Source organism: Epargyreus clarus, unplaced genomic scaffold (genome assembly GCF_041222505.1).
Source record: "Epargyreus clarus isolate Ecla_fem2 unplaced genomic scaffold, WU_Ecla_fem_2.2 ptg000019l, whole genome shotgun sequence".
In the NCBI taxonomy this organism is placed as follows: Eukaryota; Metazoa; Arthropoda; class Insecta; order Lepidoptera; family Hesperiidae; genus Epargyreus; species Epargyreus clarus.
In genome coordinates, this window is record NW_027332227.1 from 10,844,189 (window position 1) to 10,916,277 (window position 72,089).

The window sequence follows — 72,089 nt, forward strand, 5'->3', positions numbered from 1 at the left end:
CACCGAATGTTACAATTAAATTAGGGAATTTATGTTGGAATTTACCTCAAAACGTTTGCACACTAAACTTGTCTAAGCTTCATTTGCCGTGATTGTGAATTCATACCTAAATTTTATTGCTTACATAAATTTTAGTTTTTTTAGGGTTCCGTACTTAATCTAAAAACAGGACCCTATGACTGAGCCTCCAAACTCTGTACGGTTACCATAATTTTTTTGTTGAACCGCAATTCTTGACTATAAAATTTTATTTTTTTACAACTAAGTGTAAAAAGCAGTGATAGCCTAGTGGTTCAAATCCCAGGCACGCACCTCTGATTTTCAAATTTATGTGCGTATTAGAAATTAATTATCACTTGCTTAAACGGTGAAGGAAAACATCGTGAGGAAACCTGCATACCTGAGAGATTTATATAAAAAATAATAATCTTAAAGGTATGTGAAGTCTACCAATACGCACTTGGCCAGCACGGTGGACTATGGCCTAATCCTTCTCATTCTGAGAGGAGACCCGTGCCCAGCAGTGGGACAGTAAGGGGTTGATGAAGAAGTGTATTACTATGGCTGCGATAACGACAAATACTTCTTAAAATAACAATAAAAATAATTGGGCCCCTCATACTAGACCCCAGAACATTTTTACCATATTTCGGTATATTTATTGATATATATTTAAATTTTTACAACGCATTTAATTATTTTAATTTCTATAGAATACACTTAAATCGTATTAATATAATAAAATTGTACTTAAATAAACACCCAAAATTAGCCACAAGTAATTTGTTGTTATAGCGATACGATATACCTTGCCTACCAGATTTTTCATTTACACGTAATGAAAACGGCGGAGGCTAAATATATTATTTATCGACTACGAAGTCCAAAAGTGTATCGAGAACCGGATAAAGTCCATGGGGATAGGGATTAGTTTGCCAAAGAGCGAGTAATACATTATGCAGCTACATTATTACAGTTAAGTAATTTAACCTGGGATTTACCTACATACGATTCAACAACAGTTATTTAAGTACTCTAAATACCGTAGTAATATAATAATGTAAGTGATAATTCACTATCAATTTTTGATAGTAATGTAGAGCAGGTGTAGTTCTAAAGGTGGTAGAACTCTCAGCCCGACTCCGGAAGTCACATCTATTTCTACTAATAACAGCAGTATTAAAGACTGCTGTGTGTTTAAAGGGTGTGATGAGGGAGACGTACTTTTTCGAATAATTCCAGCTTTGTCCTCTAGGGTAGCGGCGCACCTGTGGTCGAAGTCAAACGCTTTCAAACAAACGCTTTCTACACTCACAGCCCCACACTAGGATTCCCTGTATCGTGGGTGCCATGGACACACACATAGACAAATACACAAACACCCAGACCCAGAAACAGAAATCTAAATTCATCATTTAGATATCCTTCTGGCCGGGGATCGAACCCGGGACCCTCTGCGTGTCAGACCGGTATGGTGACCGCTCCGCCACGCGGGTCGTCAAGTCAGGTAGGAATTTAATCTTATCTGAGGTTGATTACATATTTCCATGGGCGGCAGTAGCTTCCCCATCAGGTGGACTGCATACTCATCTGCTAGTCTAATCTATACGAATGTTATAAAGAGGTAAAATTTGCAACTTTGTTTGTAAAGGTTAATCTTCGGAAATACTGAACCTATCATAAAAAAATCTTTTAGAATCAGGAAGCTACACTATTCGAGAGTGCTATAGGCTATATTTTATTATTATTGAACAAAAAGCGGGAGAAGCCGCGGGTACTGCTAGTATTATATAAAAAAGCACGCTACCTTACAATGGGTATGGAAGTTAAGCGTTTGTTTCTTTACGTAGATGGTATCAGGTAGAGCTTATGACCGCATCTGGTTACAAACTGGGATTAGCTTATCTCTATTGTTAACATTAAACTTAAGTATAGAGATAGGTTTAGCTAAGCCCTTAGTATGTGTTCACGTTACACTTTCAGTGGTTATAGTAATTTGATATTATTATACAAATTTTCGTTAGTAAGAAATCACGCAACAAAAGTTTTAATGTATTGTTAAATTGTGAAATATATGTTCAATATTTTAAAAATTAAAGTGTAATATAAAACACAAAAACGAATATTACTCAAGATAGGAATCGTATGATATTACAATTGAATGAAATATGATTAAAACAGGTGAAGGAAAAGAAAACAAAAATTATTTCTTTATAAAAAATTGATACATTTTCCCATACTCACTTTATATTTAAGTATTTTAGGACTACTAAAAATGAAAAACATTCTATGAATAAAGCTTTTTCCATGTTTCATTTTTCACATATTCGAATAATTTCTCTTTTACTTTTCATAATTTAAAAAAGCAGAATTAAAAACTACCCAGTGTTATTGTAAAAATATTAAATTTCTTTGATACCAAAGTAATCACAAATCACGATTTAAAAGCGTGTTTATTCCAAGCTTTAAAACTTCAAGGTTATCGATCGCAATACCAATTCACATGAGCTAATCCGAACCATCAACTTTGTAATCCGTATTACATATTCAGTTTCAGACACGCCATTAGCCGGTAGTACCCGGACCCCTAATACCTGAGCTATAACTTTGCTAATTCATATAGGCACGTAAAAGGGATATTAACCCAGTGTTCTTAATTACATTTTCGCATGCTTTACTTTCGCTTAAAAGGGTCGCTTTGTATACAGTTTACCCAACCTGCTTTACATTCAAATATAGCTGGAAGTTTTAACACAACTTCTAATGTGATTTGAATCAAAAAGTTTGTCAAACTCATGTTTTTTTGCAGATTAAAGGTAAAATTCGCAATTGATTCGGAGGTGCATATATTTCTTTGCAAACTTCGTCATCAAATCTTTACTGTTCTCTCTGTCTGCTGGACATGGGTCTCTCAGAGTTAGAGGGGTATATAGGTCATAGTCTTCCGCGCTGACTAGATACAAATTGGTAGACTTTGAGAACTTTTTTTAAGATTTCTCAGGTGGGTTTTCTCGGCAAGTTTTTTTTTCATGATAACTAATTTGTAACAGGCACATAACTTTTGAAACTTCAGAGGTGTCTGGGGTATGACTCTCGGACCCCTCGATTTTAAAACTGAGATTTAACCACTATACTTCCACTGCTTTGCATTACAAACTTAGAATTCACTAAACTTACCTATTTATTAGTAGAAACCACATAAAGCTCAAAAACTAAAACTTAGTTCGACAGAAGCATGGATAGAATCATGTGTTTGTTTTAATTCACGCAAAATTAGATCTGGTACATATTGGTGTGGGTGATTGCTTTTGGACGTCGCTAATCTCATTACGATTGGACACATTTGCGCCGAACAGTAGATTAGCACGGTCGAGTGTAGATCAAAAGAAATTACGCGTCCAACACGAGAATGATTTGGTTATGCCGCAATTTGCGTTTCGGAGCATGAAATTGATAAAATAATAATACCTACTTTGCCTTTCGTTTTGCTTTGTTGAGCATGAAAGTGATATTAAATGGTAAAAAGATAAGTTAGAATATTTGAATAAATCATTTTTTTAATTTATAATAACATCATAATATTTTTTGTGAACTATTTTAGCTTATGGCTATTTCAGCCTAACGGCATGGCAAACCATTGCCAGCGCCGACTGCCGTCGAATCAAAACGGCGTCTTTATATATATATTGCACACACGGAATCTTCCATGTCTGATATCATCCTTTAACCTTCACTTAATGAATAACTTAAATAATTAAGAATCCAAACTCTATCGTGTCGTGTCGTTGTTGATAAAAAAATATCTGCCGGTGTCGTGCTATCAATCCCGGTTGTGTCGTTCCAGTGAAGAAAATCACTGTTCACATTAGAATGACCAAATATAAACTTGTACTTAAACTTTATAATACGTCCAAATATATTTTCGTAGATTACTAAAATAGATTAACAAATATAACGTACAATGCATTTTAAAACATACAAGCATTAAACCCACTAACTCCAAGGTAGCTAGGTACACATACCTATAATGTATATCCAATCCATTGTGGGTTTGACCCACTTACTGCCCAATAAATACTAAATTAACTCTGTTGTGGCGCTCGCTATTATTACCATTATGGCAAAATACCTACTTCACTATACGTTCAAATTTTGTGTTGAAAAGAAATACCTTACCTTACTTTACAAAATTTTCAAGTTACATTTGAAGGTAGAACCCTTTGTGGTTCGATTCCGGCGTCATCGCTACACCTATTTCTGCCTTTTAACAGCAGTAAGCGCTGCTGTGTTCTAGTTTGAAAGATGTCACTTGAAGAGAGACATACCTCTCCGAGGCGTTCCAACTTAGTCGTTAGGGGTAGCGGCGCATCTGTGGCCGACCTTAGGTAGAAATATCGAATACTCTCCGGGTTTGATTATAGATGTCCAAAGGCGGTAGTAGCCACTAACCATCAGGTGGACTGCTCCTCCTATGTTTAAAAAAAAACAATAAAAAAAAATAAGTTTTAAATTTTCCGAACCTAAGTAACCTTTTACTTTCAATATTTTATCACAGTTAAGTATTAATTCCCTGTCTAAAATATGAACTAAATGAACATAATTAAACCTGAACACTAATCTGGCTTAATGTCCATCAGAATTAAAAAATAAGATTGTACAATAGCATTCTTAAAAAAGTTCTATAATAACGTTTGATTAAGTAAGGAAAATTTTAATGGACTTTTCGCCATTTGATAATATAGTTATTGAACAAACTTTCTTGAACAATACTTAACATTTTCAAATTCTAGGCATGTACCTCTGATTTTCAAAGTTCATCATCATCATCATCATCAACCCATTACTGTCCCACTGCTGGGCACGGGTCTCCTCTCAGAATGAGAAGGATTAGACCATAGTCCACCGCGCTGGCCAACTGCGTATTGGTAGACTTCACATGCCTTTAAGATTCTTTTTATAAATCTCTAAGGTATGCAGGTTTCCTTACGATGTTTTCCTTCACCGTTTAAGCAAGTGATAATTAATTTTATTCAATTTTCAAAGTTATGTGCGTTTAATTATCATTTGCTATAAGGATGAAGAAAAATATCCTGAAAACATACACGGCTGAGAGGTCTTTAAAAAAGTTGTCAAAGGTGTGTGAAGTCTACTAAGTCGCACTTGGCCAGCGCACTATTACGCTTTGGAGAACCATGCCCAGCTGTGGGACAGTAATGGGTTAATGACGACAAGGTAGTTTCTTAACTATTTATAGTGCCGTTGGCTTTTCCACTTCACTTGCTTGATCGATCGATTGAGTACACGTTTCAATTATAAATAGAGTCTAGGCAAATTGACGGCAAATAATACTGACACCTCGTTGTATAAGACGCTTTAAAATTTGAACTTTTTGTCGAGTTTTAATGTAAGCTATTATAAAGAAGTAATTTCAGAAAATTAGAAAAAGTGCGTCCAAGAAATCGAGGATTTTATTTGTTACCTTCAAACCTGACTGGCTTTGTACCTTTAACCTATTATTCGTAACCTTGAGTCACATTATTAGTCAGGTCGCTCCAAGTGGCCGGGCTTGTGTATCCAGAAGTGACTCGAAATAATTTAATTGACGTTTAATTTAATTTGATTTGCTGTATTGCCTGTGAGAGCTACTACTAATACTATTTTCTATTTAAACTACAATTTTCTATTTATAAGTCGTCATTCTGCTCTATGATATTTACAATAAATATCCATTGTTACTTACTTTTTCTAAAGCTTATAAAATCGAAATGATCGAAACAAACAAGACATTTTATCAAAATTTAATTAAATAATAGCTCACTATCGCATACGTCCATTATTATTTCATGTTCAGGACTATACGTATGTACTTAAGTGGAACAACATTTAACTTATAAATGTCCAAGTATTCGCACATATAATATTGTTCGTTCAAATCTATAACCATACTTACTCGTAGGTTCCTACTATGGTTCAAAAGTTTCCTAGAAGCATATGAGCAAGTGAAGTGTTTGCAATAGGTCACAGTCAAACACCAATTTTAGAATTCCGTACCCAAGGGGTAAAAACGGAATCCTGTTAGTAAGCCGACACTGTCAAGTGTCCATATGTCCGTCTGTCACAGGGCTCATCTTTTGAACCGTAATAGATAATTTGAAACTTAGTACATATATCTGTGACGACTATTTTTCATAATAATAAACACTTAAAATAAGATTTTCACAATGTTGTGTGGCTGCTATGAAAATACTACAAATAAAAAATAAATGAAAATTTGGTAGTACGGAACCCTTCCTGTGCGAATTCCACTCACATCTGGCCAATTATGAGGTCGTTAATACGCTGAAGCATTTGTCACATTTCGAGGCGATGGAATGTAAACATTACGATTTGTGCCGTTAATCTAAGCTGTATGTCATCATCATTTTTATGGACCTAAATATTGCCATTTGTAATGGTTTTCAAAGCATTTCGGAAAATATTTTTCAATTCTCCTGGTTATAAATAAACGTATGAATAATTTGAACCAGGGATATACGGGTGCAACGCAGAAAAAATGTTAATATTACACATAACTTAAAACACATTTATACATAGTGATCATGATTGATACAAGAGAAGATGTAAAATTAAAAATAAAAAGAAAATTAGTAATTATTTATTAGAACGGATTTTATGAAATTTCATGCAAAAAGTACCTATACACGGACCAACTTAAAAAAAATAATTAAAAGTTCCGAAAGTAATAAAAAAGCTTGTATGAGATATTATTAAAATATCAAGTTCGCGTACAATATTTATTTAATATTTAATACAATATTCCACTTACATTTTTCGGAACCTCACTATAATTTCCGAAAATATTCTTATCCATCCGTTCCAGTAAACGGAAACCCTTGATCAACCCAATAACACGGTATACTTCACCAATCCACACAATATTGAAACGCGAGATAGAGTGCAATATATTTTGGACCTCCGCTGATATCATCAATGCGAGCAATGTGTTTTACCCTCCTACTGGCTTTTAGGGTTGAAATTTATCTCCGCTAATAAATAACGCGCCTACGTTCAACCTTGCTTAAACAAACACGATGTTCGCACCATATTTTTCATTCTGCCGTCTCAAGCACTCTACATACCTCGATGTACTGTTAGGCTATTAACATTATAGAATTCTTGATGAAATACCACGAAAGAAGTAAGGTGTTTATCTTATCATACAGAGTGAATTTTTCAAATAGGCCTTCAGGGCCAAATCCGAAACTATAAGGGAGTAGCTAAAAATGCTGAAATGAGTTACGAGGCCGATTTTGATAAATACTAAAACTTCATCATTACTCGTACTTTTTAAAATATCTTTTTCCCTAGCCGGAAATCGAACGAGTTCATTTTGAAAAATAAAAATATACCCTCTATATTATTCCACTAACGGATAGTGTTGCTTATAAGAATCAAATTCTGGAACGTAATGTTACCTATGTGACCAATTAAAGGAAAAGGAAAATTTTTAAGAAAATACATATTTTTTCATACATTGGCATATTAATCCTTAAGGATATGCATGCACGTGTCATTATGTTAGTTTACGTTATTCTCTCAACCGCTCAATCGATTTGAATGGAATTTTGTAATTGTGTATGGTTGGTTTTGGCTTAAAAGATAGGATACTCTTAACATGAATAGGTTGCGGTCTTTATGAAGAAGCAAACGAGAAAGCAGTTTATGATGGCAAGTAGACACTGCCGCCTACAGACCAGCTTCTAGTGCAGAACTTCATATATACAACACGTTCTACCTAAAGTCGATGCATCGTGTCACATGTAAGTCAGCTTGCAAAAAACCTTTCTTATATGCTTCGACAACGACTGTCTAGTCCACTAGTTAATTATAAATTATTTATTAACTACACAGACTTATACAAAAGGACAGAGACTAATAGAAAGGAAGGAAACACTTTGTATTACTACCTCAATTCGCAAATAGTTTTACTGTGATGACTTGCGTATATATTAAAACGTTGGCCGATATAAAATATAAAGCCGTGATAGCCCACTAGGGCTTAATTACACTGTAGTGGATAAAACCAATCAACCGTGTTTTTTGTTGCGTGCAAAATGAAATATAACTTCTATTACCCAGGGTTAGTATAGCACTGATGCGTGGAAAATAGAATCCGTTAAATGGTTTCGGGAATTATGAAAAACACATATGTATTAATATATTTTTTATATTATTGAAGTCGCAAACAAGCTTGCATGCACCTAATGATAATGTAAAACAGCCAGCATTCACCATGGTTTCAGCTTGAAGTATACCTACGTGGGTAGCAATGTGCAACGAGACGTATATTCCGTATGCATTGGGAGAGCCACGCGATGTATTTTAATTTAATCTTCAGGGATAGCGCCGCACATTATTATGTGACCAATCTTATATAAAACTTCAATCCTATTTCTGATTGATAACAGATACCCATAGATGACAGTGCTACTTACCATCAGGTGTACAGCATACCATTGGCTACTTCAATTTCATATAAAAACGCTAAGTGGGAAATGATCCGTACATCGCCACACTGTTTGCGAGTATACATAGATGTGTGTATTTACACACATATGAAAGTTACTTCTTATAAAAATCAGCCGGCATTCTCCATCGTATCAGCTTGAATTATACATACGTGGGTAGCAATGGGCAACGATGACAACGAAGACGTATAGTGTCGTATGGAAAGGGAGAAACTCGCGGTATAATTCAAGTTAGTCTTCAGGGATAGCAACGCACATTATTATGTGACCAATCTTATATAAGACTTTAACCCTATTTCTGGTTGATTACAGATACCCATGGGTGACACTGACAGCCTACCTTCAGGTGGACAGCATACCGTTGGCTTTCAATTTCATATAAATTAAGCTACGCTATGACCCGTACATCGCCACACTGATTGCGAGTATATACTATGTGTATAGTGTATTTATATGTAATTTAAACCATACCTTAATTTAAATATAAGGTTCAAACAATTATATTACAAAAAAATAAAATTCCTTGGAACGGACAACGAGAATGTGTGATATTTTGATAGCTACAGAGAATGGCTCAAATTGTAATCAACGTATCCGAGGCTCTTGGCATTCCTTTATTTGACCGTCTGCGTTACTTTCAGGCTATTAACATTTTTCTATGCTCTAAAACTATTGTTGTATACATATATAAAACATTATTTAAATTCTCACATATTTATGTGTATGAGAATACATTAATGTTGAACCCGTTCATGGTTTTAATGTAAATATTTTGTAAGATTAAAGTATGTGAATTTTAATTCTCAATTGTACCTACTACATTATGATATTACTTATAAATACCTATATGCATTATTTTTTATACTAAATTGTTTATATTTTCTCTTCTTAATTTCACGTGTAAACATGTAAATATATGTATTATATTGTAACCGTGGATATCTTTAACCACACCAGACAACGCTCCAGTTAATTTAGTACTCCACAAAAATAGTGCACAAATAAGCGACAAAACATTCCATACTGAACTATAAGATGACAACATTAGAAAAAAAAATGTTGTATGTTAATGATTCAGTCAGTATCTTTAAATAATATTAAAACCGAATTTCAGTAAATAAACATTCTAAATTTCTATATTCACTATTAAACATATCACACCTATGTACTCGTCTTCATACATACGTTTACCCTCTAATTAATGTATCCGGTGAGGACACATCTGTGTAAAATCTCTGGTATTCGGAATACCATTTTTTACTGCAATACGAATGTATTTTTTCATCTGTGACTTCATTTTCTACCTACCTGCTTTAAATTAGCATAATTATTCTGATTTCCGAAAGCAGAAATTCACGTTTGAAACTACGCGACTTTTACGCTTTTACGCTCGTAGGAAATTACTTGATTTCTAGTTTTACTTTGAAACATGTTTTAAGTTCCTTTGGAGTAAATATTGTAAGGATTTACGGGTAAGTTAATGGATTTTAATTAGTGTAGCTTGTAGCAACGTGTGTTGTATTCTGCAGTTCGACTGTGGTAGCACAGGTAGTTGTATTGACATTCAAAAAGTGCTCTGTAAAGAACCTATTTTGATTTTAATGACTTGATTTGGTAGTTAACTGTGGTTAGTCAGGGGTACTTATTCCAGTAGCATTCCAACTTAGTCGGAGGCGACAATGAGTAATCTAAACTAGTATTACTGTCATTTTTCTAAGATAATTATGACTCAGTTGTAATTTTTTATGTACATAAAAATTTGTAATCTATGATCAACCTCATGTAGAGCCCATGTTCTCATTGGCGTCAATGTTATATAGATTTCTATGGAGATTTAAGAAATGTATTGTAAATAGTAATGTACCGTATAGCAAAGGATCTGTTGTACATAAAACTTGTAGTAGCAAGATAAATTCATTTTGAATACTTTATGTTCCTAATCATTTACTATTGATAGCTTCAAGAAATGTTAATTTTACCTTTAAAAGGGGAAGATCAAAATAAAGAATTCAATAACAAATTTACCCCTGCATAACACTGAAACTTTACGAGTAAAACTCCACGAAATAAGTTCGGTTCATTATAAACCTTTTTATAGATAGCTGAAATTATTAAGTATGAAGTTTTTTGCGACTTTTTAATTACGAGGAGAAAATTAGTAATAACCCCGCAAAATTAACAGACTGAGGTGCGGTGCTCGCTTGTGTACAAGCGAGGAGCGAAGAACGATAAGCGTTGAAAAAAAAAAATGTGAGCCGTCACGGGACGCCTGGCAGATGTGAAACATCGACATTATTTTGTAAAAGTAATATGCAGAAAAGAACATATTGTGATAGGAACTTTTATTGCGTTTATTAATTAATACATTTTTAATTACTAACATACATTAAATGTTAAATATAAACTAAAAATGGACTTATTTACAAATATGATAGGAACTAAATATGTCATAATGATAAAATAAAATATTACCATTTTTTCCAGATAACGATTACTATTTATTGAATTCGATTGCGCATGGCGACGCGTCGCCACACCGTACACACTACTGCATATAGACTGTATACATATATATACCATCGTATGCGCCACGGCATGCGTCGCCACGCCAGAAATCGGTTTTACGTGCGGCTATAGATGTTTCACATCAAAAAACTTTCTAAACTGTTCAAATGAGCAGACAATGTGTATTGGTGTAAAATTTCATAATAAATGCTATTTTGTAAAATCATAGTGGACTACTTAAATGAAAATTCTCAAAGTGCAAAATATAAAATCTACATACATTGTAAGACATAGATGAAATAATCTAAGATTATTAGCGGAATCGAACATTCATTTATGCACAAAATATAGACGAATAAGTATTAGTAAAAATATTTACGTGTGCGTTAAAATTTAAGTGATACCTACAGTCTGACAAGCTTTTCTGGAACATTATTAATTTAAAAGCCCATTTAATCAATGTTTGCCTATGTTTGAACTAACATTAATGATATTCACGTAAAGGTTGTATACTTTTATATATACTTTTATACTATTATTTTTTGTGTATTGCAGACGGCAGCCAGCAACATAGCAGATGACCATGCAGTCTGCCGGTAAGTGACGGTAAGTACTTATTAATGCTTATAAACAAGTAAATTTCTAATCAAGCCCAAAGAAGATTTCAGTTCTTGTAGATGAAATTAAATATCTATGTAAAATATATTTCTTCGTTTATACAGCTTTTAAAAAATATACAATGGAGTTAAATACGACAATATTACATACACGACACACGTATCTGTCATGAAAAGTATTTACTTCTGTGTCATAAATATGATCACACCAATAAAACATAGATAAGCCGTTAATATGTACAATAGAATCGGCTTAATTACATGTAGTTCAGATTAATGTTAGTTAGACATGTTGAAGTGACCAATTAATATAAAGTGAAACGCTTATGATTAACTGATTCAAGCTAATCAATTTAGGATGTGCTTTTGCCACGCGAATGGGCATTTGAATCTAATTGAATTGCCTGTCCTGATTGTTCGGAGTCAGTTACCATTAAATTCTAAACAAGCACATTTGCATACAAACGTTTATAGTACGGAAAAGGTAACTAGTGTATCTTTTATCGTTTATCGTTTACTCGCTTTGCATACAACAAGGACTTGTGCTTTTTGGCTCCGACCTCTAAGCAAAATGTTGACCTCAACGCCCCAGTTCGAAGTTTTAAAGCGAATTCTTAGGTTAAAAGCCATTTTCATAACTGTTTTAACTTTGTGTAATTACCTATATAAATATTGCGGGTGAATTAAGCATTGTGAATTATGAAGCGTTTTTAGTCGCTTATTTGAATTAGCTATGCATAATTAAGCGGGTCATAGGAGCCTTAATTCGAATTAAAGCTTTACTCAGCAGTAATTACCAGTTCTGACGATAGGCGGATAAAAGTTATTTCCAGTTGATAGCTGATTTTATCGCGTAGTCTATTAATATAAATTAATCTCCACATAAGTAGTTTGTCAAGCCTAGTGACACGGCTAGTCTTTTTGATCTCATTGCTGAACGTGATATTTTATCATTATTGAGTTTTACCTCAAGCATACTCTTTATCGCTTTACTGCTGTTTAAGCTTCATTTCATTATACTGAATTGCGTAAATTTTTGCCATAATATCAAACACAAGACTATAAACTTTTCTGTGTTACTTTGTAGTAAAATTATGTTTCAGCACAGACCTTTTAGATATAGGTCTGTGTGTTTAAGCTTACGCTTTTACTAATAAAATTTAAAAGGAAATGTCAGCTGATCGAACACATGAACAATCTGGTAAAATTTGATGTACAACATTTTAATTTCAAGATCAGAATCTAATGTGAGAAGTAAATGATTGCGTTTTTATTTATAATAAAATCGATTGTGAGAACTATAAGACGACCATGGAACAGAAAAAACAAGAAGACGACGAATTCTCTTATAATCAGGGCTCAACTACGAAAAATATAAATATTAGCTGCATAGAGACTTCTTTACCGGCTAACGTTTGAAAGATGGTGCATAAAATCATACAACCGCCGCAGATGTGGTGTGTACGATATTTTCTCGGAAACTAGAAAATGTGTCCACATAAAACTGTAGTAAAGAGTGGAAGTCGTGCTGACAACTTAATATGAACGGACATCAACGCGAACACACTGGAGCTTATTGCGACTTATACCTAAGGTTCGAGTTTTGACAAAAAATGCGGCCAGAAGTTATTCGAGACTTATACAATTTGCTCTGATTGCAGCGCAAATGATATGAAAAAATCTTTTATGAAAGATGTGCTCTGATTATTTTGGTATTATAGTAACTCAATCAAGTTATGTTTGCTTGCACTTGTAGCTACATGCTATGTGTTTTACATGCTAAACGTGCAATAGTATCTAATCGAATAGCATTCGCATAATTATAATACGCCGAAATATTTTTCACCGAAAAGACCTGTTTTGGACAGTAAATTGCTTGAATTATTCATAAACATCAATAAAACCGCTCTATAACGTGTGTTATTTACAGAGAAAACTCACATAAAAACCTTATAACGAAAACCTCCCGTTTTACCCATAAATCAAAATTCTATTTTTATGTCACGTTCTTAAACAATCCTATTTCCTTCTACAGCTTTATAAGTCTCGAAGAAAGCACTTATATCACACATGAGTATAAAAAATAGAGAAATAAAAACTAAAAACTGCTATGAAGTGCATAAATGCAACGTTTCAGGAGTTTTATAATCCGATAGCAGTTACTTTAAAGTGACTGCTGGAAAGTTTTATTTAATAACGTGTTCTGTATACTGCGGTAACTTTGTGAAAAAACGCTAGCATAATATGGTTGTGTAAAGAATAATGTTTTGCCTCATTATAGTTTCGCTTTCGTTCGGTAAATTGAATTTTGCTTGTTTTAACAGACTTAATTAATGAGATGATTTATGTTCACTGTTTTAGTAAAACATAAATGGATTATTGAAGTTTCGATCAAAATTACACCGAAAAAATGAACCCTTTCATTACAATTAATTGGTCCCAAATACCCCTTTTGTAGTTTAATTCAATCCGTCAGAAACATTTCAGATTATCTATTTCATGTTTAAAAAATGCTTGCATATTATTATAGGAAGAACTTATTTTAAGAAGAATTGTCATTATAAATGTAAAGAACCTATTCTAATAATATACGTCTAATAACAGCAAATATTCATAACATATTTTACAATGTTATATGTTACATTAGTTACATGTTTAAAAACGCTGATAGAATCAATTTGTTACAAATTAACCATCGTTAACCGTAATAGATAATTAAGCCAGTTATTGGAAGTACATAAATTTTCTATTGAAGCGCGCCATATATCTCGAACGTAAGCCGAAGTAGGCCGGCTTTATCCGACCGTATATCTTGTAACTTGGTTGTCTATTTAGTTATCTACTTAGTGCTAAATTATCACTTTTTTGACAGCTAAATACGTGCGTGTCGATCTCACATTAATCAAAACGAAACTAGTTTGCAGCGATGCGATCTCTATAATTCGTTCGGTATCTATAAGACCCCTTTAATAGGTTTGCATTATTATAACCCAGCGGGGCTTTTCAGTTAAACGTATTCAATTACTGCCAGTTTAATCTCCTATTGCTCGGTAAGCGTATTATTCTTGTGTACCTATGTAGTATTATAAAATTATTTATATTATAACATTTTTTGTACTTTGTTATATAGTCGTTAGGAAACGAAGAGAAGATAAAAAGAGAAATTATAAAATAATAAATAATAATATAATAAGTGGTGAGGTTGTTAGTAATATAATGACCTAGGCGGCATTTTAATTTTGCTTTAAAATCACGTCAAGCATCAAATACAATATATAAAGGACATACAAAATGTAAAAAGTCATATTAACAAAATTTAGGGGCCTAATTTATCTTCATATACATGTGCCGTTGGCCTTGGGTATTACATGGTTATACAACTGTAACGTACGACTGTATACGAGAGGAATGTAATGAGATTACTCAAAATAAGGGTACGTAAAGTGATTAGATTTAGAAAATCATAAAAACGTGAGCTTTGGGGCCCAAACGACCCCACGATAGCATTTAAGGTTTAAATCAGTTTTTGTAATTTTATTTCTAAATTAGAAAGTTTATAACAACTTTACAACTAATATGGGTTGTGTGAAACAATTTACATGAATATTTCTAACCCAAAAGTTTAAATGAATTTGTTTGAAAATGAATTAGAGTGAAATCAAATTGTTTATTATTTCATCGAGTTCATTGTTGGGACAATAAGAACTGCGTGACAGGAATTCGAACACTGTACCCTTAACGCAAGAGGTCAAATTCCAGATTCTCGTTATTAACCATAGATTAGTAAAGATTACTCACTCCTAACAAGAAAATGTGCCCAGTTTTGAGAATTGAAATAGTTGCGTAAAAAAGTTTTGCCACGTCTCCGTGCTAAAATGTCCCTAAAATATTGGAAATAATTATTTATTTATTACGTAAATTACGTAATTATTACGTAAATTATTAATTTATGCGTAAATTTACTCTAAAAATGTTTTTATTTGTCAAGGATTCAAAAAAAAAAACTTACTAAAATAAGCCATTTGTGGCTTCATTCAATTTCAAGGCGGCGAAGTATCTTTACTAATCTATGTTATTAACCAACATTTTCAAAGTTTTTAGCGTATTATAATTAAAGTATTCCTTGATTGGAAACTTCAAAGTTTAAGAAAAATACATTTGTCTTTCAGGTGAAAAGTCGTTTAATAAAATTAATATTCTAGCGGCACTGGTCAGCCGTGGACGACAAATGGGCAGATGATGATATTGTTACTCGTATATAAGTATCATAAGATAACGTCGTATGCAGACATTTGTTATATAGGTGATTACTATAGCCTAAGTCGCATATTTACTTATGTACATTGGAGAGAATATAAAGCCTTTGGTTCTAAGTTTAATTTAATAACAGTATTTTAACTGCATGAAGCCCCACAGGCTTATTTAAATTTAAAAATATCTGAAATATGACCTTACCTATTTATACTAATGTTTTCTTAGGTACCGTGGTTGTTTTAAGCCTCTCCCAGTTTATTGGAGATACTCCTATATAAAAAGGTTACATTTCTGCTGAAAAGAAAAGTTGGAACGCCACAAGCGTTTGGTAAAGTCTGTTAATTACTTGCTTCAAACTAAAATCGAGTAGCATAAATAAATTATGGGAACCTAAGAAGAAAGAAATTTAATATACCTACTACCTACTCTCGATCCCCTGTTCACTAGAAATTGTCAAATTTCAATCTTTGGTAGACTGAAGGTAGACAGATTGATTATCAACAATGGGCGATAGTCACAATAACGTACATGAACAATAATTTATATTCCTATCAGCACTCCACGTCAAATAAAATTTAATTGACTTCATTTCTCAGACAGAAATTATTTTACACAGTGATAAGATGGAAAAAGGAATAAAAGCTATTATTGATTGATTGCCCGCATTTTGTCGCCAGCGTCTCACTCCGGTTCCCGTCTATTCATTGAATTACTCTGCGAACCGCCTTCAACGCCCGCTTACCCGTCACGCGAAATTGCTCCGATTTCTCCAAATGAATTCCTTACTTTTGATTATCAAATATATCTACGATTTGTATAAGTTATGCGTGTATTACAAATTAATTGTCAATTGGTTTAGAAACAAAAAATCGTGAGATATCAGTTGCACTGCAGGCTCGTTTGCTTCTTCTACATTAAAAAAATATATACGCCCGCCCGTTGTTGCCAATTAATCTATCCAATGATTTACTTTTCCTCAAAGTTTGCGACATTCTACAATTCTTGCCTTTAAGAAATAGTCAAACTTCGCTCTTTGATAGACAAACATGGGACATATTAATTATTAATAAAGCGCGATAGAGTCACATTCATAACATGAACAATAATAATTTTTATTCCTTTCAGCACTCCATGTCAAATAAAACTTAATTGACTTCATTTCTCAGACAGAAATTATTTTACACAGTGATAAGATGGAAAAAGGAATAAAAGCTATTGATTGATTGCCCGCATTTTGTCGCCAGCGTCTCACTCTGGTTCCCGTCTATTCATTGAATTACTCTGCAAACCGCCTTCAACGCCCGCTTACCCGTCACGCGAAATTGCTCCGATTTCTCCAAATGAATTCCTTTGACTAATTCTTATTCATGAAAACAAATATTAAGTAAACATGACTATTCTTATGTTAAAGCAGTAAGATAGGCTTTAACATAAGAATAGTTGATTCTCCGCCACCAATCGGGAGGTCCGAGTGTCAAACTTTTTCACCCACCGTACCCCCGATTTTTCAGTTATGTGCGTATTAAAAATGAATCATCACTTGCTTTAACGGCAAATCGATCGTGAAACTTATCGATCTAAGAGTTCTTTGTAATAAGTTTCCATCGGTGTATAATTTCTATCAATTTGCACTTGTTCAGCGCGGTGGACGGCATACACCTCTCTCATTTTGAGATGAGATTGGTGCCCAGCAGTGGGACAGTTGTGGGACAGACGGGTTGACGACTATCTTGTTGTTCACCCCAAACTACGTATATACCACGTATAATATATGTCACCGAGCGGGACAGGCTGCGGCTCTGTATGAATTATTCATAGGACATATGGACCTAAAGCAGACTGGATTTCAGACGAGAATTTTAAAATATCTATAGGAGCTTTAAAATTGAAAATTCTTTTATAAGCAACCGTATGGCATAATATAGCAGCTTGCACTTAAAAGTTTATTCGACGCCTGTTTACAGTCACACCCATCGAGTTTATTGAAATTTTAACAATATTGGTACTTTTATTTCATGTTCCTTTGTGAAAAACCCCACCTAGTTCAAGTCGGTCTCGCGTACTGAGGGTTCCGTACGACATAATATTACATTTGTTTGTAGTTCTTATCTTAATTATAGTATTTGCTAAGTAAAGTAGTGTAGTGTGTAAGTTATAGTAGTGCAATAACAAGTAAAGATACAAAAACTTAATGGGATTTTTTTTACAAAAAACAGATTTTATTTTTAGGACATTGACCTGATTCGATAAATAGGTATTATTTTTAAAGTGGAAGAATTTTCTGTTATTCAACTCTGGTGTTCTGTTCACTGCTGAGTTCTGGTTCGAAGAGTGTGGTAAGGGTGACATACTCATACATCAAGAATATCTTCTGAATCTTTTTCTGAATAAAATTACATACAGCCCTATAAAGGTCGAACGGACGGTAAAGGGTTAATATGAGAATTATTTTCTGAACGGAACCCTATATATAAAGAAAGATGTTAAGTGATTGATCATAAAAGTTAAGGTGCTTGTAAAGATCGACTTCGTGCATAGAATCTTTTTGGGGAATGACCTCATAAATAGAATAAGATTAAGGCTGTAAACATAAATAAGGCAGTGAGACAATCACTGAAGCCACAAACGCTACTAGCCCAATGACACGAAAGCGTAGAAAAAAACATTGTCTGATCGAATCTAGATGAAAGACAAGCGATTAACAATATCTACACCAAAAAGAAATCAAATACCAGAAAAAGTTATATAATGGGTAATAATATGCGATAGGTAACGCGTGGTAAGGGAGACATACTTTTCCGAGGCGTTCCAGTTTAGTCCTCAGGAGTACCGGCGCATCTATGGCCGACCTCAGGTACGATTATCTAATTCAATCTGGGGTTGATTAAAGATGTCCATGGGGTTTAGCCACATAGCATCAGGTAGAATACAGTCCGCACGTCTGCTACTTCAATATTATAAAAAAAGTAATGTACGTAAATTATATATAATTAAAATATAATTAAAAAAACTAAAGTTATTTACATAAGCCTAGATGAACCTAGGAGTTTAAAATCCAATTAAAAATTCTAAACTTAACGGAGCTGAAAAAGGGACTCATGTCACTTAGCAAATTTAAAACAGCAAACGAACATGTATTATAAATGGCAATCCTAAATAAGAGTGAAATCCTACCCGAGATAGCCAGAAGTACGTTACTGCCTGAGGACTAAGTTGGTCTGCCTACTAGGCTTATCACTCCCTTACTATATTATTTTAAAACATACCCGACTAAACGTAAACGAAACACATAGTGGGGATTTCCATATCGCTTGATCTTTTAACCTTTAACACAACGTAGTGCAGCAAGTCCCTTAGGATCGTAAAACCAAGTGAGACGATGAGTGCTGAGGGAAGATCCTTAATACACAGTGGACCGGAAAATAAAGAATTACCCCGAATGATAATGTGTTACTCGGGAAAACCACTTAAGGGATATTAAGTTGTCAGTAACATAATACACTTCAGTAACGAGCGATGGCCATAAATTATCTGAACACTGATTACTGTTTATTCAATTTTGTTGAGGGTGCGTTTAAAAACAAACTTTTTCGGTATTTGTAATTTGAATGTTTTTGCACCCATATTACCTTAGAAGAACAATAAATCTGATATAATTAACATTAAAGATGTAATATAAGCTACGGCAAAAATTTCAAAATTGCTACTTCATTTTTCTTTGCGAATAATTAGGAGCTAAATCTATTGAGTTCCGATCCGGTAGTAGTCTAAAAAAAAAATATTGTAACTGACAATTTGTCAGTGCCGCCCTTGGCCTATACAAAATAAATATATTTCATTTCATTTCGTTTCGTTTCGTTTCGTTTCGTTTCGTTTCGTTTCGTTTCGTTTCGTTTCGTTTCGTTTCGTTTCGTTTCGTTTCGTTTCGTTTCGTTTCGTTTCGTTTCGTTTCGTTTCGTTTCGTTTCGTTTCGTTTCGTTTCGTTTCGTTTCGTTTCGTTTCGTTTCGTTTCGTTTCGTTTCGTTTCGTTTCGTTTCGTTTCGTTTCGTTTCGTTTCGTTTCGTTTCGTTTCGTTTCGTTTCGTTTCGTTTCGTTTCGTTTCGTTTCGTTTCGTTTCGTTTCGTTTCGTTTCGTTTCGTTTCGTTTCGTTTCGTTTCGTTTCGTTTCGTTTCGTTTCGTTTCGTTTCGTTTCGTTTCGTTTCGTTTCGTTTCGTTTCGTTTCGTTTCGTTTCGTTTCGTTTCGTTTCGTTTCGTTTCGTTTCGTTTCATTTCATTTCATTCACGTTTTAGAAATTTGTGAATAGGTTAAGCAAATAAAAATTTGTAAATATAATAATATGTTTGATATATAGTGAAAATGTAAATTCTATTTATTATATTCAACTGACAACGGGTTCATTAAACAAAAAATATTTCGCACCGTATAATCGCATCGTTAAGATCGTTTGAATGCTCAATAATCTCTAGCAAATTACACTCCTTAGTATTCCAATATTACTTTTGAATTTACGTATTCAGAACACATAGAACGGTCTCTAATCTAAAATGGAGGTGCTATGTAAACACTAGCTGCTGAATACGACCTATTTTGCGGCGAACAGCCCACTCGGCGAATAGCCCACTGCTAAACATTCACTGGATTGAAACTTTGATAAAATAGCTATTCACCGCATCGTTGTATGCAGATACACAATTTATACACGAAACGAACTTTACAGCGAAATCAGCACTGTGTAACTTTGTTGCAAGTTCATGCATATTGCATAAATCAATAACTAGGCATTCTACAATTTTACGATTCATTTTATGCGTGCAAACAACGTTTGAGTAATTAGTAGCGGAAATATTATGATTTGGATGTGATGAAGATTACAGTGTTTAACAAAACACATGTATTCGTAGGTTACAAATTAAAACCTTACCTACCTACCCTTTATTTTCGAAGGGAAATTTAGGACAAATAATAAATAAAATTCTAGCTTGAAAGACTTGTCGCAAAGGGTTTATATTAATTTTATTTGTAGGTAGAGATTTATTCATAACCATTACACGTAAAGGATAAAGAAGGAATTGTAAACAGAATTTATAAGAAATGAATATGTTATGCAAACGATAACATACTTTACATTTATAACACAAACAAAATACATAAAATGTTTTCATGTTTTTCTGTCGTAAAAGCGGCAAATACACATGCGCATGAGATTATCAAATACATTATTTTAGAAAGGAATATCGTCTCTTTATTTATTTGATTTTTATGTCAGTTAATTTCCATTTCCTACTTTAATGGCCACTGATCGTAATAGTATTAGTGGCTCTTTGACTCTCATGGAACACTCATAACAGATAACGAGGCGTCATTACGTTGCGATTCAATTTTCGCGTTTGAACATCGAAATATTCAGATGCCTCGAATAGATGTTTAGTAATTTTAATGGCATTATAACGTAGGCTCATAGAGGACTGGTTATATCTTGAAATTATAGATTTCCAGAAAATACTTTACCCATGCTGGTAGGTTTTACACAGTAAAATATAAATATAAATAAGTGCGGAAGTACCACAACTACTCATATTATTGCTGTATAATAGTAGTTTAAACATGTTACACTCTTATCTGAAACGTGTAATAAGGTAGAAACTTTCACATGATGCATTCTAAATTACTTCTCAGACATTATATTATCAAATATCGATACCTTAATTCGCAAATCAGTCAACTCCACTTTTTGTCAAAATGTTTTTTTTTATTATTTTGATAGCGTTGAACGAAATCAAAATAAATAAAAAAAACATTTTGACAAAAATGTTTGAAAAAACAAATTATAATCGATGTATAGTTTTAGAATGATAGAATATACCTCTCTAACTTATTTATTTGATTTTGATGACAGAAAATGTCTATATACTACTTTAATGACGGTCACTGATCGTAATAGCATTAGCGGCTCTTTGACTCTCATGGAACACTCATAACAGATAACGAGGCGGCATTACGTTGCGATTCAATTTTCGCGTTTGAACATCGAAATATTCAGATGCCTCGAATAGATGTTTAGTAATTTTAATGGTTTATAACGTAGGCTGATAGAGGGCGGCTTAAATCTTGTAACAGTAATCGATTTCTATATAATAGTTCACAGAAATTGTTAAAGATGCGGTCGTAGGGTTCAATTACCCTTTGTCATAGAACTGCGACAGTACCATCCGTATTTTTGCGACAATCACCCGTATTTTTGCTATGTTGCTATGTAATAGTCTATTGTTATCGAAGATAATAGTAATTTTAAACCATGTTGTGTACTGTATTAAAGGGCGTAGGAAGATAGAGGTTCTTACTGACAGCAATAATTCAAATGTGTGTAATAAAAATAAAAAATTAACATTGATATCAAAATTAAAAGTTAATTTTTACTACAGAGTGAGATTTTAACGAGGTTTCACACCAAATATCCATTAACCAAGAATATAAAGGACGATGACTGATGAGCGGAGGTAATATTATTAGTGGCTGAGGTTTTCGCAAACTTTAAATAAAATAGTTCACTTTTTTGTTAAATCCATTCAAATACATAGCAAGTAAGACATAAGTTGTCTTTTATTCCTATAATTTCTAATTTCACGTCATAAAATATGTGTATTCAGTATTCAGGTATTAAAATAAGTTTAAAACAACAGCACAAACGACAAATTCACGTTTTACTTGTTCGAGACGTACTTATTGTGTTTTTCTACGGTAGCTTGCATTTATTATTACTGATTTAAGCTACTGAAGCAAAGTTTACTGACGCAACCGAGCCCGCTAACAAGCTAAAATTTTCAAATAGAGACACGGAAAATACTGTTAGAATAGCAGAGACACGAAAGTTCGCTAAGTTAATTTGTGGTTTCACATCCGGGGCCTCGAAAAAATTGAATTATTTTGTCCGGGTTCTATCAAGCGAAAGCTAAAATGGTCTTCTGGTACCTCGCTATTTGTTGCAATTAATCAAAGTAAATTTGCCTCGAGTTTGCAGGAGCTTCATATTATAAAAGACGGGCCAAGTTAGTAGAAATAATGTGAGTAAATGGGCAAACTTAGCTCATTTAGCAGCTCGACGCGTCCATCGCAGCGATCTAGGTGGGACCATACGGCCCGAAGTCTTGAGTGCTTTACAATCACCCCTTTTTGTAAAATTACATCCCCCGCGTGACCTGAATGGCAATGTTAAGCAATCAAGACTTGCTTTTCACACAAGTAACAGTAATATTTTGTGTACGTCAGTGCAATTTTAATTCTGGAAAAAGTAAATGGATTTACTCGTAATGGAGTAAATCAGAAAGAGTAAAATGTATTTAAGTATCTTTTATTCCATTCCTTTTAACTATAATAAAATTCTCGTTTAGACAAGAAACATTTAAATTACACTTCTCGTACACCTGTTTAAACAACCCTCACCCCTTCACATATTTCACCCTTTCACATATTATTACGAGTACAAATTTTTTTTACTACAAATGATATCATGTGATATAACGATAACATTTCTAAGACGGCGTAAAAAAAAGAAATACAAGACTACAATTTTCCAAAATAATCCTTTTTTTTAACGAGGGGGAAATCTTCAAAAGGTACTCGGTGCCGTAGGAGCAACACTGGGATACCTATGTGGTATTTTTACCGCACTAAAACCCCCCCGCTGGCCGTCCTCGGCGCTGCGTAGAGGACTCCGGATCTCCAACGGAACGCAACTGGAGTCCACTTGGCGCGTTGTCCCGTCGGGCTCCGCCCAGGAGATCTTGAAACTCACCACACCATCTGGTGTTCACGACGGTATCCGACCACACATACCGTCGTCCATCCCGGGGTTGCTGGCCGGGCGGTTCGAGCTCCCACTCTTGCCGTAGGCAACCCCGGAAGCCCCCTTTTAGTCGCCTCTTACGACAGGCAGGGGATACCGTAGCCCTATTCTGGTCCCGGAACTAAAGGAACATTCCAAAAAAAATCCTCAGAAAAATCCATCTCGTTACCTATTACAACGCACTCACAAACATCTGCGGTCCGATTTCTGAGTACTTTACAATCGCCCGGGCTGTAAAATTACACCTCGGACGTGACTCAAATCGTAAGGAGAAGCAATCAACACCAGCTCGGAACATTTTCTACTTACTGTTATCGTACTTTAATATTATGGCATCGAGTAATTAACTTGCTACGTGTTTATGAAAATCTTAGCGTTGTAAGTCTAAGAATAAAGATCGTTAGTGAGGAAACAGCCTAACAATCAGATAAATATATTTTAACAATCCTTGAATATTATTTCTCAGGTATTTTACAGTTGTAAATCAAATTTCAATATTGGTATTTGGAGTACTTAAAACCGTACAGTCGGATAAATAGAAAATAAAAATGCTAAAATCGATATACGATTCTAAATGAACACTGTTGGCGATGCAGGCTGCTGGCTGACAATAGAAATAGGTTTTTATATATTTTTACCTTTTTTATACTTTGTTGTATATTTAAAAAGAAAATATATTTGAGTACTTCTGACTACTCAAGAAAGAAAAGAACGTTGTTTTTCTCCGATTCCCAATATAAGTAATAAAACCTCGATTTAATTCGACAAGCCTTCACCTAAGCATCGCTGCGAGTCCCGGAGCCCTACAAACACAATAAGCCATTATATAAGTTTTTTAGCCATTATACGAATCATAAAAGACATTCATAAAAGGCTGGCCTCTGTCTCATCCGATCTCACCCAAAATATCACTACTTTGGATGAGATCAAAAATATCCTCAACAACATACGAAGATAAATTCGAAAATCAGAGCAGTGTTGTATAATTTAAATTGCTTATCAAAAATATGTTTAAAAATAAATTGTCACCATCGACCATTGACCAACGTATAGGGTGAACTCAATAAATCGATGCCGCGAACCGCAAAGCAATCAAACGATTCGGTTACAGTTTTAACCCTTTAACCACCGAATTGGCATTTTTCCACCCTAATCGAATAAAATGTGATAACGACACTCACCGTTATAGTTTGCCTTGGACAACCTTTGTAATTTAATTTTAGCTGCATTGTGGTAAGAGATATTTATCAGTGATTTATAAGTTTCGTGTAAACTAAGCTTGGTGTTTTAGTATGATGAAAAATGCAAAAAAGTATACATATCATCTATAATCAACTCCATCTCTCATATTTTAAAAACTTTTAACACATTAATTTCGAATATTAAACATTTTTTTTTATAATTAATTCTTCGTAACAATTATTTTTTTTAAGATTCCTCTTTGAGCATACTCTAATTCTCTTAAATGATATAAACATACCTACAAAATATTATGTAGGTATATATTATTTTATCCCTATAGTTTCGGGACCAGAATAGGGCTACCCCCTATTCTGGTCCCGAAACTAAATATATCCCTTGCCTGTCGTAAGAGGTGACTAAAAGGGGGGCTTCTGGGGTCGTGGAGAAGTACAGCGGTATGAGTGGTCGCATACCGTCGTGCGCACCAAACGGTGTGGCGAGCGTCAAGCTCACCTGGGCGGAGCCCTACGGGGCAACACGCTAAGTGGACTCCGGTTGCGTTCCTTTGGAGATCCCGGAGTCCTCTACGCAGCGCCGAAGACGGCCACCGGGGGGGTTTTAGTGCGGTGCGGTTTTGAAGGTTTCCCCCTCGTAAACAAAAAAAAAAGAAAAAAGGTATGTTATTTAACCTTATCTTGAACCTATAATTAAATTACTAAATATTACAACGTCATGTAAAATGAAAAATGCCTTCAAAATGGTAGTAATGTTTACGTTAAAACACTCAAAAATATTAACGAGAAAACGTACGTCCATTAATTGTACCTATACGGTAACTAAATAAAATGGATGCCGGAACCGCAAAGCAATCCAATAATTCGGTTTCAGTTCAAACCGCCTACAATGTAGGACGGATGACGTTTTTAAATACTATCTGTGGCCTACACGCCAATGAATGCTTATATCGATTTTTCTTTTACATGACTTTTATTTATTTCAATGTAATTACTACAAGTGCTTTGTAAACAATGCTTTTGTAATTTATGACAAATGTGTTTTGTACTTTTATTCTGCGTGTATATGAGTGTGTGTGTCAATTTATTTTTGGTTAAGTGGCCACTTAACATTAAGTTATTTATTTTATTTTATCATGCTTTCAATAACGCTGTAAATGCTAATCCTATCCGTAATCTAACATAACCTATCCAGGGGGTATATAAGGCCCCCTCCTCCTTAACATAGACAAAACATAATTGGCGAAATCTTACGGACATGTTTAAGAGTGCGACAATTTTTTTAACAGGAGTTATCTATAGACAACCCACGTGGTCGAGCGGTTACCATACTGGTCTGACGCGCAGAGGGTTCCGGATTCGATCCCCAATCAGACAGACATCTAAATGATGAATTTAGACATCTGTGCTGGGTCTATTTATGTAATCGTGTTTGTATGTGTGTCTACTCAGGGAATTCTAGTGTAGAGCTTTGAGTGTAGAAGTATATTTTTATAGATACGTAGCAAGGAGTGGTTTGGTAATAGCTAATTGGTAATGGCTAAGGTTCTAAGGAGAACCTTAGCCATTACCAAAGTTATAGTACTCTCATTATCCTACCTATTATGGATTTTGATCTATTTTGCACTACAACAGCGAAAACTATTCAGCTAGCTAACGGTTTACGCTAATAACTGGATGCGCGTGTAGAGCAAAACTTTATAATAAGAGCTCAAACACATTCAAACATTCACCTCAGCTCGGTGCATAAATATCATGAATAGGTAACATAAGGGATATAGGTAATAGATTGTTTGATGAAAATAAAGTTACATGGTGTTTTATTATTTGAAGGTAATAGAATTCTTTGTGGTTCAACTCCGGGGGCACCACCGCCACATCTATTTCTGCCTAGTAACAGCAGTATTAAGCGTTGCTGTCTTCTGGTTTGAAGGGTGTGGTAAGAGACATACTTTTCCGAGGCGTTTCAGCTTAGTCCTCAGGGGTAGCGGCGCATCTGTGGTCGGGCTCAGGTAGAAATATACAATCCTAACTGGGGTTGATTACGGATGTCCATGGGCGGCAGTAGCCACTTACCTATAGGTGGACTGCATGCTCGTCTGCTACTCCTATATTATGAAAAAAAATAACCATCTACGTTAGAAGGATGGTAATGTTTTACGAACTATGTATGTATATCTCATTCTTTAGCATCTTCTAATAGTCCAAATGTCTTGACAGATTTTAAGGTATATGGAGCCGAATTGGATTCAACTTGTGGGAGTGACATAGCCTAGATATTTTTATTAAGGTAATAATTCATGATAAAGATGTCAAACAGTGTATTCTGCAAAGTTAACTTAATAAGTATGAAATAACGAAACAAAAAAGAAAATATCGAACTCAGCAATAAAACATATTTGACTTCTTACCTTGAAGGTTTAATTCTTATATTTTGCGATATAAATCTTGTTTTTTCTAATTCAGTAATACGTGGTATTTTAGTGAGAGGATTAAAGAATTGGATATAAGGGTTCTTTCACAAGTACGAATGATGAACATCTTTGCAGCGGTCTCAAATCGCGGAGAAAGCGTAACCTACAAGGGACTAGCTCTATCGCCTAGCAGATAGAGATTTAACGATATATCGATATTCCAATAGTTATAATATCGATATAAAGAGTTCCAAAAAATAATATATTTTTTTATTATTTTATATAGTAATAGGATTATCGGCGGTAAAGGCGACAAAATTGATAATATTGGAACTTTCTTTGCGTAAAGAAGGTGCTCATATACATGAATATTTTATACAAGTGAATCCAAACCTTAACGCGATATTATCGATCATCGACATTTTCGACGCTCCCAAGATATTTTCAAAAATAGGTATGCATCCCTACTAGTGGATATCACGTTCGCAAATCGCGGCTGTGTTAACGCCTTCAGTGGAGCATTTGCCAAGAATCTGTTTACGTGTCTAATGAAATATTTTCTTGTAAAAAGATATTTTTTTATACTTAACATTGGTATTTGTATTTTTCATTACACAAAACTTAAAATATATATATTAATATAGTTTACACTGTGCAAAGTGGGTTACAACAGAAGTAAAAAATACAACGTCAAAACCTATAATATTAGTTAGTAACCAAGTCATTCTATAAAATTAAGTTACTATAATGTAAATATTATATAATTTAATCCGAAGTAACTACGGCATGTTTAATTCGTTGTTTTCAGATTTAAATTTAAAGATAAACAGTTATTTTCAATGTTCTACCAATGTTGGGAAAGATACGATAAAATAACTGGGGAGTTTGCGACGCTAAAATGGCTGACGCTAGTCAAAGTGTCTAAGTTTAAAATGTGTCAACAGGCAAGAATAACATAAAGAACAAGGCAGAATATTGGGAAACTTCTTATTCTAAGCAAGGTGTCATACGCGACTACTGTTGTGTACATGCATGGGAAAGGTTTTTTGTTATTATTATTATATTTGTTATTATTATTATATTATTATTTATTTATTATTTATTATTCATATTTATTTATATGCATATTTATTTATACCTTTGGGTGAAATTGCTATCGAAAAGAATGGAAAATTTTTGAGATTAGTGCAATAATAAATAATGCAATAAAACAGGGTAAATAACTTTAAGGAGTGGCTTGTCTGCAGTTTCACCTCTACATCTATTTCTGTTTTATAAGTATTAAGCGCCAGTATGTCCTGATTGCAAAGGTCGTGGTAAAGAAGAGACACCTGTACAAGACGTTAAATCTTAGTCCTCAAGAGTAGCTACGCATCTGGGACTGACGTCACGTGGCACTCCAAACTAGTCTCTTTGATGAATACTTACCTACCATCAGCTGCTTTGCATCGTAAGGTATTTCTATAATATAAGCAATATTAATAATGATAAATTTTATAAAATTAACATATTAAAGTTTTTCTCCAAATGAAATATCACGTAACCCATTAACCACTCAGTCTATTCAGTTACAAACCACACTTATTCCATGACCAAACAATGACGCACACACGATGCGAGCCGTATAATTTATTTGTTAATCACGACGGCGGTTCCATTAAACTTGGCCCCGAATATAAACTTAACGTAGATTTAGTTTGCATTGCTTTATTTATGAGAGTGAAATATCCGGTTGAAATTAAATTATAAAGCTCGCTAGAGGCTGATGTGCGCGCATTTGACCCTGCCGACCGGTGAAAATTTAACGAATGGGTACCACAAAAGGAAATTAACCGCTATACGCAACGTGTGAACTGCCTTGCGGGTTCGTAGGGAAATCTGTACACGAAAAGTATGTCCGAGATAATACGGACCATGAAACATTTATTTGCGGTAGACAACGTTTACGCGATCGCTAATTAAAATGTTTCGTCTAAGTCCGTTCAAATATTTATTTCTACTTCTGTTTGTATGAAATAATTTTATGTTAGATTTAAAGATAAAATGTTGTCAACTTACTACGATATAGTATCAGTATTGAATACAGTATCAGTATGAAATATATATAAAATAATACTATTTATTATTTCAATTACTCAACATAGCTTCTATAGCTAGAAGCACATTAATTGTGAAATTTAAAGTATCTGTCTATAACGGTTCAGTAGAAGAACCAAAAAAGGACAGAAAAATACCTATTTCATTCACAGGGATCGCGTTTTAACCTTTTGCATAGGAAACCCCACAATGATATTATAAAAATCCATAATGTGTCACGAAATTGGAGCCGCACTCAAAAGAAACGTTACGTCATTTTTTCTCTCTAATCCATAGGTAAAATATAACATAGAAACGTAAAAGAAGATTATGTAATATATCCTTTTCTAAATAGGGAAAAAGGAGGCTTTCAGCTACGCGTGACTCAACAAATAAAAGCCTACTTAATACACAAACCCACTGTAAATTTATGCCGCGTAGTATCTCTGTAATGCCCCGCCCGTGACAGTGCGTACGGAAATACAGATACTGTATACTCGGCTCGAATTCGGTAAATAGACTGGATATAATCTTATATAATACATATTGTAGGAGGTGGTTGAGGTGGTGAGATGATGATCAGTTGAGTGGTAGTATTTAAATAACTCAAGTCCAGTTTCACGAATGCACGATTTTTATTACACCACAGTACACCATACAAAAATACAGAAGGGGAAGCAGAGCGAGAAAGATGCAGAAAGATAGAAAGTTCAGCATTCACATACACACAAGCATAGAGTCCAAAAATTAAGCGATACACTAATAATTTGCAAAGCGGCGCGAAAAATAAGTGGCGCGGTGTAGCCGTATATCGATGCGGGACCGACTGGTAGTTCCAACGCGGCGCGCGCGCAGGCGGCCGATAGGGAGGGATCGCCTGCTCTCGGCGCCGGTCGGCCATACCGTAAGCGATAATGCCACTATATAAAATTGGAATCGGTTGTCCAACTTTTACATACAAATTCTTTAACAATTTTTTATTTTAATTTAATTTTTATTCTTAATATTTTAACATTGCTGTTTTAATTTATTGTTTTAGTTAATTTTTTACATTTATTTTTACTCTTATTTAATTTTTACATTTATTTTTATTATACTTTTATTTTAAACAACTATATATGAAGTAGGGCCGCTACAATATAATCATATGAGGATGTAAATAAAGGACCAGGAATTTGCAAATAACATTTCCTAGAAATTAATTTTCACTTGCTAAACGGTGAAGGAAAATATCGTGAGGAAACCTGCATACCTGAGAGATTTATAAAAAAAAATTAAAACTATGTGAAGTCTAAAAATACGCACTTGGCCAGCGCGGTGGAATATGGCCTAATCCTTCTCATTATGAGAGGAGACCCGTGCCCAGCAGTGGGACAGTGATGGGTTGATGATGATGACTATAACGAAATGCGCAGCGGTGGTACCGCCCGGATGAATGTCGGTGTTGAATTAATGGCTTTTAATTGAAGAGTATGTACAACTTCAATTTTTTATTTTACAATGACTACTTAAAATAATTGCTATTAAGTTAAGATTAAAACTACTTTGCAACAATCCGCTACAAATATGTATGATGGTATATATTTTTTAAACCATGCAGTATATACCATCCTCCCTCCCACAAAGGATGCATGCAAATGCAAAAAATTAAAACCACCACCACCATTGGTGGCAGTATGTATGTTGGACATATTTGTAGCGGATTGTTGCGAAGTAGTTTTTATCTTAACTTAATAGCATGGATTTCCGCAAAGTAACGCCTGATACAATTAACTAACTAAAATAATTGCATAAATGCAAGTCTAAATTGCACACAGACAGTTCCGTAGGACTGAAGCCAAGTAAATGCATTTTGCAAAACAATTTTCATTCTAGGAATCAATTAAGGAACAGTAAATAGTATAATTGTGAATAAAGCGTGGGGTGCTCCACTTATCAGTTTTTGAAAAGCACCTTCTATTTTTTAGTTGAGTTTATCATAAAAGCGTGTTTTTTAGTTTTTTGAACTATATTTATTTTTATTTTAAGTACTTCTTGTTATAATGGTCACCGTTATACATCTTGAGTAAAAATTCAAAGTGTCTATTACGGTTCAAGAGATTGAGCCCTGATAGACAGACAGACGAACAGTCAGTGGAGACTTAATAATAGTGTTCCGTTTTTACCTTTTCGGTCCGAAATCCTAAAAACTGTATACTCAATTTATTATTCGAAGCGCATCGATATATAAAACAAAGACCGTTAAAAAAAAACCTTTAAAATGGCACTATAATATATGGAGCTATTTTTACTGTCAGAAGATATAATTTAAAATAGCACTTCGAATAAGAGTCGATATTAAATCTCGAATAGATCTCATAAGAAATATCGAGTATGATTCAGAAACCGTTCAGTTACAGCGGTACTAAAATATCGTTATTAGATTACGATTTAGATCGAGAATCCAAATCCTATTACACGACTTTTCCGATCCGATCTCATAAAACAAAATCTAGAAATGAATATTTTGTACAATGGAAATACTACCCGAAACAATTGAGTTAGCTATGTTAAGCGGTAGGTCGCATATGCCTCATAAATGTAATGCAATGATTTTAGTATATCATTACTATGTAAAGCGGTATTGTAGGTCCCATAAACTTAATGCAATGATTTTACTATCTCAACTATTTTCAGTACAATTTCTGCATGATTTAAAGAAGTGTTTTGCTTAACAAACTTTGCACAAATAATTAATAAGTATCTAAACACTTATGGCGTTTTCCAGTGTAAGTGTGGCGGTGGCATGCTGCATCTTCACGCTAATTCTGGCTCAAGGCATCACTGAGTTTTCCTCAGAAGGTTAGAAAAGGAACTCGTGTTATTGGTTGATAATAGATAGCAGTGAATGAAAATAAATATTTAAATTATGAATAGTTAACACAGTTTTACTCCTATTACATAACATTATATTATTTTAATGCACATATAAAGAGTAAAATACTTTGACCCAGATATTGTAACGGGCCAGAGAACAGAGCTGAATTCTCAAGAAGCCTCGAGGTGTCAGCTCATCACTCCAAACTTTGATTGCCCACTGAAATGTTAGGGCATTAAATTTAGTTAGTACTTAGTAGAAATAAATTTGCTTTAACAGTTGATTTAATTGTGTGTAATAAAAAAGTAAGTGGTATTAATTTTGTTTATTTGTGAGGAGAACTAAGCTAAGCGAGAGTACTAAGCTACTATTATACAACTACCTATCTATTTACTTACTTCTATAATTCTTCTATTCTATTTACTTACTTATATAATATTGTACAAGTGTCATATTGGAAGATTTTTAAGGAGAAGGTGTGTCAAGTTTTGTGAATTATGTTTGTGAAAATTATTTTTCTGATTATTTAGAATCACAAATAAAAAACATCTTCCAACGACAATGAAGGAAGTGCAGAATAAAATTATATTGGTACCCTCTTTGTAAATAGAGTGAATATATTTTTTATTTAAGTGAAAAACAAAATAAAATCTATTATTTGCAATACATCAAGTATCCACAATATAACAACACTAACAACAGAACAATACCAAGTGTTACATGTTACAGCAACTTATTCAACATTCGAATAAGCCAGTAGCCGGCCAGTAGGCACGTGATTAATATTTGTCAACCTACTTACTCCACAATACATCTACGAAATGAAATGTACGCTATGAATGAACCGGAAGGGTTATATTCGTGTAATTTTAGATCTTTAATAAAATGGTGACAAGTATGAGAAATAGTAGTGATGAATTAAATTCACAAATCAAGAACATGCGTAATAACAATAATCTTTATTAGACATTTATTTTTATTTTTCAAGGCAGGAAGTGAATAATCAATTATTTGTGTAAAAACACTGAACAAAATGTATTTAAGTTAAGAACAGAATTAAATCTATTTTTGCAATACGTCAAGTTTCCAGAACACAATATAACAACACTAACAACAGAACAATACCAAGTGTTACATGTTACAGCAACTTATTCAACATTCGAATAAGCCAGTAGCCGGCCAGTAGGCACGTGATTAATATTTGTCAACCTACTTACTCCACAATACATCTACGAAATGAAATGTAAGCTATGAATGAACCGGAAGGGTTGTGTTCGTGTAATTTCAGACATTTAATGAAGTGGTGATGAATGTGAAAAATGTTATTTGATTTTGATTTTTTTTTAAATTGTTAAATTTTATGATAACGAACTTTGTGTTTTATTTAGTCTCGTAGTTAAACCATCACGTTTTTTTAATTGTTATAAATAAATTAGTCTTTATTTTAAGATATTTATATTACAGGGCTGTTTAACTAATACACTTAACAGACGTGTATGTGTTACGTGGAAACCTTTATATGTACATAGGTACGTGATGAGAAGAGAGCGTAAAGCTTCCGTGTTATAATTCTAAAAGCATATTATTTCTCATATATCATTTTCTTAATAAAATATATCTAGAGGAAAAATTAGAATCTGTATATGAACTAGTTTCTTTAATATTCGTTATACGTATTAAACTGCTTATTACGGACGACAACGGCCTAAGAATTTAAATGTAAATGTAAATGTTGATTAATGTAACTTGTGTATGTAATTAAGACTATGTAAATAAGACATTTTATTGCAATAGATATAAGTCCTACGTAATAAGAATAGATATGTAAGAGTAGGATAGCAATAGAGTGTAAGCATAGAATTGTAAGAGTAAGACAGGCTATGTTAGAAAGGGACGGCAATAGGACGCGGTTGCTGACTGAGCCTGCGCCTGTTGCGGTACCCAAAATAAGTACTTAAGCTCGCCTTTTTGTATGGAAAAGTGTGTACGCCTCGGAATAAAAACAAGAAGAAAAGAACTGAAGATTCAAGTTGGAGTTTTATTCGAAAACCCATAATCTACATTGGTCCTTCGAGAAGCCGGATTTAAAGAAGACTCAAGATGAATACGCCGATCGCAATGAACACAAGGGGTCGTGTTCGCTCCGAATCGGGGTACAGCGAGTCAGAAGCAGCCCCGGGCGCTAAGGGTGCGCCAGGGCCATCGCTACACCGAATTTATGAAGATTCTCCGCAGTCGCCGTCGACGGTCGCAGGAAATTCCCAAGAAAAAAGGATGGAGCACTCTCCGCCAGAAGGGGCGAGAGAGACAGCACCAGCGACGTCAACGCGGACGTCCGTCATGGGGCCACCTGCACGACCAGCTAGCACGCCACCAAGGCGTGAAACTTCATCGCCGGTGCGGAGACCTACATCGCCGGTGCGGAGACCTACGTCGCCGGCACACACCGCTCGCAGTAACACTTCAAAGCGAAGCATCGACGCACGTATGAAGATGGCACAATACGAAGCGGAGAAAGAACTCGCGGCTATAGAAGAGAAGCGGCTACTTATGAAAGAAAAGCTAATCAAATCGAGATTAGCCGCCGAAATGACTGCAATCGAAGCCGAATCTGAATATGCGGCGAGCTCATGCAACGAAAGGGTACAAGACTGGGTGGATAGAAGCATGGAACAACCAACGGCGACGAAATACAGGGAAGAACCGGAAGAGGTTCGCCCTCCCGTTAGTAAGCAACGGGGGGAGAACGCGAAATTCCAAGGCATTCAACGGCTAGCCGACACCTTAGAAAAACTAGTCGCCTCAAGACCGTTGCCTCGCCAAACAGCGGAACTACCTATATTCACGGGAGCCGTCGCCGAGTGGCTACCGTATAAGGCCGCCATGGAAGATTCTACAAGACTCTTTAAGTTCTCTCCAACGGAAAATCTCCTTCGACTGCGAAACAGCCTGCGAGGGGAAGCGAGAGAAACCGTGCTGTCACAGCTATTCACCGCATCTAACCCAGATATCATCATGCGCACATTAGAGATGAAATATGGAAGACCGGAATTCATAATAGATCGGGCCATGGAAGAGCTCAAAAAGATCCCGAAATTAGGGAGCGCGAGCACCGATCTGTATGAGTTCGCGGTGAAGATTCAAAATATTGTCTATACGATAAAAAGTATAGATAGAAGAGGCTACCTACGAAACCCGCTACTCGTTCGAGACGTAATGGACAAACTGAGTCCTCATCTCATAAGCAAATGGGCGGAGTACGCAGCCAATAACGAAGCACGCATCATGGAAGATAATGAAATGATAGTACTCTCCGAGTTTTTAATGGCCGAAGCGGACCTTATGATAAGGTACACCCACACAACGAAGCGAAGCGTTCCGGTACCCGTCAGAAGAGAAGTAGCACCAAAGCGGGTTGCTACCAAGGGCGTATACACTGCGGGGGAAAGTCAACCGGAAGAAAGAAAATGCTTCATGTGTCCAACTGGGGGACACTACACTACTGAGTGCGATAAACTCAAAGCACTCGACGTCAACGAGCGATGGAAGTGGGCAAAGGACAACAAGATGTGCTTCAAATGCATGAAAAGGAAGCACAGCAGGTTCACATGCAAAGCCAAGGCCTGCGGAGTCCACGGATGTACCTACCAACATCACGCGCTACTACATAAAGAAAAAGTAACGGAGTCTACGACTACAGTGAGCACTCCGGACGACGGCAGGGAAGACGAAGCAGCCGCGCTAGTAATGAGCGTCACGACAAGGAGGTCGCCTATTACATCAGTACTGCTCAAAACCTGCGAGGTGAAACTCAGCGGTCCACGGGGGGAGGTAAATACGTACGCCCTCCTAGACGAAGGGTCTACTGTGACGCTAATAGACGAAGAATTAGCGAAGCAACTCACCAACGGCGGACCGAATCGACCTCTGAACATAAGGGGTATTAACGATCAGAGAAGGATCGACAGCGAAGCGGTCAAGGTTCGTGTCAAAGGGGTACACGAACAAGAAGCCTACTTAGTGACAGCCCGCACTTAGAACTTAGAACGGTACAAGCACCTGCGAGTTGTACAAGATAGCATCAGTAAGGGAGAAGCTCGACCTCGCATATTGATAGGTGCCGACAACTGGCATCTAATAATATCGCGACAGCTGCGCGCCGGCAAGAGAAATGAACCCGCCGCGTCGAGAACGAAGTTGGGATGGGTACTGCACGGGTCGGTACCCAGGAAATCGATTTATCAAGACCAGGCGGCCGTACTTCACATCTGCGCGAGCGACGTCCAACTACAGAAGCTCGTCGAGTCACATTTCGACGTGGACTCGCTTGGCGTATCGACTAAAGAAAAAAATAATAAGCATGAGAAGAGAGCCAACGACATTTTCGAAGCGACCGCCACAAGAAAGGACGGCCACTTCGAAGTGGGTCTGCCCTGGAAGATAGATAACCCCACGTTCCCAGATAGCTACGAGTCTGCCCTTAAGAGACTACACACGCTCGAGAAGAGGATGACTAAGGAGCCGGCGTTTAAAAAGGAATACGCGGCTCAGATCGCTAACCTTATACAAAAGGGTTACGCGGTGCAATGCGACGGCAGCGAAAGGGATAGCAACGTAAAATGGTTCCTGCCGCACTTCGCCGTCACCAATCACAACAAGCCGGGAAAAGTTAGAATGGTCTTCGACGCGGCGGCTAAGGTGAAGGGAGTCTGTCTCAATGACTTCCTACTAGAAGGACCCGACCTACTAGCTTCACTCACAAGAATATTGTTCGGGTTCAGAGAAAAGAGAATCGCCGTCACAGCGGACATCGAAGAAATGTTCCTTAGGGTTAAAATCAGACCCGAGGACCAACCGGCACAGATGTTTTTATGGAGGGACAAGCCTACGGACCCTCCGAGAAGATTTAAAATGGTCTCCATGATATTCGGAGCCAGCAGTTCGCCATACCTCGCTCACAGCGTAAGAAACCGCAACGCCGTCGACTATGAAAGTAAATACCCAGAGGCGGCCACGGCGGTCAAGGAGCGACACTACATGGACGATTACTATTGGAAGTTAATAAACACATCCCTATTAAAATAATTTAGTTCCTTTTATGCTCACCGGCGGCGCTGCTACTTTATGTTTATCTGTGCTATTATTTTTTTGACAACTTCACTCTGTTGTAACTAACGCGTAATAAACCGTTTTTTGTTCAATCTATTTTCGGTGTTAATTATTTATATTCCAAGAGGTTATGGGCCGTCCCGTATGCCTAAAATAGATCCGTACGAACAATTATTTATGCAGTAAATATCAGTAAAGTAATTCGCGGTAATTTCCGACATGAATATGTCTAACCTACATATTGAAAAACTCGCCGGGCGAGAAAACTATTCCACGTGGAAGTTTGCAGTTCGATCATATCTTGAACATGAAGATTTGTGGGAGTGTGTTGATTCTACTGGTCAAGTAGATCCTAAGAAAGACATAAAGGCCAAGTCAAAGATAATTTTGCTAGTGGAACCGATAAATTATGTCCACATCGAAAATGCAAAGTCATCTCGTGAGGTATGGAAAAACCTTCAAAATGCTTTCGAGGACTCCGGGCTATCAAGAAAAGTCGGTTTATTAAAAGATTTGATCAACACAACATTGGATAATTGTGTTAGCATCGAGGAATATGTTAATAAAATTATGAGTACCGCATACAAATTACGAAATATTGGTTTCGAAGTTGGAGACGAATGGCTAGGAACACTCATGCTGGCAGGTTTACCGGATAATTATAAACCGATGATAATGGGTTTAGAAAGTTCTAGCATTAAAATTTCGTCAGATTTTGTTAAGACAAAGCTTCTACAGGAGGTGAAAGTTTCTGAGTCTTCAGCGTTCCTTACAAAGCACAAAAACAACTTTAATACCTCTAATAAACACCCTAAAATAAAAGGAAAAGGCCCACGTTGCTACAATTGCAACAAATATGGACATTATAAAAATCAGTGCACTTTGAAGAACAATAGTCAAAATAGTTTATCCGCAATTTTTTCAGCTTACAACAAAATAAATATAGATGACTGGTACATCGACTCAGGTGCAACAATGCATATGACAAGACGCTCAGACTGGATGTACGATCTGCAGCCATGTCCAATTGACAAAATAATGGTGGCGAATAGTAATGCTGTCTCCGTGCAGAACATGGGTAAAGTAAATATTCAGACCAATGTATGTAAAGATGTGCATCAGATCCAGGTGAGAAATGTTTTATTTATTCCTGAGTTGAGTGCAAACTTGTTATCAGTCAGTCAATTAACTAAAAATGGTTGTAAACTAGAGTTCACTGACATGGGTTGTAATATATATAATGCCAATAAGATTCTCATAGCAACTGCAAAACTGTCTGATAATATGTATAAGCTCGATACTATTACTGGGAATGCATATGCTGTAACTTGTGAGAGTAACACAAATATAATTACTTGGCATAAAAGAATGGGTCATTTAAATATGTCAGATGTAAAGAGGTTAGAGTCATGTGCTGAGGGTATAAAAATCACTGATAAAGAAGTTGATTCTGTCTGTATACCATGTTGTGAAGCAAAACAAACACGACTACCTTTTCCTCATTCCGGTTCTAGAGCAAAAGCATTGCTCGAGATAATACACACTGATCTATGTGGTCCGATGGAGACATCATCAGCTGGTGGTGCGAAGTACTTCATAACTTTCATAGATGATTACTCCAGAAAAGTATATGTGTATTTTCTAAAGAATAAAATGGATATTAAGTCAGTGTTTCAAAAATTTAAGGAAGAAGTAGAAAATGAGTTAGAAAAGAAAATTAAGATAGTAAGAAGTGACAACGGTAAAGAATATTGTAATAAGGATTTTTCTGATTTTCTAGCAGCTTCTGGCATCAAACATCAAACCAGCACACCGTATACGCCTGAGCAGAATGGTCTGGCAGAACGTATGAATAGGACTTTGGTGGAGCGTGCCAAATGTATGCTTTTCGAAGCAAATTTGAAGAAAACTTATTGGGCTGAGGCAGTAGCGACTGCAGCTTATGTTATTAATAGATCCCCATCACGAGTTTTGGCTGAGGTAACACTTTATGAAAAATGGACTGGTAAGAAACCAAATATTTCACATTTAAAGATTTTTGGTTGCAAAGCCATGGTACATGTTCCAAAGCAGAATCGTTTAAAATGGGATCGTAAGTCACGTGAATTAATTTTTGTGGGGTACTGTGACAACACAAAGGGATACAGAGTGTATGATACTATTAATAAAAAAATGATAATTAGTAGAGATGTAATTTTCATTGAAAACACGGTGAATGTTGATAATATCACACAAGAAAATGTATCTATCCCACAGCATGTTTCAGTCACACTAAACTCAAACACAAACAATAGTTCTAACTCATATAATTGTATAAAAGAAGATGATGAAACAGCATCTGTCGGTGAGAGCTTACAAAGAAATACATCAAATATTACTTTGTCACCCACAAGCGCTGATGCATCATTTGACAGTTGTAACACTAACAGAAATGATGATGAAACATATTACCCCAGTGAGAGTGATGAGAGTGAAAACAATGACAGTTTCGATAGAAACATCACCTTGAGGTCACATCAAAAAGGTAATAATTTTATGTGCATTATGAAAATTTCAGATCCGTTAACTGTTGATGAAGCCTTATCATCTACTAATGCTAAACATTGGAAGGATGCAATGGATGAAGAGTATAAGTGCTTATTGAAAAACAATACGTGGGAGTTGACTGATCTACCAAGTAATAAACATCCTATACCATGTAAATGGGTTTTTAAGACTAAAACAAATGAAAATGGACATATAGTAAAATACAAGGCACGGCTTGTTATAAAAGGATGTTCACAAAAACCAGGAATTGATTATACTGAAGTATTTTCACCAGTGGTAAGATTTGCTTCTTTAAGATATTTGTTTGGCTTAGCAGTTAAATATGATTTGGATATATGTCAAATGGATGCTGAATCAGCTTTTCTTCAAGGTGACATAGAAGAGGAGATTTATATGGTGCAACCCCCTTTATATAAATATGGTAACAAAGTTTGTCGACTTAAAAAATCTTTATATGGATTAAAACAGGCTAGTCGGCAGTGGAATAAGAAACTTGATTTTTCACTTAAAGAAATGGGGCTATTACAGTCTAAATTAGATCCCTGTATATATTATAAAATAGACAATAGTAACTTGATTTTTCTAGCCATCTATGTTGATGATTTAGTATTGTTTACAAATAGTCAAGAGTCAAAATTATATATAAAAGAAGAGTTACACAAGAAATTTAAAATGAAGGATATTGGCGAGCTTTGTTATTGTCTTGGTATACATGTAGAAAGAGACAGGAAGAGAAGCATTATATATTTGGACCAAAAGAAATACATACAAGAAGTATTACAAAGATATGGAATGTCTGATTGTAAAACTGTTAAAACCCCAATAGATATGAATTCAAAGTTACAAGAAAACTCAGAAGAAACAATAATTTTACATGATATTCCTTACCAAGAAATAATTGGGTGTCTTTTATATATCTCGCAGGTTACCAGACCAGATATAAGTTTTGCCATTAATATGTTAAGCAAATATAATAATAAACCTGAATTAAAACATTGGGTCGCTCTCAAGAGAGTCATGCGTTACTTAAAAGGTACTCAAGATTATAGACTGAGTTATAGACGGAACTCAAATGAAGCTATGACTCATGGTTACTGTGATGCAGACTGGGCTAGCTCAGAGGATGATCGGCGCTCCTGCACAGGGTACACGTTCTTGTTTCAGGGAGGAACAATCAGCTGGAACTCCAGACGTCAACCTACTGTTGCCCTATCCACTACAGAGGCAGAATATATGTCTCTGGCCTCATGTGTACAAGAAGCTTTGTGGTTAAAGCAGTTCCAAGAAACTTTTTGGCCACAACTCAAGAATGAATCTATGCTTATTTACAGTGATAATCAAAGTTCTATCAAACTTTCAGGTACTGATGGTTATCATTGTAGGACCAAGCACATTGATGTGAGGCACCATTTTGTTCGAGACAATGTACTAGGAGGTGCCATTGATGTTCGATACATACAGACGGATGAAATGGTTGCAGATGCCCTTACCAAAGCAACGTCACACACCAAATTGGCTTACTGTGCAGCGAAGATGGGATTATGTTTAAGGGAGGATATTGGAAGTTAATAAACACATCCCTATTAAAATAATTTAGTTCCTTTTATGCTCACCGGCGGCGCTGCTACTTTATGTTTATCTGTGCTATTATTTTTTTGACAACTTCACTCTGTTGTAACTAACGCGTAATAAACCGTTTTTTGTTCAATCTATTTTCGGTGTTAATTATTTATATTCCAAGAATTACCTAGACAGTTTCCCATCTGAAGAGGAGGCTATTAAAATGGTGAACGAAGTTACCTACATCCATCAACAAGCGGACTTCAACTTAAGAAGATGGAACTCAAATAGCAAGAGAGTTTTAGCTAGCATACCCGAAGATAAGAAGTCTGAAAGCGCGAATGTAAAGTTAGCAGCACACCAGAAGGAAAAGACATTGGGGCTGCGCTGGGACCCGAGCTCCGACACCCTCACCTTCAACACTGACATCAAGAGGGTTCCCGATGAGGTCAGACTGCGGTTGAGAGCACCGACTAAACGCGAAACCCTAAGCGCGGTTATGTCGGTGTACGACCCACTGGGGCTTATCAGTCAATATACGATCGTCGGCAAGATGATATTACAACGCTTGTGGCTCAAGAAGGTTGATTGGGACCAGGAATTGCCATCTGAAGACGCTAACCTATTCGACGAGTGGATAAGGCGACTCCCAGATGTCTCAGCACTAGCAATACCGCGGTGCTATAGCTACAACGTAACGCCGGAAACTCACATCGAGTTACACGTGTTTGTCGACGCAAGCGAGCAAGCCTACGCTACGGTGGCCTACTGGAGGATCGCACACGGCGATCACATAGAAGCAATACAAGTAATGGCCAAGGCGAAGGTGGCTCCACTGAAGTTACTAACCATTCCGAGACTGGAGCTCCAAGCTGCGTTAATCGGGGCACGAATGGCTAACACTATAGTCAGGGAGCACAGCTGTTGGAAACCCAAACGAGTCATATACTGGAGTGACTCCCGCACCGTCCTTCAGTGGATAAGAAACGAGACGAAAAAATACACGCCGTTCGTCTCACATCGCCTAGCTGAGATCGCCGAGCTCACACATACAGAGGATTGGCGATGGGTGCCTACAACACTCAACGTAGCCGACGATGCGACCAGGCTTCAAACCGACGGGATCGACAGCCGGGACCGGTGGTTCACGGGACCGCAATTCCTACGAGCCACAGAAGAGCACTGGCCTACGGAGAACGGGGAAGGTGAAGAGACCGGGGAGACGTGTTACACCGTCTCAGAAGAGGACTCGGACCGCAACGACTCATTACCCGACATTAGAAGGTTCTCCAGTTACCTGAAGCTTATAAGGGCGACGGCACTTACTCAGCTATTCGTCGAGAAGCTTCGATCTAGAGACAAGACTCTACACTTAGAAGTGTCACACTTAGAAGCGGCCGAACGACGGTGGTTTCAACGCGCGCAGCGGGACTCCTTCAGCGAAGACTTAGCGCGGTTAAGTCACAACCAGCCGCTACAACGACACAGCAAATTTAAAAGGCTCGACGCAGTATTGAACGACGGGCTAATAACCGCAAGAGGCCGTATAGGTGCGCTCTATTCTACAACGCACTCTAATGAGCCGGTAATACTCGACGGGCAGCATCCCTTTACTCACCTGCTTGTCGAGCATTATCATCGCCGGGCGGGACACGCGAATAACGAACGAGTCGTCAACGAGCTCCGTCAACGATTCATCATACTGCGCTTGAGGCCTACAGTCAAGAAAGTAGCACGAGCGTGTCAATACTGTCGCGTGTACAAGGCGACTCCGACGACACCACCGAAAGGAGACCTACCTAAAGTGAGGTTGGACTCGGGGCACCGCGCCTTCACCTATTGTGGCGTGGACTATTTCGGGCCCCTAACGGTGACTATCGGACGAAGACACGAAAAGAGGTGGTGTGCACTATTTACCTGTCTCACCACAAGGGCCATTCATTTAGAGATCGTCCAGTCGCTCTCTACGGACTCAGCTGTTATGGCGCTGCGAAGGATGGCCGCCAGAAGGGGTTGGCCGCGCGTCATATACTCCGACAACGCCACTAACTTTAGAGGGGCCGACGTCGAACTGAGAAATACATACGGAGCATGGATCGCAGCACTACGGGACTACGGTCTGCAGTACAACACCGACTGGCGTTTCATACCGCCGGGGGCGCCACACATGGGAGGAGCCTGGGAGCGCTTAGTGCGTTCAGTAAAAACCGCACTAAGCACCACGCTCAAAGAAAAGTCGCCAAAAGAAGAGGTACTGCAGACGTTAATCACCGAGGCCGAGTACAGCGTGAACGCGCGACCGCTCACGCACGTCTCCGTGGACCCCGAGGACGAGGAAGCACTAACGCCGAATCACTTCCTCATCGGCTCATCGACGGGGCTACCGCGGACGGGGCCATGCACCGAGGCGGACCGCAGCACGTGGAGAAGGGCGCAGGCACTGGCGGACCAGTTCTGGCAGCGATGGCTGCGAGAGTACCTGCCTACGCTCATTCCGCGGGGGCCGTCCAACGCACAGGCGTCACAACTGCGGGAAGGCGATCTCGTAATTGTGGTCGACTACGCCTTACCCCGCAATACCTGGCCGAGAGGAGTCGTCGAGCGAGTTCACCCGGGACCTGATGGCATCGTCCGGTCTGCAGACGTCCGCACAAAGGGAGGTGTGTTCCAGAGGCCAGCGACGAAGCTTGCCGTCCTTCAGATGGAGGAGGCTTCGAAGAATCTACGCCGGGGGGAGAATATTACGGACGACAACGGCCTAAGAATTTAAATGTAAATGTAAATGTTGATTAATGTAACTTGTGTATGTAATTAAGACTATGTAAATAAGACATTTTATTGCAATAGATATAAGTCCTACGTAATAAGAATAGATATGTAAGAGTAGGATAGCAATAGAGTGTAAGCATAGAATTGTAAGAGTAAGACAGGCTATGTTAGAAAGGGACGGCAATAGGACGCGGTTGCTGACTGAGCCTGCGCCTGTTGCGGTACCCAAAATAAGTACTTAAGCTCGCCTTTTTGTATGGAAAAGTGTGTACGCCTCGGAATAAAAACAAGAAGAAAAGAACTGAAGATTCAAGTTGGAGTTTTATTCGAAAACCCATAATCTACACTGCTTATATAATTTATTGTCACTTCAAAGATACGACTTTACATTAACTTATAAAATATCAAGTTCTCCGCGTAAAAGTTAAAACCTTGCATGAAAAATATGAGGGTGCACGTGCATAAATCTATTCCAAAGAAAATTAGCACAAATGCAACTGCAACAAAATTTATCTTTTAGAAAGCGATCTAAAATGGCGTCACGTCATGTTCGTTTATCTTTTATGGTAGCTTTTATGCAAACTCACATTGTTTTAATGAATTTACAAAGCTGTGAAAATAATTGACTTTCCTTTTTTATAAGCACCAAACGAGCATACAGTTTAAATTACTATTTCATGTTATTCTACTGAATCCAAACATGACAGGAATCCTATTATAAGATTTTTCCTTTTTTATAATATTAAAGTAGCATACGAGCATGAAGTCTATGTAATGGTAATTGGCTACTGTTGTCTATAGGAAATTGAGAGAGAGTAATAAATTCCAGATAAAACTAGTGTCCTACCAGGGGTCGGGCATTTGTGCATTCGCTTGAGGACTAAGTTGAAATGCCTTGGACAAGTATGTCTCCGTTACTACACCCCTCAAAACGGCACACAGCAACGCCAAAAACTGTTGTTATAAAGTAGAAAAGTGGCGGTGGTGCCTCTCCCTTAAAGTAAAAGGAGTTTATATATCAACAAAAAAAAACTTTACCATCCACAATAATTGGATGCAAAAACTTTTTTGTTAAAAATAGAAAAATAAACATTTTTTTTATTAAAAATAAATTGTAATTTGTAATTGAATTAGCGACAAAAGATAAAAACGCACTGAGGGAACTTTTATTTAACGCGATGAATAGAATTTCACAAAACAAATTTCAATAACGTTTTTTACCGATTTTAATAGAACACAATATCCTATTTTAAAGGTAATTCGTTGAATTACAATTTATGATTTAAATCCAACAAAGTCTCGTGGGTCCCTCGTTAGCAGAACCCTATCAGATGATAATGGATAGCCTTCGTGACCCAGATTCGTCTGAATCTGACAGCACGACGAAACATCGCTGGATTTTCTGCACAGACAGATCACACTTCAAGATCGTATTTATGGTCCCGATATAAGACGACCTTCACCAAGCTGGTTAATGGATGAAAAATATTTTAAGTTGATTTAATTCGACTTGCCGATAATTATATTGCAAATGAGTTGTCTAAAAAAATTCAGTCCAGAATATGGGTTTTTTTCTTAAGCATTTCACTGGTTCCGTTAATAGAATTACATACTTATTCGTCTTAAAATACTTTTCATCCATTATGCAGCTCGGTGAAGGTCATCTTATCTCGGGACCTTATACTGTCAATTGTTACAATTATACCGTCTAGGATAAACAACGTGTAGATTGGACGTAAGTAGTACCTACACTAATAGGTACTGAAGAATTACTAGATTTATATTTGTGGTGTACATTCTATTAATGTGCAGTTGTGCACGAGTATGTGACAATTTAATATACTTATGTAAGGATGAATGAGTTTTTTTCATGAGGACAAACATAAAAAGTTTGGCTGGCAAACATAAAAAGTACGAAAAACGTACTTTCTTATGCTCGATTTTAATCTGAGCATGTTAAAAATCATTAATGTAAAAATAAATACTACTATTATCTTCTATTTTGAAATAAAGTAAAAATATTGTTTAGGAGAAATAGCATCTTCTTAGAATTTCCCTCACAATATTATTATAATGTTCATAGATGAATGACGATAGGCAGAAAGATGCCTTATAGTAACCGGCTTAACCTCCATGGAGAAAAATGGCCTTAACATTATCTCTGCATAAATTCAATTAAAATAAATAATAGTACTCTTTATTTTAAATTCAAACAGATTATTAACACTACCATTTACTTAAAATAACTCATCACTTTGCCTCTTTGAAATAATGAAAAAGAGAACGAACGCTCACTGTTACTCTCCGACAATTTTTTTAAATTGTTTTTACTCTTTCAATATTTTTCACGACTTGCGGCCATATTTCTTTTTCATCATTTTATTTTTGTAGTGAACCGAGTGCATAATAATATTACTTGAAGTTTTAACTATCGAGCTGGCGATGCGTTTATATCTACATTCAAACGGGATAAATGTCCAGATTATCACATACACATTTCTACGTCTTAAAAATAACTTAGAAATCCCTATATTTGTTAGGTACGTGTTATGTATGTTTGTTATGTGCACATACCTCAAATCACACAGCACAAAACATTTCATTACTTTTTACTAAGTTAATAAATAACATTCCCAATATATATCTCCTTATTGACACAATACATGAATTATATGAAATGGGATCTAAACTAGACGACACTATCTTATTAACATTCATCAGAATTTTTGCAGTAAAAAAATATAAAACAAAAAAAAACAACGGTTAATTGTGAAAACTGTAAGTATATTTATTATTATTAGTAACAAAGATTAAGGACATCTAAGTACATTTATTAGAAACAAAAATTAAGGATATGTAAGTACATTTATTAGTAACAAAGATTAAGAATATTTAAGTACATTTATTAGTAACAAAGATTAAGAATATGTAAGTACATTTATTAGTAACATATATTAAGTACATGTAAGTACATTTATTAGTAACAATGAATAAGAATATGTAAATACATTTATTAGTAACAAATATTAAGTACATGTAAGTACATTTATTAGTAACAAATATTAAGTACATGTAAGTACATTTATTAGTAACAAATATTAAGTACATGTAAGTACATTTATTAGTAACAAATATTAAGTACATGTAAGAACATTTATTAGTAACAAAGATTAAGAATATGTAAGTACATTTATTAGTAACAAATATTAAGTACATGTAAGTACATTTATTAGTAACAATGATCATGGATATCCTTGACCAACCAAATAGAGCGCTAACGAGACGTCCGGATCGTTATCGCTACCTTTGAAGACGCAATGGAAACGCCGTACGTACAATATTCACGTTTTTCAGATGAAAACACCTCTATGCGGTGAAATGCTCTCATTAGACCTTGAATGTTAAACGTTAAAATTTTAAAACAACTTTTTACTCTTAAATGCTTAAACTTGAACGATCATTATTCTATAAATAAAACTGTGGAAATATATGATTTTAGATTAAAATTGTCGAGGTAAGACATTTTAATAAGTAACGAGCACTAAAGATATGCGGTAAATATCAAAGTATTTAAATTTGTTTGCGTCAAGAAATTATAACCGCGATACATGAGTACCCGTTTTATATAAAAAACGCTGTAAAAAGTTCTTATAACATAATTACTATCCGTGTAAAGTTTGACATTATTTGGGTGTCAAACCAATAAAAATAAGTAGAAAACTTAAACAGGATAATGTTACGAACTATAGTCGAATAGTTCCTATAGTTCGTTCTATCATCAGATCAGCTCCATGATTCCGCATGATTGCATTACCATCAAAGTTTCGGTTGCCAAATTTCATCTCGATTGGATGCCAGCAGATGCTTGAAAAATGAATTACAAATGAACTAAAAAGATTTACGAACGAAGGAAGTTACATAAAATATTTTTAAAATAAAAAATATATATAAACAATGTTTCTACGTACATGTCTAAGAAACGTTAGTTATGTTGAATTTACACATAATTTCTTTATTAACAAACAAAACGTCGAAATATTACATCGAATACATATGAAAATTGTAAAACGCCCGTACGAAAGTAACAAAATATCTTTGTTCTATTTTTCCCTGTAAAATATACCAAAAATGCTATTTGGGCCGAAAAAGAAACTTGCCGCTTAGTTAGCGTTCCAGCTCATTGCGTCACTGCCTCTGGCACGGGAATTTTAAAGCCTTGAATAGCTATTCAGTTCAAGGTTTTACACTTTACGGACAAAGAAATAATAAAATGCTTTAGACATTTAAAACTAAAATGCTTATAAAAACAACTTACAAATAATTGGTCACAATTATTCAGAAGTGTGATAAACATAAACAAATAAAAACATTTAAACGTAAACAAAACGTGTTTGCGCAAACAATTTTGCCTCCGTTTATCTGCATCGCGTAAAAGCGACGCCGTCATCCCGTATTCCTTGTGACCGAATCGATCCAATCACAAATAGAAACTAAACTTGTAAGATAAGCTGTACACGACATCACAAAGGTGGTCGGGTAGCAAAATCCGATTCGTCATAAAAGTATAATAATAGTGGGTCGGGGGTGCCGCAACAACGGCGGTGACCTACACAGCGCGCGCCGCCGCGGCAGTCTTCTGTCGAGCTTTCTAATGACCTCAGGCGTTCTGTGTTGCGCGATAAAGCACATTTAATCCTCTGAAACTGATAAAAACTTAATCGTGATACCAATTTCGCTTGTTTCTCGTGTGGTGAACTTTTAGGACAGGCGCACTCGGCTTTTCCCATGATCGGTGGTTGCGTCACAAAAATGAACTCTAAACACTAAAGGATAACTCTGTTTATAATTAGCTGGAACCGTGTGTCAGCAAACCGAAAGCTTTATAGGTAAGTACGAATTAGTTTTGAGAAAGTTTTGTTATACTCACGCGTGGCTTTATAACTAATTTTAGAATTTCGTGTAGATTTAACGAACTCACAAATGCTATGTTTACTTCGCAATATGCGGTGATATGGTAGTTATGTCGGCATCAAAACCGTGTCAAGAGTCAGCGAGATCTCTACATACTCTTTATATTGAAGCGATAAGTACTGTAGTTATGGAGCAGAGTATCATTTTAAAACGCTTTGTGGCATAAATATTTACTAACGAGCGTCAAAGTTACTTTTAATTTAAATTTATGAAGGTGAATCCGCTCACCGTTCGGTGCATCTGAATTAAATATGTTCGGGTAGTTTTTATGTGATGTGAGATGATATAATTTATAGCTGTGATCAAGTAAATGAGTGATTATTTTATTTCAGTGCTTTTCCTTAAAAATATTCGATATATTTGTTTTGATTTTGATGTATTGATACTGGACGTTTGGTTTTAATTATCAAGCGTTTTAAAAATTTCGTTCTTTTAACTGTAACTTAAGTTTAAACTAAAAACTAGTTAGCATTTTATTTTCATGATTTTGTTGACGTAAGCGTTACGCACCTATTATTTGTTTGGTCACGAAGCCTCGCGTGATACGAGTACCTTTATATAACCCTAACATATTACAATAAGTACTTACTATTGACATTGTAATCGATATAAGGTATGAAAAGTATAATTTTTGAAGAGCTCTCAGTTAAAGCATTATGAACGTAATCTGTACAGCTTAAGAGATTAAACTCCTTTTGTTACCAACTAGAGGCGTTTTAGTTCAGTTATATTTAAATCAACGCTGTGAAGGAATGAACGGAGGATTACAATTAGATTAAGGTATATTTGAACTATATTCTTTATTAACTGATTATGGTTGTTATTATATAATGGATTTCTTGTTACAGGTTGATGATATGAAAATAACACCAATATAATAATGTAATTATGAAAAAGATTTTATGCTTTGATGCAAGGAAGAAGAATAATCGCGATGTACTTCAAATTATTTCAATATTATTGGTTTTACCCCCCATTTTCCGAGCTCAAAATACCTTGGGTTGCTCGGACGTGATTAGAAATAATAAATGCTCATGTTATACATTTGAAAATGGTAAATTTTTATATAAAATACACATTTATGTAAGATTGGAGAATGGAATCGTGAACTACATAATATTGTCCGTTTCAGCTTTATTTCTTGATTGCCAAGATACATCAGCTAAGGATATTAAAAATGCACTTAAAAGTGTATCTAATGTACACTCGTTTACCGTTTATGACCTCGACGGCAGTGATGAAGCTTTGGGACCACATTTTATACCACAAGGAGTTTGCATCAAACATATACTTATATCAAGAACGAGCATAAGGGATATTGATGATGAGACTTTTATGCCGCTCAGGAAGTGCCTTGAAACGTTAAGCATTGTATCCAGCAAAATTAAGGTTATGCCTCAAAAGGCATTCTCCGGCATGCTGAAATTAATATCGATCGAGCTCACTTCGAACTATATTGAAGAAATACCGAGTTACAGCTTTTACTCTCTCCCTTTAATGAAGCTTAATTTAAAAGGGAACATGATACAATATATTTCAGAGTCAGCATTTTCAGGTGTAGAACAAACGCTCACCGAAATTGATTTAAGCGAAAATAATCTTACTGCATTTCCTATAGTTTCGATTTCAAAATTAAAACATCTGAGGTCCCTTCGATTAGCGTGGAACGAAATGTCTTCTTTCCCCTCTGTTGAAAATTCTGATTTAATATCCCTGGAATATTTAGATCTAGACTCTAATAATTTTGAATTTATTTCGGAAGACTGCCTTAAATTTAGTCCGTCCCTGACGATATTATCGTTTCATTTTAATTTCATTAACGGTATTCATTACCGGGCATTTTATTCCCTTGTTAATTTGAAATCTTTAGATTTGAGCCATAACAGGATTAAGATCTTGAACACTAATCTCTTTCAGAATAATAAACTATTAGAGTTTATAGATTTAAGCCACAACCATTTGCATCACATTCATGGCCTACTTTGCAACATGCCGTCTCTCACAGAAGTATTTTTAAGTCATAATAATATATTGGAAGTGCCAATCGATTCGTTTCTTAATTCGAGTAATATTAGTAAGATACACTTAGAAAAAAATTGTATTAACAATATAAATAGTGAGAGTTTTAGTGATTTAGATAATTTAGAAGAGTTGCATCTAGATTTTAACTTTTTGAATCAAGTGCCACATAATATATTAATGAATACCAGAAACTTAAAGACATTAAGATTAGACAATAATAATTTTAGTGACTTAAATAATAACACTTTAGAATCCTTAGTAAATTTGCAAGATATCAAATTGAACAATAATAGACTCAAAACTATTTTAAAACATCATTTCCGTAATTGCTTACAAGTGGAGGAAATATACTTAGACCACAATAAAATCAACTTTATTGAGCTAGGTACATTTACTCTGATGACACGTTTGAAGTTTCTAACGTTACATAATAATAATCTTGTAGAGTTATTTGATATTTTACCCAAAGGTAAATCGAATTTGCTCACATTATACCTTAATTCAAATTCGTTATCATCAATAAATAATTTCATACTTCGATCTCAAGAACGATTATATCAGTTTAGCTTAAAAAACAACAGATTGAAATTTGTAACAAAGACCACTTTTAGTAACTTAACCTACTTGACTCGTTTGGAGTTAAATAAAAACGAAATTTCAGTGATAGACGACTTCTCTTTTCAAAGACTGTCATCAGCACGATATTTAGACTTGCAGCAAAACAGTTTACGAAACATCACGAGCTACACGTTTTTCGGTTTAAGTGAATTAGAAGACTTGGATGTTTCAAATAACAGAATTTTATACATTTACGACATGGCTTTTGACACATTGAAAAAATTAAGAAGTCTGAATCTCTCTAATAACCCCTTAAAGATATTACATAAAAATATTTTTCAACAAGGTCTACCGTTGAGTACACTTTATTTAGATAATTGTGAAATTCAACTCATCGAAAACGGGACTTTCCATGGCTTGAATAATCTAAAATATTTATCCTTGAAAAATAATTCGTTAAAATCCACTGACTTATTGGCTCTCGATGTCTCGGGCTTAAAATTCTTGGCGCTATCTTTCAATATTCTTGATTATCTACCGGTGGAGGCGTTTTCTCAGCTTCCACTCTTAGAAGTTTTGCTCATGGAACATTGCAATATAGAAAATATTTTAGATGATACTTTTGTGTACAATAAGAATTTATTGAAACTGAACATAGCTCAAAATATTATTAGTACTACTCCAACAAAGTTGTTTGGCCTACATAACTCTATTTCTGAATTCAACATTAGTAATAATTTCTTGGACTACGTACCTTATAATACTCTTCATAATTTTACATACTTAGAAACTTTAGACATAGCAGATAATTTATTGCCGAAAATAGAGTTAAGTGGTTTTGAAAAACTTACAAAACTAAAACATTTAATTTTGCGAAAAAATGAAATTCAATCTATTACATCGAGAAAAAAAGTTGTGTTACAAGAACTCGTACTGTTTGATATAAGCTTTAATAAATTAAATCATCTACCACCTGTCATATTTGAAAACTTTCCAAATATACAAAATTTAAACATTTCATATAACGATATAATTAATTTTGATTTTTTTACGTCATACAAACAGTTTGGGGTTTCTTTAATCAATATAGACGTTAGTAAAAATCCCGTCATTTCATGGACCACATCTAAAAAAGTAAATAACAATAATACTCTGATTGCAAACTTATATGAACTGCACATTTGTTCAACTAATTTAAGTAACATTGAAGACATTACTTTTGAATTATTCACAAGCTTACAACACCTTTACTTGAAATTTAACAAAATTAGGCGACTTTCTATTAGTCCATTCTCGAAACTGACTCTCTTAGAAAACTTGGACTTAAGCTATAACAGGATTACACATCTTAAGACTAGTCATTTCCGAGGACTTACAAAATTGAGCACTTTATGTTTGTCCAATAATAATATTGAGTCTATGGAATCTTTTGATGAAGACTTAAACAATTTAAAGCTTTTAGATCTCTCTCACAATAAATTACAAAATATACTTAACGAAGATCTCATTAACTTGAAAGAACTCACAGTCTTGTATTTGAGTTACAATAATATTAAATATATATCTGTAACAGCTTTCAAAAACCTTAATAAAATAGTACAAATTGACCTTGAACATAACAAACTTCAGAGCATACCACTTGAACTGTTGATTTCAATAGAAAACCACGTACAGGACATATCTTTAAAAGGTAAAACGAATATTTTATTATCTAACATTTTTACCCCTTCTTATCGTTTTAAATTTAACTATTTCAAATTTATTTATTTTCAGATAACGTTATAATTTGCAGATGTCAAAAGAACAATACATGGACGTGGATTCAAGACCATCCCAAGATAATAAAACCAAATGCAGTGGTATGTTACAACGATGACTATCCAAGAGAAAAGTGTAATTTTCCAATGATTGCTCAAGTATCGATCGATAAACATAATGACAATTCAGTATCAGTATCTTGGTTTATTCGAAATCGTACAGCAATAAAAGGTTTACAAATTTTATACTATAACGAAGATATAGATACTGACGTAAGTATTGCTAGTCGTATCTTACCTTCATTTCCCTTCTCAATTTTATTTCACTTTAATAGTATTACGCGTTTTTTGTTTTTTGTAGGTAAAGTCTAAATATATCGATAAAAGTGATATGTCAACTCATATCACCAATCTCCGATCAAACACAAATTATATTGTTTGTGTAATAACCTTATACGATGATCAAATGATTAGTATAGACGAAGAAGAAATGCTAAAAATAAATGATACTGATGTCGAGGCAAATACAACCATGAGAATGAGCCGAAATATTGCAGCGATGCTAATTTCACAATCGCCTTCGAGCGAATGTGTTTCGTTTGACACTTTCAAAAAAACGGCAACAGTTAAACAAAAACCAAAGAAAGTTTTTCATTTTTCTTCGTTCCTTAACCGGCGTTTGGGATTAATTGTTGGTTGTACTTTGGGATTTATTGTGTTTTTTATTATGGTCTCTGTTTTGTTGTATACAAAAGTTAAGGAAAGAAAAAGGATTGCGAAATCCGATCCAGCGTGGTCGGAGATGAATGATTACCATTCTATGCAAAGTAAAGAAGACATTTTGCAGAATTCCACAACAGCGTCTACAGATAATATTTTGTTAGGGATGGCGAAGAATCGAAATTCATCCTTAGACCAATTAAAATAATATTAGATTTAGATACTCCTTCAAAACGACTAGCTGGTAGAATTAACTTGAATTAAGTGTAGGCAAGTTTAAATGATCACGCGTCGAGCGCTTGTATTCATTACATATGTGTAACAAAAATACCAGTTTCATTTTTAACCAATGTAATTTTTATGTCATGTATCTATGCGTGTATGGTAATGAAAACATGTTATACCGAGGTGTTCATTGTCGTGACTTTAATAATTAATACGGCCAATGTTTATGGTTGTATGTTGTGTACTAGTGTATATAAGGAAAGTATAGAATTAATTTTTGTTACGTTATTTTTGTGATTATATTTAAGAATCAGACTGATTAGGTTTTTATTGGTATTATTTATAGAATTGCTTATAACGGTAAGCTTATTAAACATGCAGGGCTCATACAGGCGTGCTAATGCTAATGTGTCTATTATGAACGTATATGATATTCACTCTTGACGCGTTTTCATTCAAACTTGTAGGTTCACAGAGAATTCTAAGTACCACTTTAATTACGCATTAGAATGTTAATAGATGCTGAAATATTTACGAATACTTGCTTTTAACTATATTATTGTAGAAAGTAGAGGTTAGGTAGGTAGTGATTGTAATTATTAGATATTTCAAATGTTTATTATGCTAGTCATAGGTAGAGAAGAATTATATTGAAATAAAATTGTTGCCACAACCAAGTCTTTCTATTTTACGTTAAACTCTTAGTAATCGTCAGTTATTCATGTATGAAGTACTATTTAAGGGTAAAGTGCAGTTTTTTTTTTATTTTTTTTCCAAAAGTTTTCAACTAATGGAATCTCAACACCATCTGATTTTAAAAAATCATTTGTTTTCATTATGTTACTAGGGTTTATGTAGATCTCAAAGTCTGTCTTAGTTGTGTCATTAGGCGTATCTAAATAATACTATCCAAAAAGAACTTTAAAAGGCAAGAATGTATACTTTATTTGTTAGCAAATAGAAAATTTACCCCGTTTTTAACAAATTTACTGTAAAGCTAATAAAGAAACATTGCCACTTAAGTGAAGATTCTTTGTTAGGGAGTTGAAAATGAGTTAATAAAAGTTGTTCAAAGTATTTTATAAGTATCTACAATGCTTTTACTCTTATAACGGGACCTTGATTATCAAATGGCCTTGAGGGAAACAATGGTCTTATACTTTAAAGAATTTCTCACTTTTTCTACTCAGAAAAATATGAATGAAACTAACTGTAGGCAATTCGTACATATTCGTACTATGTAAAGCGTGTACGAAAATAATTTTGATAAATCTATATCAACAAAATAAGGATGCTTTTCCTGTACCCTTAGTGTGAGTTTATAAGTTTTTACAAAAATGACTGTTTTTGTATTTGTTTAAATATTTCCAATACATTTCCAGCTAGGGGCGCTGAATGGAATTATATAGGCAAACGTAAAAACTCATACTAAGGGTACTGATCGCGAATGTTTTCGCTAGAGGCACGCGCGTGTAATGTACACTCTACTTTTCATACGCACACACCTAAAGAATTAATTCATGTGAAGACAACTGGACTAGATTTTTGATTTTCCTTTTTTGAAGTAGTAGTCATTAAACTTTAACTTAGCTAAATAAAACGCGGAGTATATCTAAGCGGTTTCGTAGGCAAATTATTTCAGAATTCAAGTGAGGAAGTTATTGTTTTAATTAATGATTGTGGTCGAATTTGGACCACTGGTTTATGTTTTAGTGTTTACCGATCGGTCGGTTACACAAACGCATCCGTGTTCGATTCCCAGCTAGACATAAATCTAAATGATGAATTGAGTTATCGTATTACATAGTATCGTATTACATAGTAAAGCATCATATCTCCGTTGTCAGCCACTTTTAAAAAAGAAATATGGGCGACGAATAGATAACCTCTCTTCCTTTGGGAAGTCGGTTCAAAAGAAAAAAAGACAGGAGAGTGAAAATATCAACACTTTTCTTCTAACGCTAACCAAAGTCTAGCCATAGATCACGTTAAACACAGTAGTTGAGTTAGAACGACGTAGTAACCGAAACGGCCTATTAAAAATTCACTGTGGCCAAAGCCCTTTAAATGTTTGAGTGGGTTCAAAGTGAATGTGGCACTGTACACCGCTGCAGATCGTAACTTACAAAGGTTATTTCAACCTGGTTATATAAATTGGTTACGATTTTTTGCTTTGTCTTTTTCATCACATTCCTTTTCTTTTTTTATAATGTAGAAAGCAAACGAGCATGCAGTCCATCTGGTAGGTGGCCACTGCCGCTCATAAACAAATGCAATCAACGCTAGATAGGATGTAGCGCCTCCGGAGTCGAATCACAAGGGGCTCCTGGCTCTAATCCGTAGCCTCATACTACAGGAAGAAAAGGAGTACCGTTATAATAAAGCCACACGAGAAAAAGTTCACAATAATACTGCATCGTTGCAATAATATTAATGAAGAAATCCCAGATTAAATGGGAGATCCTGACTGCTGCTATATTCACTTCAAGGCATACTCCTGGCAATAGAAAATACTGTTGCAAGTAAAAAACGTTATGCAGGTTATTACAGTACTTTACGGCTTATGACATACACACTACTCTATAATTTTAGTTAGCTCGCAGGTAAATAAACGCATTTTGGTACATGGAACGGTGTTTCCTCAATTTAATGCTCTTTAATAGACATCGCTTACATAATTATGTATTAAAAACTCTTCTGCTCTGACTGGTGATCGAAGCCGCAACCCTTGCGATGCTCATACGATAACAATTATGCGTATGAATTAATTTTTTATATATTTTAGACCTTAGATTCTCTAAGATAATGGTATTATCAACAATTAACTGAACTAACGTGTAGAGACAATCAATTACAGTTATAGGTAGGTGTTAATTTATCGTAATTATGACGTCAGTACTATTAATGTTATAGGCTATCTGATTGGACTTGAATAAGATGATTGACGTTATATTAAGCTATGGAATGGCCCACAACAATAATCCTAATTGAAATCCTGATTGATTAATCTATCGAGTCGGTGATGGTATTAGATATTAGTAATACTTATGAAAGTTCTTCATAACATTAAAATAGAATTATCTAGATGGATGGATGAACATCCATGGATGATAATATTTAGATTACGAATATATAAATTATATATATACTTGTCTACTATTATGTATGTAATTACGAAAGGCGGACATAATACTTCGTACACATGGACTTCTCTATCAGCTAACCTTGACAACGTGCTGAAAATTTAAGGTATAGTATACATGTTTCCAGGCCACCTGATGGTAAGTGATCACTGTAATCAACTTCAAATAGAGCAAGGATTCTAATTGATGCCAATTACAGATGCGTTGCCTTCTATAAAGATTACTATGAAACTCGTAGTTGTCTCTTATGTAAGCTTCCACCTCACTACACAACGCGAAAAATAAAGAAAATGATAAAATAAAATTCATGAAAACCAAGACATAGTGTATTTAATACAAGCTGACCCGGCAAACTTTGTACCAACTCAAAATCTATTTATCAAATATATTTCATATAAAATATAGCCTATGTTACTCGTAGATAATGTAGCTTTTGAATGGTGGAAGAATTTTTAAAATCGGTTCAGTAGTTTTTGAGCCTATTCATTACAACCAAACAAACAAACAAAATTTCCTCTTTATAATATTAGTGTAGATAAAAAACATTAATTCACCATCAAACTCAATAAGTATAATATACTGACTATGGTAGAACAGAGAACTCAGAGTTTCGACTCCAGAGGCACCACTGCTACATCTCTTTCTGTCTGTTAGTAGCAAGAATAAGGGCTGCCATGTCTCGCTTTGAAAGGTGCAGTAAGGGAAACATACTTTTCCTAGGCATTCCAACTTAGTCCTTAGGGAAGAGTTCTTATCTTATTTTGAGGTTCATAACAGATGTCTATTGGCGGACGTATCCATTTACCATCAGGTGGACCATCAGGTTACCATTTACCATCAGATGGTCGGTTACTTAATATTATATGATATGTTTATACATTATGTTGAATATGGTGGCTATCCAATTATTTTACGATGAGCAGTTAGCATATAATTGCGTTGCGAACCACATTAATTAGTAAAATTAGCCAATTGGATATATTCGCTTCAAAACTTGACAGAGGATAAAATTAATCATGTTCTTCAGAGTAATTAAGTACAAAATGAGTTGTTTGGTAACAATGACATTTATAACTATAGCAATAGACAGGATATAGGGAGGAAAAGTATCATTTGCGACTTATTTGGTACTTTATGATGATAAGTAGTTCTGAAATATGAGACAAACATTAATCAATTGGCGATGGCGTCAATGTAAAATCTTAACAATGTCCGCTCCATAGCCCTCGTCTCCAGCTACATCTCTTTACTCTAAAGGCATAATTACATGTCATTCAAGCTTAGTTCTGAGAGGCAGCCATTATCATCAGTACACAAATAACCCGTTTCTAACCAAATACAAGTCGGTAGAGTTTCCTGTCTGCAACACCTTTACTTCCAGTTGCAGAATACGAATCTCAACATAACCGGGGAAATCTGAAGTATACACCATATATACCATAGGTCTAATGCATTACGAATAAGTGGTCAACTCTCATTGGATCAGAAAATAAGGTTTCCAACAAGATATAAAACCTATTATGCAATAGTAATTATTGACGACAGTTATACAATGGTCGCCGGAACAGCAAACGACTTATTCTCCTAGATACTTAAAAGAGCTTAGAAAACTAAATGCTAAAGTATAGAAAATGTATAATATAGTAAGAGTAAAACACATAAAACAGAGTATGTGTAAGTGTTACGTTATGCAGATAATACTTTGAAGTCATAAGGTTAGCAAAACGTGCTGCATAGGTAATTGGTATGATTAACTATGAATAAGCTATGAACGGGGCGATATCAGCGAGATGATACTACGTCCCAAATTATACTGTTACATGAATGACTTACTAGAACTACTTGATAGCTAATTATCAGGCGTTACTTTGTGGAAATCCATGCTGTTAAGTTAGGATTAAAACTACTTCGCAACAATCCGCTACTAATATAGATGATGGTAGATTTTAAACCATGCAGTATGTACCACCCTCCCTCGCACAAAGGATGTATGCAGATGCAAAAAATAAAAAATATATACCGACATACATACCAACACGTGTTCCGCTCCAAAACTGAGCATCATCAGGGTAAGTTGACTCTATGACGGTTAATCGATAAGTTAAATTTCCAGTCAAATTTCTTTTTAAGATCAATTTAAAATTGTCCGACGCATTTCTTTTATTACGCCAAAATCTTAGAGCTCAATGGAAATGCCATACTATAATTTATTACTCAAGCATAGAAAATAAATCTCAGCGTTATTCCGTTAGTCTATTGATATCACGTAATAAAGCAATCACTTGTCACACCTCCGACAGTGCCTAGCAGATCACTATCGGCGGAGTGTATGAACATAAATCCCGAGTCTAGCGTGCGTTGCGGATCAATCTGTCTCTTGCGATAGATTAACTAACAGTTTCTATCGAACTACCCTTTGCATTACTTGTGATGTATATTTTCATAATACGAGTATAGTCCACCTGACTGACGTTTTTAGCACTCTAGCACAGATGCGTTGCAACTATGGGACACTAAGATTGTCGCCTTATATGTAAGTCATCATAAGTCATAAATAAAAATAGTAATATATATATAGGTACTGTAATATAATATGTATGTGACTTTCTTTCTTTAAAATATTTTCATTGTATTTCACATAAATCCTGAATCTAGCGCGTGTTGCGGATCTATCTATCTCTCTTGCGATTATACCAGACTATATAATAGATTAGGTAACAGTTTCTATCGAACTACCTTTTGCACTAATTGTTATATTAAATAATCAAATAACCACCAATTGCCATTACTGGTCACATTAATTAGGCATGTGGTTTAACAAAAGCATAAATTATTTCGTTGGATCGTAAAACACCGACAATTTATATTTGTTGGAGTCGATTACTACTGAATTTCAACCTTTATGTTTGTAATATAGGCTCAAAGCCCGTTATAAACTCTGATTTATGATAGTAATAAGTACGTATTTTTTTCAAGATTGAAGTATCAAATCTGCAGGTGGACTCCATACCTGATGGTACGTAGTCACTCCTAAAGACGAAGGCGATTGCTTCATATGTAGGTAAGTCAGCCGGCAGAAACGGATGAAGAGGACATCCTTTCCATCATGGGTCTTCTAATTTTTATATTACACTAGCTGACCCGGCAAACGTTGTGTTGCCATATAGATAAAAAATGTTAAGGGTAAACAACCCCTATCACTTAGGGGGTATGAAAAATACATAGTAGCCGATTCTTAGACCTACTGAATATGCATATAAAATTTGCTGAAAATCGGTAAACCCGTTTCGGAGGAGTACGGTAACTAACATTCATATATTAGTGTTAATATTATTAAATAGAAATACATATGTTATAACGGAAGTAGGTAAAAAAATTACAAAATATTACTTCGTCATCGTACAATCCTTAAGATGATTGCACTATCTAAGGCCGAACACAGTTCTGCATGTTAGGATTACTAAACGGAATTAAATGCATGTTGCCAAACAATCAACACTGTGAGTCATATCACCAATCAATATATTAGCTTATTTCTCCAGGGCAAATGCTTATACGCCAATTAGTATAATTGTCGGTGACCCTGGAGCCCACTCGTATCATGCCAATTATATCCTTCAATTAGCTGCATAATTCATACGCTTGCCTTTATATGCTTCAAAATCGTAAGAGCTTTTGAAGCCACTTCATAAATCAATACGATATGAATTTAATTATGCGCATAAGTACTATATTGTATAGCATACAATGCGGTACGTTACAATGCAATTTAATTAATCGTAATACAATGCAACACATCGTACAATTAGACATGGCTATGTCAAATAGGCCAAATCGCGAAAATATTTTATTCGAATTATAGAATTAAACAGTTACATAATTGTATGTTTATATTATATGTATATATATATGTATGTGTATGTATGTATGTATATATGTGTGTACGAGCTTTTGCCCGCGGCTTCGCTCGCGTTACGAAGTAATATTTTCATCCCCTATTTTATGTCCTTAGAGGTAGAGTTTGTGAAAATCCTTTCTTAGCGGATGCCTACGTCATAACATCTACCTGCATGCCAAATTTCAGCCCGATCCGTCCAGTGGTTTGGGCTGTGCGTTGATAGATCACTATGTCAGTCAGTCACCTTTGAGTTATATATATTTAGATATGCGTATGTGTATATTAAATTTTCACCCACTACGGGGGTAATAATTCTGAGCGTATATATGTACGTATGTCTCATTCTTTGGATTTTAACATAATTATGACAAAACACTCAAAAACATTACGCTCTGCAGTCAGGTAAAAAGTTTTTTTTTATAATTTCAAACTCCATTATATTATATTATTGAACTGTAGGTACCCTTAGTATGAGTTTTTACGAATTTACAAAAATGACTGTCTTGTATTTACGTATTTGCCCATACATTTCCAATCAGCGCCCCCAGTGGACTGTATCAGAACTGACTGGACATGTATGGGAAATACGTAAACAAATACAAAAACAGTAATTTTTATACAAACGTAGAAACTCATACTAAGGGTACTGAATAGCGTGAATTGTAACATGAATAGTAATTGAATACCATGACAGACAGCACATTTGAAACACCTTTGATCTAGACTCTATTGTATTAGTGTCACCTTTCTAACAACACGTGGCGAAGCACCCTATACGTAGTCTATGAACGTAAATCCTCAATCAAGCCGTGTGACAGATTAGATTGTCACTTGCAGATTACCGAGAGCTAGTGTCGCTCTAAGCTTTTATAATTTCGTGTAATATTCAGTCGGTCTTGATGTTATGAGCATATTCTTGCTTCACTTATCTACGTAGTTAATTCATCATAATCATCAACCTATTACTGTCCCAATGCTGGGCCCGGATTAGGCATAGATTAGGCCATAGTCCACCGCGCTGGCCAAGTGCATATTGGTAGACTTCACATACATTTAAAACATTTTTTTTAGATTTCTCAGGTTCACAGGATTCCTCACGGTGCTTTCCTTCACCGTTTAAGAGCGTGATAATAATTTTCTAATACGCACATTACTTTTCAAAATCAGAGCCTAGGATTTGAACCTCGGACTCTTCTATCAAGGGGCGGAGTTTCTTAACCACTAGGCTATCACGTACTTAATTATAATGTACCTATTTTAAAAAGCTATGTACTATTTAGACAACTTATTTATAGATCGTTTCGTAGATTCATAGCTCAGTGGTGCAGCCTTTTACACTTATTTTTATCAGTAATTTGTTGTACTAAATATCTAGGCAGTTTATCTAATATCTTCAAATATTTAACAAGTATAAAACATGACCATTGTATGAGTACAACCAAATATTATATACAGAATAACAGTATAATGAGTCTTTGTGAATAACCTGTTTATTCCCATTTTATTTTGTCAGTAAACATTGTTAAAATACTGAATGGTGAATTTGTTTAGTACTTAACGAACTTTGTAATGAATAAACCGAATTCAATGAACAAAACGTGGTTTAGGGTTCCGTAATAAAAAACAAAAAATGGAACATTTATAAGGTCACTCGTGTCCACCCGTCTATCACAGATATTTTCAAGAGACCACTGGACCAAGTGAGTTGAAATTTGGTATACTCCGCGCCAAACTTCTAGTCCGCTCTAAAGTCGTTGCGCGCAGGTTTAAATAGTATATACTCCGTAACGTAAGGGCGCTCTAACGCAGCTATGTACCCGTGGGCGAGAGCGGGCAGCGCACGAGTGTTTCCCCGCTAATATTTACAATTTGCTGTTGCGACGCGATTCGTTTCTATATTCAGAGCGGACTAGCAGTTTGGCGCGGACTATACTTATATGCTTTTCTGTGACCCAAAGATGAAAATATAACGTAAATTTTCAATATCGTATCGTGTGGTATACCAAATGAAAATTCTTATTGTAGGGATCTCAAATATATTTTTTCTGTTACGCTTTCGAACCATTTTGGTATTGAACGTAAATTTGTAAATTGTCGCACCGTTCGTTAAATATCGTCTTTGCACGTTTCGCTCTAATTTGCGGTGAGGACGGCGTCCTAATTGTTCCCTGTAACACGAGTTCAACAGTACAAGACGATGTATTTTCCGAAGACAATGTTTTCTAAGAAAATTTACGCGACTACAACAAGCGACGTAAGTTGTTTATACACTGTCCGTCCTGGCTGTGTTCAGATAATAAGTATTATGCCAAACGATAAATTTAATAGTTTAATTTTAATAGGCAAACAAATATGATGTCATTTGTGACATAACATGGTTATGTCGATTGGTATTTGAAATCAGAATTAAACAATTTAACATGATAATTATTTGAAAACAATTATTTTATGAAGCTAATTTTCTAAATAAAATGACATGACCAAAAACATTACTTCCTTTTAAGTATAAGTTGTAATGTATCATAGTACTGGTTATGCCTTAGGTACCCGTTAAAATAAAACACAGCCGCTACTAAGTACGTAACAATCGCTTACACTATGGTCAGCTCCAAAAGTAGATGAACAGATATTGACAAGTTCAATTTTTTATATTATATGTTCAGCTCTTCAACTACTTTTGAAGCTAACAGTATCGCGGCGGAGCCATTATAATTTTTTTAAATTAAAAATAACGTTTATAACGTCAATAAAGTAATAGGTTACAACCTCTTGAAATAATAGTATGTACTCGTAACAGTAGAACTAAATAGTACTCGACTTGTGCGTAAGGTCCTTAACCGTTATAACGTTAAACATTACCCCACAGCGACTTTGATGTGTCTGACAATAAGCACTTCGAGTTTACTACCCCTTAAGTGAGCAATTAGTTCTCCAATAAACAAATAGACATAATGAAGTTATAAAACGTATTACTATACGATTACTCGCGGCCCCCGTAGCGTGATGGTACACAATATGAATTCTGTATGAGTTTATTGTTCATAGGATGTTGATTTTTTTAAATATTTTTGTTGTTTTTCTATGGGGTATTTTATTTTGGGGCATCGAAATAGGAACTTATAAATTGCGTACATAAGAGCATACGGGGACCGCGATTTTATAAGGTACTACGACTTATAAAGGTGGTAGAACTCGCTGTGATTTGACTCCGGCGTCACCACCGCCACACCTATTTAGCCTAGCAACAGCAGTGTTCAGCACTTCTGTATTCTGGTTTGAAAGGTGTGGTAAGGGTGATATACTTTTCCGAAGCGTCCCAGCTTAGTCCTCAGGGGGAACGACGCATCTGTGGCCGACCTCAGGTAGGAATATCTAATCTTCCCGAAAAATATATTTAATTTTGGATACTATCTTGCATATCACGGAACTTACAATAGTAAAAGCAAAATTCTGATATTTCTGCTCGATCTACTTATAAATAATAATGAACATAAACCCTTGTAACAAATCCATACAGGTTTCCCCAAACATTTCATGAATAGAGCTCATAAACAAACATATACAAGTATTAATATGACCTTAATTTAATCATTACGCACAGCTTAGACAAACATAATTGTCTACATCAGCATAATTTCGCTGTTTATTTGGCACAATAACACTTAATAGATTAGGTATGAACCTAACTAGAGCCAGGGCCGAATTTGGAGGAAAGCATAGGAGACTACTGCCCAGGGTATTCCACAGAAAATGCCCCCCATAGTAGAGAAACTATTTAAATTGCGACGAGGCAACAACTTTATTTCTTTTCCCCAAACGGTACTTTTTCGCATTGTATCTGATATTCGTCGTCAATTTATTACTGTCACACTATTGGGCACGGGTTTTTTTTTTAAATGAGCCCATCGCGCTGGTCATATGCAACCAAAATTATTTGTAGTTAACTAATTACTATATTCTTTAATGAAAAAAATGGTTAACATTATATTTTTCAAAGATGTGAAATTGTTGCTTTTATTCGGAACATACAGCCTCCGCTCCTTCATTGCTCCAGGGCTTCCAGACCTCTGAATCCGGCTCTGACTAGAGCACATACGCGTGATTACGATTTTGCGGTGAGTAATTGACTGGTTATTAATACTCGGGATTATAATGTCATGATAAATGACGGATTTCTAAGCAGTTTTAATAAAACGAAAGCAGTATACGATCATATAGCCTGCGTATTGTATAGGTGTTCGGATAAAACCACTGTGTTATATGGAATTGGTCACAGATGTCCATGGTCACCAGATACTATCTGATGGACTGGATGCTGCTTTGACGATTTATTCTTATAAAAAAGATAAAAACAGTGCATATTTCCACTTAAATATATACCAACATAAATGTTGATCGTCAATTATCCTTACTATATATATTATATATTATATATAATATTATAAATCCGAAAGTAACTCTGTCTGTCTGTCTGTTTGTCTCTTCTTCACGCCTAAACCACGGAACCGATTTTAATGAAATTTTGTACAAAGATAGTCTGAGACCCGAGAAAGGATATAGGATAGTTTTTATCCCGGAAATCCCACAGGAACTAGGGATGACGATCTAAGATCGATTAATCGGAGAATCGACATTTTGAACCAATTTTCGCCAGATGGCGCCTCTGTCATTCCAATAAAGGTTTTCGACGGATGAAGGAATCCAACGAGATTTCAATTTTATGTATGTTGGTGTGTCATATTATTTTTTTTTAAACGCGGGCGAAGCCGCGGGCAATAACTAGTTGTAAAATAATTTTATTCGCAGTTTATAACAACGATTTTCACGAAATGACTCCTGACACAGTTAACTAATTAAGTTTATAATCTTAATGAAGATGTCACCAGTAATGGAATTATTCTCAATTGAATCGAACTAATTAAGTAATTACAAATAACTGACAAACTAATGTTTAAGACAACTTCACCGATTAATATTAAATTTAGCGGCTGTGTCTGGTTTAGTTGTAAAACACATCCTTTAGGAAATGAAATCCGCAATGATGAATGATCGCTTTGATTCAAACTTTACAAATTTGAGAGGAGGTCAACGACATCGCCTGTTCCTAATTGTTTTAGGAGAATGGACTCAGACTAAACAAAGGAATGTAACTACGCTCGTACCCGCTCGTGTGTAACCCTTATCAAAAGACTTGAAAGATAGAACTAGTATAGTTCGACTAGGGTTATACGACCTTGTCCCTGCAATACCGGGACAGAATAGGGCTACGGTATCCCCTACCCTTCCGGGGTTGCGGACGACCATCAAGCGACCCCGGGAAGGACAGCGGTTTGTGTGGTCACATATCGCTGTAATCACCAGTAGATGTGAGAGGAGCGTAAATTGCTCCCCCCCAGGGCAGAGCCCGATAGAAGGGTATCGCGTTAGAAGGACTCCGGTTATGTTCCGTTGGAGATTCCGGAGTTCTCTACCAAACGCCTCACTCCTCGGCGCTGCGTAGAGGACTGCCGGATCTCCAACGGAACGCAACCGGATTCCTCTAAACGCTTTGCCCCTTAATTAATTAATTAGGGCAATGGAGTTAAGACCAAAGAAGAAACGTACCAACTATTAAACCCTTATGTATAACTCACGGCCGAAAGACACGGTACTGGCTACAGACAAAACAATATTATTGAAGGCGTCATATTTTTCCGTCAGTTGCCGTTGGGTGAACTTAAAATGGTGAATCTTGGCACTATTCCAATTTTTTGTTGGCTGTGTCCTTTGTGAAACGTTCAGTTATGTACAGTGCTATATCACATCGCAATGTAGCAATTATTCATAGAGCCACAGTTTGGAAAATGTATTTCCTTTTTATACAAAAACGCTGTCCACTCTGTTGTAAATTTGGGCGTGGATACTTTAATTATAACTGTTTTAGAGCTCTGAACTTTTCCTGTTCCTAAGTCGCGGTGTATTTCTAGGTATGGGTAGGTGCACTTTACTTGTGAATACTCATTTTATTACTTTAAAAGGCATCTGGTTGAGAAGTTTATTTTTATTAGTAAAATCATCATTATCTAAAGGACTATTGGGAGAAACGAATATGAAGCATTTCAACTTAGTCCTGTATTGTAGCAACGCATTTGTGACCTATTCAGGTAAGACTTTGTCCTATCTCGGATTGATTACAGATGTTTATGGATGGCAGTAGCCTCTTTCATCAGTTGGACTAAATATTTTGCTACTTCTTTAGCACAAAAAATATATTTTCTCGAGCGTCTTACGCTTTCTATTAGGCTTTTGCATACACCCTTTCTAAACATGTCTTCCCTTCTAAAAACATTCAACAAGTGCTTGCCCTATAGCGTGAAGAGCTAATGTCGTACATCAAACATCTGTCTTGGCAAGCTCAGCGCTAGTCCGTACCAATTAGTCGCTGGCGTCAGTTGGTAAATATTAACACTGGTAATTGTACGCGGAACGTCAGCTGGCCTGTTCGTTACACTGCCCACTGCAACCAGAATACAAATGAATCTATTGTCGAAACGAAATAGTGGATCGATGCCAATGTCAATATTTTTGACGCCAACCACGTGTATCGTGCTTGGACAAATATCGATGTTAAGTGCTCGTATGTATTGTAATTACTTGATTTTCGTTGTTTTTTTTTTTAATGATATCAATGTGCAATTATCTGCAGATGTATGGAAATCGGGGATACTTCTTGATTTCTGTATTATAGCTGTATTTTGTTCTAAAGGATGTCCTTCGCGCGGACACCGCCATTTTTTTAACATTTCGTAAGAAAGTATTTTCCTTCCATCCACCTCCTACAAGTTAACTACTGCTATACGTTAACTATTGTACGTACGCTCCCTTTTAAAGCTAGTTTTGCCATAATCGCCAAATTATACTTGGTGACTTCATTAGGTGAACATTTTCTCAGGGCAATCTTCTCATCACTTGCGTTCCCTCTGCAAGGATTAGATCACTTTGTCGCCTTCTACAATATGCACGAAAATATAATTAATTATGATAACACTATTTACCATAAGAATAGACTAGCCAACATCACACCAGTATTTCAAATTAGAGTAAATCTGATTCGGGCTTAAGAAACCTTTCTTGAGACAGTAGGTCATGTTTGGACTGTGTTAAGGTTACGCTTAGGTACTGTTGGGGGATGTCCCTGTAGTCCCGGGACTAGAATAGGGCTGCGGTATCCCCAGCCTGTCGTAAAAGGCGACTAAAAGGGTGCTTCCGGGATTGCGGGCGGCAAGAGTGGGAGCTCGAGCGGTCCAACAAGCAACCCAGGGAAGGACGGCGGTGTGTGTGGCCGCATACCGTCGTAAACACCAGGTTTGCGGGAGGAGCGTAAATTGCTCCCCCAAGGGCAGAGCCCGATAAGGGCATCGCGCTCGGAGGACTCCGGTTGTGTTCCATCGGAGATCCCGGAGTTCTCCGCCAAGCGCTGAGGACGGCTACCGGGGGGGTTTTAGTGCGGTAAAAGTCCCACATAACCCGGCGTCGCTCCCACGTCGTCGGGTACCTTTTGATGGTTTCCCCCTTGTAAACAAAAAAAAAAACACAAAAAAGGTACTATTGGGTGAGATACGTAGTAATTAGTGACTGGTGTCAGTTGTTAAATATTAACACATGTAATTGTACCCTAAACGTCAGCTCCCTTCGTTACAGTGCCCACTTGCACCCTGAATACAAATGAATCTATTATCCGAAGATAGTGGATCGCGCCGATATCACGTACCGTCGTGTATGTTACAGTTGTAATACTTAAGCAAATTCGATACGTTTGCACGCGCTGAACATTTGAAACATACATTTGAAGTAGCGTTTTGCTTTTTATACGTTTACTGATTATACTTCCAGTCGAAAACTGATACCTATAAGTATGACAGTAGCTGTTCATAACATATGATTAAAAATGCGTTGATGGAATTGGCAAAAATTATCTTATCTATTTTCTATATCATGTATTTTTTCTTATCTATTTACTAATGGAAATGCTTAAAAACAAACTATGTATCTTTACAGAAATCACGCTCTTAGATACAAGATAACCCCAAGTTTTCTTAAAAGAACTCACCTAGTTAGTTTCAGGTTACGCCATATATATTACAGTTGTAATGCTTAAGCAAATTCGATACGTTTGCACGCGCTGAACATTCGAAACATACATTTGAAGTGCTGTACTAAAGTTGGCGTTTTCATTTTGCTTCCATACATTTTCTGATCTCGTAACATAGCTTCGTATTATTATTATTGTAACGATTGCGTTCATTCCCATCTATACTTTGCGTATTTGCGCAATACCGGAGCATAAGTCCGTAGTTTTTAGTTATATGTGTATTTATTCTTATATGAATGAATCACTTGAAACAGACTGCTTTTTACTCCACCAATATTAATTTTATTAAAAATTAAAAACATCTTAATTCAAAAGAAACTTCTCACTAATAAGCATTTTAATTAAACAATAAAATTATCTTTATTGAAGATAAATACATCTCCTTGTGACTGAAGAGAAACAATATTCACGCACCGCTATTCATCTTCCGGCTCATTACGCGGAATCGGTATTAGTTAACTTTGGCCTCATTAAACAATATAATGTAACGTATTCGGTTGATAACTATTCGACCCAAAACCCATGCACGTTTGGGCGGGCGGTTATTTATTTTGAAGGCAGGATTTATTTGCGGAATGGGCCCGACCCACATTACTCATGGGAGATTTCGCTGATGCCAATTGAAAATACCTCTCAGGTTTAGTTTATTATATTGCCCCGTTTTTGGCGGTTATTACTAAACTAGAGAAATATTTTTATTTTCGGGAGTTCTGAAGGTACTACACGGTGACATCCGTATGTTTGTGTGTTCAATCCACGCACAAGTCGTCGTCAACCGTTACTGTTCTCAGATCGTGAGGGGTTCTGGCCACCGCGTTAAGCAAGGGTCATTTGGTGGACAAGTTTAGTGCTAGTATGCACATATCCACGCACGCAGACAAGCACGCACTAATGCACATACGCCACGTACAATTCTCTTCTAATAAAGGAATATATTACACAGATATGGTTTCTAAGGTCTTCAAGGGGAATCAAAGGTAGAATCAGCATGATTTAACAGGGCAGTACCACCGCCTTACTAATTTCTAACGTAAAGTAGGTCTTAAGTTTCTCATTAGATCTATTATTATACAAAATATACCTATTTTATGAATTATTCCGTAAATAAAAATTACAACCCCAATGGTAACCAAAATAAATCTACGCAATAAAATAAAGTTTGTAAAACTGTTGCCGTAGATTATTTAAATTTTATAATTTCCCCGGAGATCTTATCACAAACTGAATTTAAAGCTAAAACATAATAAAACGATAAACACGACAGGTTTTAGGTCGCGATAAACGAAATGCCTGAAATTAAATAGGTCGAGTGTGAGTTCAGCTAAGAAAAACACCGGAGATATTAAATTTGAGCGAATTTTTTAAATTAAACTTGATAGGCATGGCTAAAAAATTTTATAAAATATTTATTCAATTTTGGAATGATTCCGGACAACTTGATTATGAAGTGCTTAAAAATTTTTTCGTCTAAAATCTTTTTTATTCGAATAAACTAAAAAGACAGATGTATTTGGCTATATTAATATTACGAGTACTAAATATTCCACACTTTACGTTTTAACCTTCTAATAGAAAAACTTGAAATATTACATTATGCTACATACAGAAATCTAAACTATTAATGTAAATATCCGTAATACATCTGAGTATACAACAACCTTTTTTTAAACCCACAGGTGGCCGTCCTCAACGCTAGGTGGAGAACTCCGGGATCTCCGACGGAACACAACCGGAGTCCTCCAAGCAAGATGCCCCGATCGGGCTCTGTCCTGGGGGAGCACTTTTCGCTCCTCCCACATCATGTAGTGTTTACGACGGTATGCGACCACACATAGCGCCGTCATTCAAGGGGTCGGTTGCTGGACGGTTCGAGATCCCACTCTTGCCGCCTGCAGCCCCGGAAGCCTCCTTTTAGTCGCCTCTTACGACAGGCAGGGGATACCGTAGCCCTATTCGACTCCCGGGACTACTGGGTCAAAGTTTTTTTTTTATAATATAAGAGTAGCAGACGAGCATGCAGTCCACCTGATGGTAAGTGGCTACTGCCGCCCATGGACATCTGTAATCAACCCCAGATAGGATTAGATATTCCTACCTTAATTCGGCCACAGATGCGCCGCTACCCCTGAGGACTAAGCTGGAACGCCTCGGAAAAGTCTGTCTTCCTTACCACACCCTTCAAACCGGAACACAGCAGCGCTTAACACTGCTATTATTAGGTAGAAATAGGTGTGGCGGTGGTGCCGCCGGAGTCGAACCACAAAGGGTTCTACCACCTTCAAACAAAAGTTTACAACTACCTACAATACTGAGACTAGTATGGGCGTGAGTGAGTGCAGTGTATGAGTCAAGTGTGAGCAAGGTTCTATCAAGTCTATCTATGAAGGT

General features: G+C 35.7%; 1 protein-coding gene across 1 annotated transcript; it reads left to right on the forward strand.

Moving 5' to 3' along the window:
• The first annotated feature begins 48,838 nt into the window (after nucleotides 1–48,838).
• Nucleotides 48,839–55,202, forward strand: LOC140750147 (uncharacterized). Its single transcript, XM_073083536.1, has 5 exons — nucleotides 48,839–49,162; nucleotides 50,096–50,301; nucleotides 50,380–53,517; nucleotides 53,601–53,857; nucleotides 53,946–55,202. The coding sequence occupies exons 2-5, from the start codon at nucleotides 50,136–50,138 to the stop codon at nucleotides 54,510–54,512; spliced, it is 4,128 nt and encodes a 1,375-aa protein (XP_072939637.1). The 5' UTR covers nucleotides 48,839–49,162; nucleotides 50,096–50,135; the 3' UTR covers nucleotides 54,513–55,202.
• Nucleotides 55,203–72,089: the final 16,887 nt, after the last annotated feature.

Coding starts and splice junctions, on each gene's coding strand:
- LOC140750147 (XM_073083536.1), top strand. CDS start 50,136: ATGAAAAAGATTTTATGCTTTGATGCAAGGAAGAAGAATAATCGCGAT. Junction 50,302..50,379: donor ATGTTATACATTTGAAAATG/GTAAATTTTTAT, acceptor TGTCCGTTTCAG/CTTTATTTCTTGATTGCCAA. Junction 53,518..53,600: donor ACAGGACATATCTTTAAAAG/GTAAAACGAATA, acceptor ATTTATTTTCAG/ATAACGTTATAATTTGCAGA.